General features: G+C 43.1%; 2 protein-coding genes across 4 annotated transcripts in view; one reads left to right on the forward strand and one right to left on the reverse strand.

The window, feature by feature from the left end:
- The first annotated feature begins 3,645 nt into the window (after positions 1-3,645).
- On the forward strand, positions 3,646-35,546 carry ELK3 (ETS transcription factor ELK3). Its single transcript, XM_066591455.1, has 5 exons — positions 3,646-3,995; positions 29,067-29,275; positions 30,217-31,044; positions 32,542-32,664; positions 34,104-35,546. The coding sequence occupies exons 2-5, from the start codon at positions 29,069-29,071 to the stop codon at positions 34,200-34,202; spliced, it is 1,257 nt and encodes a 418-aa protein (XP_066447552.1). The 5' UTR covers positions 3,646-3,995; positions 29,067-29,068; the 3' UTR covers positions 34,203-35,546.
- An 8,486-nt stretch (positions 35,547-44,032) lies between these two features.
- The window catches only part of CDK17 (cyclin dependent kinase 17), a 136,427-nt gene continuing 108,370 nt past the window's right edge, over positions 44,033-72,089 (reverse strand). For all 3 annotated transcript variants that reach the window (XM_066591458.1, XM_066591456.1, XM_066591457.1), the window contains 13 exons: positions 71,253-71,378; positions 70,786-70,842; positions 68,558-68,672; positions 66,229-66,323; positions 64,351-64,413; positions 62,991-63,114; positions 58,771-58,891; positions 55,117-55,214; positions 54,217-54,322; positions 51,031-51,073; positions 49,529-49,619; positions 48,434-48,511; positions 44,033-44,606 (listed from right to left, as the gene is read on the reverse strand). In XM_066591458.1, coding sequence (XP_066447555.1) covers positions 44,569-44,606; positions 48,434-48,511; positions 49,529-49,619; positions 51,031-51,073; positions 54,217-54,322; positions 55,117-55,214; positions 58,771-58,891; positions 62,991-63,114; positions 64,351-64,413; positions 66,229-66,323; positions 68,558-68,672; positions 70,786-70,842; positions 71,253-71,378 — 1,155 coding nt within the window. In that variant the 3' untranslated portion in view covers positions 44,033-44,568. The remainder of the gene's footprint in view (positions 44,607-48,433; positions 48,512-49,528; positions 49,620-51,030; positions 51,074-54,216; positions 54,323-55,116; positions 55,215-58,770; positions 58,892-62,990; positions 63,115-64,350; positions 64,414-66,228; positions 66,324-68,557; positions 68,673-70,785; positions 70,843-71,252; positions 71,379-72,089) is intronic.

Raw genomic sequence — 72,089 nt, forward strand, 5'->3', positions numbered from 1 at the left:
AAAATGCAGTGATATCGCACGGACCACTGATGTGATATTGCTGCGATTTTCTCGCATTGCCAGTGTGGATGCGGCCTCACATATATGTGTTTTGTAGTCATGATTTTGTAGCCCGTGTAAAAGAGGCCTAACAGGGCTAAATCCCCTGTACAAATGGATTTTGAAGCAGTTTTCAGATGCGGAATTCACGCAGCACATTCTGCCATGAATTACGCCAGGTAAACATACCCTTATGCTGCATCGGCACGGGCTACAAAATCTCGCTACAAAACATCTCTCATAAGAAAGAACCCATTGGAAACCATGGGTTTGTAGGGATGATTTTGTAGCCTGGGTGGATGCAGCCTTAGGCCTACTGCCCACGTGCGGATTTTACTTATAAAATCTGCGCGTGTTTCCTGCACGGGAGATCAGCAGCTCCAGAAGCCCATAGGGATGCATTAGCATCCGCAGGGCAAATAAATGCATGCGGATGTGATTTTTTTCCCCCCCTGGCGTGTGGATCGCATGAACGGGAAGAAATCACAGCATGCTCCATTTTCCTGCGGATCTCCCGCACGGATGACTCACGTGGCTTCCATTGAAGTCAATTGAAGCTGTCTGTATCCGCGGCACACCCGCAGCTGTTTTTATGTTGTGACGTGGATCTGTGGGAGAGCAGGAGATTGAAAAAAAAAGGGTTCAGCAGTGGAATCCATGCATGCAAGTGGACATGAGGCCTTAGGCTAACTTCACACGGGTGAGCGTCATATCGGGCAGTGAATCCCGCCCCTATATCGCGCTTCCCGCCCTGTGTAATACCCAGGGATGCAAGGCGTTTTCATGGTAAAACAGCCTCACATTATTTCGGGGATGCAGGGATCCTCTGGATAGGTCATCAATAGTTGTCGGCTGGGGTCCACCGCTCAATACCCTGACCGATCAGCTGAGTGGGAGCATACTGTCAGTGCCGCAAATTAGAGGCTGCCCGGTGCCGTGTGATAGGGCACGATGTATTGAGCGCTGTACCTGCTAAAATCAGCTGCGGATACGCGGCCTTGGGTATCATCACACATGGTGTAGAAAATCCACACTAAAATCCGCATGTGGATTCCTGCAACAAGTAGGGCATGCGGAGGATCTGTAAATCTGCAGCATGCCTATTTTCCGCTGTAAATGTATGGGGTTTGTTAAAATCCCATTCCCTTACATTGTGCTGTACATTGCTGCGGAATATCAACTCACCTTCTGTAGCCAAAATCCCACAGCATCTCATCTGGAATAATACTTGTTTACTATTAATACAGCATAACAATATTCTATGATGTCAATCATGGATAGCAACAGTCACAGAGTCCCCTGGAGGCTGGGGAACTTATTAGGAGCCTCTTGCATATAAATCACATGACTCCATTATAAAGGCCATATTCTTAAATAGCAAACATTTTCTTCACTGCTGATATGCTCTTTAACCACTTCCTGACCATATGTGTTACTTCCCTTCATTACCAGTCATAGTCCAACATGACATTTGTAGTCAATAGGCAGTCAAGAATTAGTTAATCCACAGAAAAATCTGAATGGGTTAAATACCATATTTAGAGCAAAATATAGAAATTTATATTTCTAATACATTTTTTTCTGCATCCTGTGAATAGCATTTTGCATTGCACTGCAGTGTACTGAATTAGGCACTGTGCACTTGTGAATATAGAGTATACTAAGGAATTGCTATTTATGCTATTCCATCGTATATATAACGCTTGTGAAGGTGAAGCTATAGTATTTTGTTCAGAGCTCTAGCTGGTAGCTTTTGGAACCTCATTTAGACCAACTTTTTCACAACTTACAAAACACTCTTGTCCTCATATGGGCTACATTTAACAGCATTAACAGACAGGCTTTACAGCAGCTTCATGGGCCATTCTCACCCTGGACAGGAGGGGACCCATTGACTTGTATGGGAGACTGGTCTATTCATATATATGTGAATTCGGGCAGTAGTCGTCTCGTACACACACAACCGCTGACAGAGCACGAAGCAAGAAGTTGCTCACTTGTCGGTGTCACTTGGCTTTTAGCAGAGCTAAAAATGAAGCGACCATCGGCTTGTGTTCATCTATGAACGACTGCCTTTGCAGTGAATGGAGGTGGGACTGTTGCTCCTGTGTAAAAGTGCAGGAGTGATAGTTGGTGGCTTTTCTGGAGACACATTCCCTTTAGAGCAAAAAAAAAAAAAACATATATAAAAATGTATATCTTCATATACCAATAACTAGAATGGATCAAAAGTAGTTCAAAAATGTACTCTTTGGACTATATTTGGGTGGTTTCATATCTGCATCAGGGTTCTGATTTCCTGCTCTGTTTGGGGAGCAGGAAAGGGGAAATGCTGGGCCGAGCGGACCAGTCTTGGGGCTTATTCCGACGTGCGTATATCAGCCGAGTTTTCATGCCCGGCCGATATACGTTGTCTCTCTCTGCAGGGGGAAGAGGCGGGCTGGGAGCAGTGCACTGAGCTCCCGCCCCCTCTCCACCCCTCACCACTATTTGGAATGGGAGAGGGTGGGACAGGGCTGAACTTAGCTCCCCCCCTGTCTCGCGCCTCCCGTTAAAACAGTGGTGAGGGCTGGAGAGGGGGCGTGAGCTCAGTGCACTGCTCCCGGCCCAACCCGCCTCCTCCCCCTGCAGCGAGGGACAGCGTATATCGGCCGGGCGTGAAAACTCGGTCAATATAAGCACGTCGAAATAAGTCCTTATGTTGGAACCAAACATCGCCGAATGGACGACATTCACTATAATGGGGTCCGTTGGATTTTCGTTCAGCCGCCCGTCATTTAGCCAGAAGAAAGTTTTTTCTTCCGGAGTTTTGTGCCGAATCTGTGATGTATCCACCGACTGAAGGTTCTAACGCAGATGTAAACCTCCCATACATTTGCGAATGCCCTTTTTGTGTGATAGAAAAGCATAGTCCACTACTCTTTCCAATACTCGTGGGTTATCCATCCCCACTTGTTTAATTAATGTCACAAATGTTTCAGCAATACATATGGCTAATACAATAAAACACTTTATTTCTTGCTACACCTGACCGGATTGGATTCCGCATGTGGGAGCCCGTAGCCCAATCAGACCCTGTGCCCAGCCGGCATCCGTGCCTACCTGCTTTTCTTTTTTCCTGTACTGCGGGTGGTCCGCATGGTGAAATGCGCAGTACAGTTTTTTTTAAGTCCCAGCTTTTCCCACGTCGTCGCTAGGTGTTGACGTGAAATCCGCAACCTTTCCACAATGTTATTGCAGAAGAGCCGTGGGTCGGACAGCTTCCATTGACTTGCGTTTACCTTGTATGTTTTTTGTTAGCAAATGCCTTGAAAGTAAAAAAAAAAAGTGTTCAACTAGAAAAGTTTCAGAAAAAAAAAAGTTCGCAGTGAAAAACGTGTTTTTTAATGTAAAAACGGACACAAACGTATAGAAACGTATGGCATTTAATGTATACGATTTAAGACCAGACTGGCATACACTGGTATCCGCTTTTTTTCTATACATGTAATAAATCTGGAAGCGGCATGAGAAGTGCAGTGTGAACAGCCCCTCCAGCCAGACAGGACTTGGTGAGGACTCCTCCCCTGTGAGGCTCAGGCTCGCAGCAGCAGCCAGATGGAGCACTTGTAGCTCTTGTGTTGTTGCTGTTTTACTATGTGTGTGTCTTATATTACAACCATGCCGCACATCAGTGGCCGGAGAGAGGAGAGGGAGGAAAAGCCTGTTTACACAGACTGCAAACCGCCTGGGGAATAATGCAGGAAAGGAAGTGAGCCGGCTCTCTGTCTGACTGCTCCAACTTCCTGCTCACACACACACTCACAGTAACAGCAGAGAGAAAAGGCAGCAGAAACCCAGGATCTCCTTCCAAGAGTCAGGCGGCTGACAGCATGGAGCAGCCAGGGATTGTGCCACAGCCCTCCTAGACAATCACTAGCCCAGGAGAAAGTTGCCAGGGTGCAGCAGCCGTCCGGGTAGGTACAGCTGGGGTGGTATGTGGCACTAGTTGCATGTCCTCTGGGGATGGAGGAGGGGCCGCTGGCTTATACATGGAGGTTCCCCTTTTTTACTCAGCGTGACTACAATTTGCATTCATTTGTATTAGTAAAGGGAATGTTAATTAAATAAGTCAGCAGCCACTAAGTCTTCCTGACGCCCCTTACATTACCCTGGGTGGGAACTGAGGAGTCACCGGCCCCTAATTAGTGTAATAAGGGTGTGACGGATAATGAAGGAGGCTCATGTGAGGGATGTTCAGAATGGCAGATTGTATTCATGTCTGTGGTATTGTGACAGGGGGTCTAATAAGAGGGCAGCAATGTGTGACCAACACAGTCCTTACTACTTGCGTTAGGTAGTAAGTAGCTAAGTAGTGAGGTAAGTAGCTACAGTGTGAAGTAGCACCATGTTTCCCTGAAAATAGGGCATACCCCGAAAATAAGCCCTAGCAGGATTTTTGAGGATGCAGAATGATTTTTCAGGATTTTCGAGGATGCTTGAAGTATAAGCCCTACTCCAAAATTGAGTCTTAGTTAGTTAAAAAAAGACAATATAAATAGTGTCCAGGCAGCTATACATGTAAAAAAGCAAAATCTTTTGGCGCAAAAAAATATGACACTGTCTTAATTTCGGGGAAACAGGGTAAGTAGCTACAGTGTGAGGTTAATAGCTATATTGTGAGGTAGTAAATGGCTAAGTAATGAGGTGGTAAGTAGCTGCGGTGTGAAGGTGGTAAGTAGCTGCGGCGTGAGGTGGTAGCTACATTGTGAAGGTGGTAAGTAGCTGCGGCGTGAGGTGGTAGCTACATTGTGAGGGGGTAAGTAGCTGCGGCGTGAGGTGGTAGCTACATTGTGAGGGGGTAAGTAGCTGCGGCGTGAGGTGGTAGCTACATTGTGAGGGGGTAAGTAGCTGCGGCGTGAGGTGGTAGCTACATTGTGAGGGGGTAAGTAGCTGCGGCGTGAGGGGGTAGCTACATTGTGAGGGGGTAGCTACATTGTGAGGGGGTAAGTAGCTGCGGCGTGAGGGGGTAGCTACATTGTGAGGGGGTAAGTAGCTGCGGCGTGAGGGGGTAGCTACATTGTGAGGGGGTAAGTAGCTGCGGCGTGAGGGGGTAGCTACATTGTGAGGGGGTAAGTAGCTGCGGCGTGAGGGGGTAGCTACATTGTGAGGGGGTAAGTAGCTGCGGCGTGAGGGGGTAGCTACATTGTGAGGGGGTAAGTAGCTGCGGCGTGAGGGGGTAAGTAGCTGCGGCGTGAGGGGGTAAGTAGCTGCGGCGTGAGGGGGTAGCTACATTGTGAGGGGGTAAGTAGCTGCGGCGTGAGGGGGTAGCTACATTGTGAGGGGGTAAGTAGCTGCGGTGTGAGGTAGTTACTTCTACTTGTGACACTGTCCTCCTGCTCCTCCCTGCCTCCCATAGGCTACACCATGTCTGGCATTGTCCTGCTACTTGTGACAAGGGCCGACCCGTCTACTACTGGCATGGCCCGTACTCCATTACTGAGAAGCTCCTCCAGCCGTCGCCGTGTGCCCACTGACTGGGCATGAGGACATGTGGCAGGGAGAGTTCTTGCTAACTGGCATCTGTGATAAGGAGGAGGAAGGAAGGAAGAGTCTCTGACGTTCTTGGTAAGGCATTGTGCCAGTAGTGTGTGCGGGACCAGCGGGCTGCATGGCCTGTGTGACCGGACTAGTCAGGCTTAATAATGGCCACTGCAGTGTAGATGCCTGTATGACAGCAGAGTCCCAGTGACCGTGTGGCGGGCAGCATGGAGGGGGTAGAAGGAGCCAGCGGCATGTCTGAGGAGAGTATTTTCCTCCAGAAAGTTGTGCGAGTCTGTCCTGTCTGGAAACACAAGACTAATTGCCATGCGCTTCCGGTTGGAGCTGGCAGCAGACAACATCTTGAGAATGAGTCAGTGAGCGCACAAAGAGACTCTGTGGTTTCCTTCTCCTCAGGTTCATGCATGTGCAGCTTCCTTTGTAGTCTTCGGAGGATTTCAGCTCTGGCCATTTACTAATGCGCCCGAGAGGTAGAGAGGACAGGGCTGCTGTGTTGTTTTTGGAGGGGAGACGCTCTTTTTTATAAGGTTACAGGACCTGATGCTGCCGGGGGAAAAAGTTCCCTTGAATTTTCCACTGGCTGCAGGAAGAGAGCGCATTTAGTCATGGCTCAGTAATGTCTGCCTATACCGACTAATCTCATTAGGAGTTTCCGCTCCCCAAACACTGGAGGGTTTTGTGTGGCTTATAGAGAAGCCTTGCCACCAACGTGCACAGCCAGCTACTCGGGTTATTTACTCACAGCCCCCTGTACACAGCGGCCGCCCTATCATATATATGTATATACATCCCGCAGCGGGCACACCTACTTGTTTCCTCCCATTCACTTCCATGTATGTATAGAATGCCCTACCACCGATCTGCAGACATCTCCCCCTGCTTATTTTCTCCGCGTCTCCCGCGCGTCCAGATCCTCCCGCTTGCAGTATTGCCATCTGTATTTCTTATCTATTCACGGATCAGCCGTAACACTAAACGCTAATATGGTGTAGGTCGCGCTCCTGCCACCATAACAGCTCTGACCCACTTTATAAGACCTCTAAGGGTGGTTTCAGGCATGCGAGAAAATTGCGCGATTTTCACGCAATGCAATGATTGACAACTGTGTCCTTCCCATTAGCAATCTTTTCACTTGTGATGTTGCAAGAGCAAAAAATGGCAGCATGTCCTATCTTTCTGCGATGTGCGTTTTTTTAAATCTCCCGCGTTTCCCTATGGAGCCTGCTTTGTATCGCATTGCAACAATAAGCGTTGCAATTTTAACATTAGAAAGCCCTATCGCGTGAATCACAAGCGGGAGCAATGATTTTGTGAGAAAAAGCAGCGCTGACTGTCAAAAATCGCGTGAAAAAAGAGGGGGAAACGCTGTTGAATCTCTACAGCCAAAGCAGAGTCAAAATGTGGGTTTTGAACATGCTGCTTCTTTTAAAACCGCGCCACAGTTGCATTTTCGCACAGCGGCTGTGCGGAAAAAATCCATCCTGTGAGAACAGCTTTTTTCCCAAACTCATTTGTGCTGCATTGCACTGCAAACGCAGCGGTTTTGCAACGGCAAAACCACAGCAAATCCGCCCTGTGTGAACCCAGGCTTAAAGTGTCCTCTGGTGTCTAACACCAGGACTTTAGCAGATCCTAAGACTGCCTGTCCACGGGCGTATTTTCATTGTGTTCCCCGCAGCGATAATCCGGCCACGGGGAACGATAATCCTGTCCACGAGCAGCCGGCAAATCGCAGCATGCTGCAAATTGCTGCGATTCACCGCTGTGAGCCTATCTGTCAGATAGGTTCACCACAGAGATCCATCTGCCGGCTCCTGCTCCCAGGCAGCGACTCCCGCGGCGGATATCGCAACGCTTGTGGATGGGCAGCCTTACTGAAGCAGTTGGACTTCTATGGATTGGACTCGTTTTTGCAGAGCATCCCACAGCTACTTTATCAAATTGACATTTGGGGAGTTTAGAGACCAAGTCAACACCTTCAAAATGTTTGTCATTTTCCTTAAAGTGACACTCCAGCAAAAATGTTTCCATCCTTGTTACACTCTGGAGATCTTCTCTGTATACTGCAGTCCCTTCCATGCGGCGCAGCCCCCTGTCTGATACTTGGCAGGCACCATCTTGATTCTCAGATTTCTCCCTGCTCATCTTCTCTATGCTAACACTCTCATGATGCAGCACATGAGCAGCTAGAGCCTGTATCATCTCTGCCAGATGGGAGGACACTGTCATTACCTTCTATATTCACCTAAATAAGTCAGAAGCAGTGATCTCCTTCATTGTAGATGTGTGACAGGAGCCCCTAATCATCATCAGTAACTGTGAGCATGCGTGGTTAGGGCCAGATAATATCATCTCACAGAAATCATGCTGTCTGAAAAGTTGACGTCTTGAGAGAACATAAAGCCAAGTAATTCTCAGGTGGTCACATGACCAATCTGAAGAGAAAGAGGCCAGGAGTTTCAGGGATAACGAAACAAGGTAATAATAGCTGACATATATACTGGGGGGCTGGTTACAAAATGAATGGGACAAAAAGTTTGCCAAAGTAGCCCTTTAAACCATTCCTGAACAGTTTTTGCAGAGTATCAAGGCGCTTTATTCTACTGAAAAAAGCCACTGCCATTAGGGAATACCACTGCCATGAAAGGGGGGGGGGTATTAGTGTATCATGACGCCACCAGCCTAAGGGTTGGAGATGGGCTGAGGAGAAGGGAACGCCCAAGGATTGTCATTGGCAGATGCATACACACCCTCAGCGATATGCCCCTAGGTTGAGGGAAGATTGTAACTGGCTGCATAGACACAGCTTCAGGCTTGACAGAGAAATACACATACCTTCGGACTTCAGTGGTCCCGGCGTGGCAGTCAGCGGCAGGGGTTACATCGGGGGGTGCGGCGTGCGGCAGGAGCAGGGGAGCTGGCGGTAGGAGCAGGGAAGCCGTTGGCCATGGTTATCAGCGGCAGGAAGGGGGAAGTTTACATTGGGAGCTGGAAGCAGGAGCAGGGGAGTCGGCGGCTTCAGAGGTCCAGCCGCGGCAGCAGCAGGGGAGCCAGCGGCCGTGGTTATCAACGGCAGGAAGGGGGGTTACATTGGGAGCTGGCGGCGTGAGCCGGCAACTTCAGAGGTCCGGCCGCACCAGGGGAGCCGGCGGCCGCGGTTATCAGAGCCAGGGGGGGGGTTACAGCGAGAGCAGGGGTAACATTGGGAGCCGGCGTGCGGCTATCGGCTGCAGACCGGCTGCGTTGATGAGCCGCAGGGCAGGGTGGGTAGACAGTGGGAGCATGTCTGCGTCTGCCAATGAGAATCTTTGGGCGTTCCCTTCTCCTCAGCCCATCTCCACCCCTCAGGCTGCTGGCGTAAAGATACACTAATACCGAAGGGGCATACTTAGTGTAACAATGTTTAGGTAGGTGGAAAGTGTCAAGGTAACATCCTCATGAATGCCAGGACCCATGGTTTCTCAGCAGAACACCAGGGTGCAAATCCTAAAGATGGGAAAAAATACCTCTACAGCGCCATCTATTGGGTGTCAGCATACCTTCAATTCAAAGTGGCCCTATAACAAGTCCTCAATGATTGGGAATATTAAACCAAGCCAGAAAGCATGCACAGAAGGACTGTTTCAGGGTGATTGCCCCTCATTAGTATGCAGTAGGCTTCTGGCTTAGTCTGTGAGGGGCCTATGATGTGGGTCAGAAGCTGTGTCGTCTCTCCTTAAGGAGAGCTCCCAAAAAGTGTGGATCAGTGGATGGAGAGCACCCAGAAAGGAAGGGGGGGCACCTAAAAGCTAAATGAGGAGACTTATAAGGCAATGCTCCTCTGGGAAATGTATGCAAATCAGAAAGATGGAAAAATACCTCTACAGCGCCATCTATTGCATGGCAGCATTAGCCAGGGTAATACGTTGCTTCCACCAGCTTGCCATCTTCCCATAGTTTACCCTGATGCCATCTTTTCTTCAAGTAAGTGACACACACTTGCCTGGTCCTCCAGAAAACCTGATCCAGAAGATCTCTGGGATTACATCCTTATTGCATCCCTTTTATTCTAAGGAGAGGTCATACCCCCAGACAGGGATGGGCAATGCGGCTTAAAATTAAATTCCTTTTTTTTTTTTTTTGCTACACAAGCTCAACAAATATGACACTTTTTTATTTTTTTTTTTCAACAGAAGGGAATTGCATGCACAACAATTCCTTAATATAGATAGAATTACCAGTAATTGTGTGGGACTATTCTCATAATCGCTACAAAAAGGAAGCAGTCAGCACCTTTAGGGCCAATAAACCATGCCGTTATGCAGCTGGGGTTCAACATTCTAAAGATGCCCGTAGAAAAAGGAGATCTACCCAAGGCTTGTCCAGCAGCGTCAGTATGCACAGTGCAGCAAAGTGTAGTGTCCTCCGCTCCATATATGCATGCAGCCGATGCCACTTCAGGGGGGATGCAGGTGGGAATGAGGCTTGCAGAACTCCCCATTAGCTCTAACAGCTCATCTTTATGTGGCTCTGCTCTCTATACACTTCAGTGAGCAGCTGTATCATCCGCCTCCTTCACTTCCTGTCCTCTTTCTTATTATCTCTGTTACTACAGTGGGGCATTGCTTGACAACAAGTTGTATACAGCAAGTTAAAGGGAACCTGTCACATCCCCACAGGGCTATAAACTAAGTTATGGTGCTGTTAGGGGAGTGGCAGGGAGCTGGGGGGTGTATTTTATTTTATTTTTTGTACTCGCCCGCTCCCTGGATCCAGTGGATGTATTTTTTTATATTCGCCCGCTCCCTGGATCCAGCGGATGTATTTTTTTATATTCGCCCGCTCCCTGGATCCAGCGGATGTATTTTTTTATACTCGCCCGCTCCCTGGATCCAGCGGTGTCACCCTCCTGAAGCCTGTGTGGCGCACAGAAATCTGACTATTTTAGGTCCTGTGCATGCGCTCTTCCATAGATTTGTATTGGAGAGGGCACAGGACTCTGAGTCAGATTTCTGTACACCACATGGACTTCATAGGGAGACAGAGCTGGATTTGGGGAGCGGATGAGTATAAAAAAAAATGCATCACCCGGCTCCCTGTCATTCCCTTATAAGCATCATAACTTAGTTTAGCACTTTAAAGTAATGATTTTTTTTTTTTGCAAAAAAAAATGTAATTTTAGCCATGTAGTTTAACTTGCTCTTATGCCGGCTATCACACTGCCTATCATAGAAGCACAGTCTGTTTGACAATTAGTGACCATTTAAATAAAAGGAAGCTGTCCCTTTGCAAATGCTGTTCACTCTGTGGCATGCTATAGCCCAGGAGGAGCGGACCAGACTGATATATAGTTTTTATAGGAGGTTCTATATAACTTGTATTACTACTCATCTGGGCTTATGAATCCAATGGGCGGTCTCACTCAATGAATGACAGCTATCTCTGTAGGGCTGCTTTCACACGGGGGACCAAATCATGCGATTTTCTTGCAACAGTGCTACAAATTGCGTATATGTGAAACCTATGCTTTCCAATGTCACATTCGCAATGTTTTCTCTGATGCTATGTTGTGAGAAAAAAAACAATTACGGCATTTGAGCGATTTGTGATTTATGGTAGCCCATGTTTCCCTATGGAGCCTGCTTGTTTATTACATCGCATCTCACAAACTAGTGATTTTCGTGTGATGCAATCTATTTCCCTACCCTTAAAATAAGCCATAGCTGCATTACCCTGCAAAAAAAGGCTTATCTAGCAGGCTTGGTTCAGGTCCTCCTGCTGCTGTCTGGAGTTCCGCCGTGCATCCTTGCGATTTATGAATTGGCTGAGCCACAGCATTGATTGGCTGATTCATAAATCCCGCCTCCACAACATGATTGGTACTTTTAACTCTGCTCAGCCAATCAATGCAAAGCTGGATGAACCAATCACAGCTCTCACACTGGTTCATCAAGCAATGCATTGATTGGTTCATCCAGTGCTACCCAGCCAATCGGAGCCATCACTTCCTGGAGCCTAGTTATATTGAACCTTTTCTTATAAAACATATATATTAACCGGCTCCGTTCCTCCTGCTCTATAACATAATGCCTGCAGATGAGACTACATTTTCAACAGGGCATATTGAGCTTTTACTATTTACCTATTCTCAGGATAGGTGATCAGTAGTTCATTGGCAGGGGACTGCTGCTGGAGATCCCTACTGATCCGCTGGCCTGCTGTCAGTGCAGCGGGGTAGGACACTGTCATCAGTGGTTAGGGCTGGAAGTGTAATAGATGGACTCACTCCCATTGTAATTAATGGAAGAGATGTCTGCTGATACACGTCTGACTCTTCACTGCGACTGTAGTGTTTGGTTAAAAACTAGAACAGCTGCAGACTGCATAATTTGATCCATTAGGAAAAAAACAAAAGAAACAAATGGAATGAAAGTGAGGTGAAAACGTTCTTTTTTTTGTTTGTTTGTTTGTTTGTTTTTTAGACCCGTTGAAATCAATGGTACAAAAAAAAACTGTGAAATCGTGGTTTAGCTGAACATGCCCATCTGTATGCCATGGCCAGGAACTGGCAGTTCTGTACTGTTCCTGAGATGCAGAACGCTGGGATCACCTAGACTGATAGTCAGGTTTCATCCTATAGCTTTCTCCATATCAGTCTAGCTCATCTGGGAAGGCAGAAGCCCGTGAGGCGCCCCCACCCTCCCGTGACTCTAAACCCTGTTCCAGGTGGCTCTGTAAGAGGTTTCTAAATAAATGTTTGTTGTTTCCATCTTTGTTTTTTTTTTTTATGAATTATTAAAGTCTGTTGAAAAATACCTGCAGTGCGACTTCCATTGCCTTAGGCCGCCTGCACACGGCCGGGTCGGATCCGGCAGCGAGAATTCTCGCCACGGGACCCGACCCAAGCGCCTGCAGAGAGCAGCGAGTACTCACCCACGCCCCGCAGCTCCTGATCTTTCATGTGTCGGCGCATGTGCAGACTGAAGCCGGGGGCCGGTGAGTGACGTTTCTGTCAGAAATAGAACATGCTGCGGTTTGTTTGCCGCGCGGACAAACCGCAGCCGTCTGCCTAGGATTGCGTTTGCACAATCCTATTCCCGCCGTGGAATTTCCACCCGTCTGCAGGCGGCCTTAGTCTGGGCTCACACTGGGTGGAATTTGAAACAGAGTATCTGCAGCCGACATTCCACAGCAGATCTGCAGCACAAGATCCAGATTGGGCGGTGTGCTTTTTGTTGTTTTCGTTTTTTTTGCACGGTATTTGAAGAGGTGGATCTGCACTACAAATCTGGTGCTAAGATTGACGCACTTACATTCTACACTGCAGGTCAGTTTCCACAGCATGTAGATAAGATTGTGAATTTCATCCACATTGCTGCTACCGTCCTGTAAAATTCTGTAGCTTTTCCGTGCGGATGGAAAATAAACGGTAAATCCGCCCTGTGTGAACATGGCCTTGGCCTCGTCAGGCACAATACTGCTGCGGTATGAACAGCATAAAATGTCATTTAACAGCTGACCGCCCAACCTGCTGTTTTGGGATGTCTCATCTGAAATCTCATGGCTGCAGCAGACCGTGGAAGACCTATTACCAAGTTTCAGCACAGCCTGTGGTGACCTAATGTCTTGTCTGGAGGTACATCATTTGCAGTGCTTTTACGGGGCTGTACAAGGTATACATTAATTGGCTGGTTTCTTCCAGTGCCACATGGGCTTTGTGCTCTATTGCAGCACAGCCCTAGTTACTTGAATGGGGATGAGCGGCAGTTAACACACAGCCCATGGATTGGCGCTATTTCTACAAGAAAACAACACCTTTAAATGGGTTATTCGGCCTTTAAAGAGTAATAACCTCTCCTTAGGATCGGCCACCAATATCTGCTCAGTACCCTTGCCCATCATCTGATAGAATGCCCATTTGGACTACTACAGGCTGGTTCCATTGAAGTGATTGAAACAAGCCTGTTGTACTCCGAAGGACCGCTATAGAAAAATATATATATGGTGTTCTGAGCATTGACAGGATTGTATTCAGATGTAAACACTCAAGATGCTGCAGCCTCTTCAATCAGCGGGTCGGCGGGGGTCTCAAGTATCGGACCCACCTTATCAGATATTGATGGTGTTGCCTTGAGGGGAGGCCATCAGTTTTTAAAGGCTGGATAACCCCTTTAAATGGCTCCCTTTTTTTTTACTTCAGGCTGACTGCTAATGGAAGCTTAGATTTGTGCTTTTACTAAGAGCTAGGGGAGTAGAGTAAAATCTGCAGGTCAAGAAAGCGGCTTATAATTAGAGGTGCATAACTGTCACCTCGGGCTACTAAGAGAAGAAATGGTAATGAATGCCAGAACCAGAGTCCACAGTCCTAGTGGTATTTAACCATTGGCTGGAAACTCTTTGGTGTCAGCTGAGGGGCATGTGAAAATATAGAGGAGGAAGTATGGAAACAAAGTATCGCTCTCCGCAGGGTTTAATTCATTGTCAGGAAAACTGTGTGTGGTAGGAGAGGGGCAGATGGAAAACTCTTAGAATGTTCACAAGCGTTACTGCCTGAAAACAAGCCCCTCGTTACAGACGTAATATGTAACAGAGGATATTACTGTAAATTAATTATTAAGCACGGTTGGCAAAATCTGGTACCTGCCATCTGTCCATGTACTGAAAACGTATGTACCGTCTGATGGCAGTCATTTCAAACAGGATATGAATTGAAAGGGGACATTCATGTTTATGCCACCTCTTTATAAGAAGTGGGGGATACCATGCAGAGATGCCCTCATCTGCTCATGGCAGTTCCTGAGCGGTCTTGCTTATGCCAGATTTCGTTATGGTGTGTACATTTATTACTTAAACCTACTACATTATGAGTAAGGAATTAGTCATATATGATTGAGGTAGATCGGTCACACTCGGTATTAATGGGGGCAAAGCAATACATACAAGTAGAAGAAACTGCAGTCCAAGGAAGCTAAAAATGATAGTTTATTCCCAATCCATAGGTGATGCGACATATAACCTTCCTCAAACACAGATGGTCACGATGGGGTATAAAAGATTGTAGGAATGTATCAGATACAAGCAAGACTCCTAAAGTGACAGAGCTTGTATTTATATACCTATCCCTCATGACTATCTGGATTGGAGGAAGGTCTGTCGGTGGCCGAAACGTGTCACTAAATGTGGGCTGCCTTCTTTATGAATAAACTGTCACTTTGGACTTCCTTAGAGAGCAGAGTTCCTTCTACTTATACAAGTAATGACACCAAAAAGTTGTCATAGTAATTTTGTTAAATTCGTGTTCCCCGTGTAGAAGAACAATACAAGCTCCCATACTCGCTCTCCACAGCTCCACGCCAGGTCTGTTGACAGGCTGCAGGCTATGACCCATCTAGGTGTGGACTCCACAAGACTTGTGAAGGAGTTCTGTAGTATCTGGCCCCAAGACAATAGCTGCAGATGCTTTAACACTTGTATAGTGAAAGTTGTCCCTCATGGATAAACTGGCTTTTCCAAAACATCTCACAGATCAGATTGAGATTTGGGGAGTTTGGGGGCCAAGACAACTGTCGTGTCTCAAATAGTTCCTAAACAATTTCTGCAGTGTGGCAGGGTGCATTATTGTGCTGAAAGAGGCCATTAAATACCGCAACGATGAAGGGGTGTACTTTGTCTCACAATGTTTAGGTAGATGGTATGTGTCAAAGTAACATCCACATGAATGGCAGGACCCAAGGTTTCCCAGCAGCACATTGCTCGGAGCAACACTGCTGCAACTGGCTTCCCTTCCTCTCATAGTGGATCCTGGTGCCATATTTTCCCCATGTAAGCAAGGCACCCAGCCACTCACCCAGCATCTTCCATTGCTCCATGTTCCCGTTGGGATTCTCTCATGCCCATTGTAGGTGTTTTCGACAGTGGACAGAGGCCAGTATGTACCGATAACTTTCTACCATACCCAGCAATAATGTTTCAGCTCTTTGAACTGCAGTAGCTCGTCTGTGGGATCGCACCACACAAGGCAGCCTTTACTTCCCTTATGCTCCAGTGAGCCTTGAGCATCCAAAACCATGTTGCGGGTTGGACCATTTTTAATAGGTACCAACCACTACATACTAATAACACCCCACAAGACACGCCATTTTGGAGATGCACTGACCCAGTCTTCTAGCCCTTGTCAGAGTCTTACAGGTCCTTGTGCTAGCCTATTTTTCCTGCTTCAGCGCCTAAACCGTAAGACATGACTATTTACTTATTGCCTAATATTTCCCACCTCTTGCCAGGTACCGTTGTCAGTAGTATGCACTTCACTTGGCAGTGGTTTTAATGTTATAGCTATATATACAGTATATAATTGTAGATCTAGACAACATATGACTCTAAACAATTTACTGTACATCAAGGGTATGAATGTGATTATATATGTTACATGTACTGGTGCTGAAGATTATTTAGCATAGTATAATTGTGTCTAACTGTAAAGGGGTTTTGTCATTAGAAAACAAAAATTCTATACTTGCCTATTCCTCTCTCATCACTCATCTTTTGCCCACCGATCTTCTCCTGTCTCCTACAATTCCCCCGGCTCACCTCACCTCCAGCTGTCTGATTCTTCTTCTTCCAGTGACTGTGTTCTTCCTGCAGGGCAATGTACGCTACATCACTAGTGACATAGTGTTCATAGCCTAGCAGGGAGTGCCGAGCTATTGCAGAGACTGTGCATGCGTGCTATCTCTCTGCAATAGTATATGAACTCTTGCAGCAAGACAGCGTGCATGCGCAGTCTCGGCAATAGAACGGCATTCCTTGCTAGGCTGTGAACTCTACGTCACTAGTGTTGTAACCTACACTGACCTGCCGGAAGGAGAGTGCCGAAAATGGACGCACCATAACAGGAGGAAGAGGATCCAGCCAGCTTGCCGTGAGGTGACTTGGAGGACTGGAGAAGATCAGCGAGGAGAAGATGCGGTAAAAAAGACTGAAAGGGGAGGAATAGATAATTGAGATATAATTTTTTAATTTTTTTTAAATTTTAAATGACAAAACCCCTTTTAACAGAATAAGTACAGCGTTTCCCTGAAAATAAGACACTTTTACATTACTTTTTGCCCCAAAAGAGACTGTCTTATTTTTTGGGGTGTCTTATACGTACCTAGCCAACGGCATCCCGTGCCTCGCAATGGTCTCCAGCCCTGCGGTAGGCTGCCGTGTCCTCTGAGCTGACTACATTCTCTTCCTGGTAACAGAGCTTTGAATACCCTGCTTCCAGCAAGTGAGTGCTGTGATTGGATCATGAGTGCTGTGGCTCAGCCAATCTGAGCCGGAGCTTGATAAACCAATCACAGTCATTCAGTGATGTCATTCGCTGAATGGCTGTGAATGATCGAGCATCAACTCTGATTGGCTAAGCCACTGGCACTCGTGATCAAATCACAGCACTCGCTTTCTGGAGGCAGGGTATTCAAAGCCTACTTTGACATTATCCAATCGGTGTCAATGGTGGCAGACTAAGTAGACACACCCAATTGACAAATTTAATGCTAATGCATTCAATTTCTTCATCTATTTCCAGGAGGAAGACTAGAGTAATGACACAATAGAAAGTTCTGTGAAAAGATGTTGCAGAATGAGTAGTTTATGTGGAATAGAAGTACTTGCCATAACAAACATGTAGCAGAGTTGACAGGTCCTCTTTACCTTTGGGGTCATTTTTTTCCCACTGAGGCTTCAATCATTAATGACCCTTTTGGGAAAGGGATGATGATGCAAAGAAGTGAAGATGGGCAGGCCTTAGTAAACGTCTAGGAGGGGTTCAAATTTATACTCTTTCCAGGAATTTAAATTTTTTTTTTTGTGTACTATGAAAAAACACTTGGGGTTAATTATGTTAATAAGATCACCTTTATGGTGGTTTCAGACACTTTTTTTCAAATTTACAGTTTTTGATGCAGTTTTTTTTCAGCCAAAGCCAGAATTGGATCCAGAAAGATGAAGTATATGTCTTTCCTTTAGGCTTCCCATGTCTTACTAATCCCCTGCTGGCTTTGGTGCAAAAAACTGCCATAAAAACCTGTGTGTGAAACAACCGTAAAAAGGGGTATTCCATATCTCCGAAATGTATGGCATATACACAAGATGACTCATAGATGTGGGTCCCGTCCCCCATCCTGTCTGATGCCACAGTGCCTGCATACACATGGGTCTTCACGCTTCGGCTATAAGTGGCTGAGTTGGAAGTAGCCCTTTAAGTTTGCAAAGTTTAAAAAGGGATAAAACATTGGTGACTCATGGTGACAAGGAGCCGAGACAGAACCCACTTGCCTTATGATGTCATTCTTGCTCGGTGTGAGTCACCATATTCTAGCATTCACTTATTTAGTTCCTAACTAGTACAAGGGGTACATACTATTCTACAGCAGACGTTTTGGTTGAAATATATTGTGGTAGAAAGATTTTTGGTAAAAAAAAAAAAAAGGTGGAAATAATTTTTTATTTTTTTTTGCCAAGCCTACAGCAGCCACAATCTTTACTGAATGTCAACACAAAGTCAATCTAGGCTTTCAGAAAGTAAACATTGCCCTGAAATAACATGGCCAGGAAGGAGGGATGCTCTGCAACGGTTCCTCGTGGTCATCTTGAAATCATTAGTATAAGTGAGACCACATTGAAGCGTTCTGCGTGATCACGTATATGGCTTGCTTTACAGACCTTCAAGGCAGCGGACGCATTGCATCGGGCGGTTTCAGGTTCGCCCAGCTTTTTGAGGAAGTCTGGGTGTATAGATGGACATCCTGATAATACATTGTAAGGACATTTTGCTCGTATGGACACAGGTTTACAGGAAAACAAAATCTGCCCATCATAACAAAATAGATCCCTCCCATTCCCCATAAGTATTTTTCCATTTCCATGTACGGCTGAGGTAAGGAGGAGGTTGTGTGAAGGAGCGGTCCGGCCCCTAGTGATCTAACAGTTATCACCTAGTCTGTAGACGGGGGGATACATTGTTACTGAGCATACACCTCTGTGAAATAACAGTCGCGTCTTCTGAGAACACCTTGGATTTAGCGATACTATACCTTCTCATGGTTGTAGAATATTAGTATTTTTATGCCTTTTATGCACTCATTGTCTTCATTCTTTGATTTTTTATTTTTTTTTAACTTTTAAAAGTTTTTTTTTTTTTTTTAAATTTTTTTTTTTTTGTTTCTAATAAACAAGAAGTGGGTGAAAGCAGTTGTATAATGTCAGCGGAGCACATATATCCCCACTGCTAAGTGAGTCTGCTATTGGGCTGGCTTGTTCCTGTTCTGGGAGAGGTGTCCACACCTTAGCAATGCAGATGGCCAAAATCCTCTTAATCCAGCACTCTATAAAATCAGATGAAACGGTTTTTCCAAAATATTGAGGTCACCGTTCCGCAGGTGTAGTGTTTTCATTATTTCCTCACCTAGTCTCTACTCAATGACCTAAGTGGATATTTTATAGGAGTGACTGAAGTGTTTATTTTCACGGCCTGATCACTTACAATCTCACTATGTCAGATGGTGTTAGGATGTGAGATCCTTAACATAACTGTATCTGGAGATGAATTGCCCAAAGCATAAATAGTGGAGCATTGTAAAAACCGGAGGGATTCACTAACTTGTAGTATACTTTCTTCGCCCCGAGAACGTAGTTGTAGGAGGAACTATGCAGTGTTTTAGGGTGCTTTGAAATTCTACTATCCCCCGAACTGGCCGGATGTAAAATAGTATAGGCTAGCCGCACGCCCCACTGGTTTAAGTTCATTCTCAGAAAGCAGTGAATCGGGGGAAGATTCAACATGCAGGGTGATTTGTATTTTTCAATGGCACCATTTGGCGGTACGTAAAACTTGCTGATTAACTTAACTCTGGGAGAATGATGGAAAAAATGAAATGTGGTTTTGCTGTTTTTTTACTTTTTAAGTAACATGTCTTAATTCTGCACAATTGCGGTGATGCCAACTGTTTTTTTTTTTAAATACAGTATGTTAAAAACAAGAAAAAAATCCAGCACCTAGAAGGAGGAGGAGTTTTGCTGAAAAACTTGGGGTGCAGTTACATCCTTAGCCTATAAAATGCTCTCGGAGGCTCCTTGTGTAGTGGAGATCTTTTTCCGCTTGTGTGGAGCTTGTTGACCGCTATATGGCTTTACAATGCAATTAGAGATTCAGCCCAGTTAATAGTGTTTGAGAGGGGAATGCTTTATTGGATTGTTGTATCAATGAATTGCCCGCCACTTGGGCCGTTCAGTCCAGACTGTTAGGAGGTGTTGGGACCAGTGGATGTGTGATGGCACATACACAAAAGACTGGGCTCAGGACTCCTTCGACAGACCACCAGAGAGGATAATCTGATTGTCGCACAACCGTCTCTAATGGTTTCATTGTCCACCATCCACAGACAGGTGGCACCATCGTTACAGGCTCATTGTGTCTGTTGGAACCATTTCCAGGCGCTTGGTTGAGGGGCCTTTGACACCCAGCCACTGTCACCTCCATTTGCAGCGGTGTCATATAAAAAGAAAAAGGGAATACCAGCTTTAACACCAATAGAACATGTATGGGACCATCTGGGACGCCAACTTCAAGAGCTTATAAGTTTGTACAATGTAGAGATTCAATTACAGAAATGTGGAGCAATATGACGCAGGATACCATACAGAACCTGTATTCGTTGATGCCTGCACATATCACATTTTATATCCAAGCAAGAAGTGGTACAACAGGGAATTAGAGCCTCCATGCCCGCCTGTATCACATCATGTATCCAAGCTAGAGCTGGTACAACAGGGTAATAGAGCCTCCATGCCCGCCTGTATCACATCATGTATCCAAGCTAGAGCTGGTACAACAGGGTAATAGAGCCTCCATGCCCGCCTGTATCACATCATGTATCCAAGCTAGAGCTGGTACAACAGGGTAATAGAGCCTCCATGCCCGCCTGTATCACATCATGTATCCAAGCTAAAAGTGGTACAACAGGGTACTAGAGCCTCCATGCCCACCTGTATCACATCTTGTATCCAAGCTAGAGTGGTACAACAGGATACCAGAGCCTCCCCTCACGTGTTCGGTTTTCCAAATCAGTGTTAGGCTAGTTTCACACGGCCGTGGCCGATATCGCCCTCTCCACCTATGAGAAAGACTGGTGGATGCAAAGTGTTTTCATGTGAAAATAGCCTCATTGCGGGGATTCCTTTCATCCCCGCTGTGGCTGTCGCAGCTTCGCAGATGATCGCGGAGATCTCCCATTGCTTTCACGGGGGCCGGTGCTGTGTGAAACCGGCCTTAAAGTTTCACTCGATTCGGACAACTCCTTCCAGGTACTTTGTTTTTTTTTTTTTTTTTTTAAAGAAATCATCATTTGTTTTTGCCTTGCTATATTAAGATTAGAGATGAGCGAGCCTACTCGGTAAGGCAGTTACTTGAGCGAGCATTGCCCTTAGCGAGTAACTGCCTAGTAATCCGAGCAGGCTCGGGGTGGCTGCGGGGAACGGGAGGAAGAGTGAGAGAGATCTCCGCTCCCCACAGCCCCCCGAGCCTGCTCGGATTACTAGGCAGTTACTCGCTAAGGGCAATGCTCGCTCAAGTACTGCCTTACCGAGTAGGCTCGCTCATCTCTAATTAAGAGCCATAACTTTTTTCATTGCTGGGCTTTTTTATATCAATTTTCCCTGCAAAATAGTAAAGGAATAGTAAAACATTTTTAATTAGAAAAAGATGAACAACATTGGTACTGCTTTAAACGCTGGGGAAGCCCAGGGTGGCAGTACCAATGTGGTTCACTTTTTAAGGTGCAGGGCAACCTGCAGAACTATTATGGCATTATTAGTAGGTTGCTTGTTTGCACGGTGCACTACATGTATCAGGATGGTCTGACACTTTGTATCTACTCTGTGCAGGAATATACACCAAGTAGTCACCCCCCTCTATATAGGAGGTTGTGCGAGTGGCTGTCTTATTAGTGATATTCGCATGGGTGCAACGTCCATGCGGAAAAACCGCTTTCATGTCCTAGGAGGTCATCTTGGGAGATCTACACCCAGTCCATTTATTTGCCTTCACCTCTAACTGGATGGGTTGTGTTAGGACACCATACACTAAGTAGTCTAAAAAGTTAGTATCCTTTTTAAGGTGGAATACATCAAAAAGAAAAAGTTGTGCACGAATCCATGGCACACTCATACAAAAAAAAGCACTTAAGAGGCTGCAAATGGAGAGTATAGAATAAATTGCATATACAACAATATAGGGCCCCAATAAGATAGGGCCCTAAATGCAACCTCTCTTGCATAAATGACATATAGGCTTAGCTGGCATAGCCCCTAATCAATTGAGGGTATACAATAACGTCACCAATAAGGTACTCACAAGGGTAGCTCAGGCTTGTCTTATTAGAAAGGGGTTTGGCAATTTATGTAGAAGTTACTCCAGAAAATGGTGTAAACTCTGCCATCAATCATCATACCTGGCATACATTTCTGTGTGAGCCCATGGAGATGCACCGCTTTATAAATTGGGCACATTGTGTGCCGGCGGACATAATACTAAAACAGACATGTCAGGAGAGCGACACCTCGGACCTGGTTCATACACAGAAATGCTGTGGGCTTTTTGAAGCTGATTATTTTTGGTGTGCGCAGAAGTATGGTTGTACCGGCCCCCAAATAAGCTGTATTCTGTGATCCAGTAGGTTGCAGCGATGCCTCAGTCTTCTCATGTTAGGGTAGGGCTACATGATCACGGTAGTTGATGGTCGCAGTATGCGATGGAATGACATACAATTGCATTCGTCAAACCTACGGTAGACACAGTTTAAGTGTAATATCCGTATTCGCTGGTCACACGGCAGTATTTGGTTTTGGTACTCGTAAGCAAAACCATGAGTGGGTCCAAAATGTGAAGGTGATACAAATCTTTCTATGTTACTTGTTTCTGTAGGTTTCATTACTACCGTGTTTCCCCCAAAAATAAGACAGGGTCTTATATTTTTTGCTTCAAAATATTTTTTTTACATGTATAAGGTACCTGGACACTATTTAAAAATCATGCTAGGGCTTCTTTTCAGGGAAACAGGGTAGTTTTGGCTTACACATCCTGCCATCTGAATGCGGCCGTCACTTGCACATGTAATCCTTCCACCATGTAGGCTTGGTCTTCCCTATATTTTCCACTGGGTGGTGCTGCAGGAATTCCTACCTTGCGCTGACTTCCCAGCACGACGCCTCAACAACATAATAGAAGGAAGTCCTGATATAGAACATTTTTACAGCTTGCGCACAATAGAAGCAGTGAGGATGCTCTGAACGGAAACATTAGCAGAGCGGCATGTGGAAAGATCGGCAGCACAATGTTGTTGTTCTTGTGTATTCCCTGGGATTCAGACAGTTGTTATTGACACTTGCTGCTAACATGCTATATATTGAGGGAGATGCAGCTGTGTCTTGGACAATTGGTCACCTTCTGCATATAGTAACGCCCCCACATAGTAATATCGCCCATTGTTGTATCACCTTTTTGCTCCGTTAAAAGTATTGATTTCCCCCAGAAACCCCATTAAAACAATGAATGCCCATAAGCACCCTTTGAAAATAATGTCCCTTGAAAACTAATAATGCCCCTGAGTTCACACCACACCCCCCCCCCCCCCCCCAAACAGTACAGTAACTTGTGGCGGAAGAAAAGAGTATATTCCCCTCGACAATCAGTCGTCTTCTTGCTTGGGGCAGAGATGGCATTCCTTCCACATTCTAGTGCCTTGTAGGTCGCAGGGCTAAAATGGCTTGTGGCCTTCAAGACAGAAGCCAATGGCTTCCTGCTCGATCCGTTTGTAACTGCAGACACAGGTACAGTTGAGTGTGGGGTCCACGCCCTCCCGTCAGTGGACTTGTGGCTCTTGCAGACACAGGTACAGTTGAGTGTGGGGTCCATGCCCTCTCGTGAGCGTGCCTGTGGCTCTTGCAGACACAGGTACAGTTGAGTATGGGGTCCGCGCCCTCCCGTCAGTGGGCTTGTGGCTCTTGCAGACACAGGTACAGTTGAGTATGGGGTCCGCGCCCTCTCGTGAGCAGGCTTGTGGCTCTTGCAGACACAGGTACAGTTGAGTATGGGGTCCGCGCCCTCTCGTGAGCGGGCCTGTGGCTCTTGCAGACACAGGTACAGTTGAGTATGGGGTCCGCGCCCTCCAGTGAGTGGGCCTGTGGCTCTTGCTGGCCCACCAGCTAGGTTTCGGCGTTACTTAGAAGTGGAAACCAATTGGTGCATTCTTCATGCGGTGAAAGTGACCTGAGAATTAACAGACTTGGTCATCATGCACATGGCTGTTAATAGGGAATCCATAGAAATGCATCGTTACTGTGCCTCCATAAACCTCCAAGGCATAGAGCGTTTATTTTTTTCCTTATGGATTCTGTACACATCAAAATAATAAGCAGCTCCCAGAATCTGCCTCAATTTGTGACATAACACTTGGGATACAGGCCGTGTACCACATTATATAATTTAGACACTTTTTGCCCCTTTAATTGATGCGGGGGCAGGCACATGGCAGGAAAGGGGCATGGGCTTAAGTACAACAGTGAGTGCCAAAATTGCATCACATTTTGCAGCAAAATTTGTGTGTAAACCAAGGGTGCTTTCATTTGTCTGCAAAGTGCAAAATATGCAGCAAATCTGCATGTAAACAGTAAGTGATGCAAAGTTACAGAAGTGTCTAAAATGCTCCAAATTTATCATCCAACATGAGCCACTGGGCCAATTTTGGTGTATTTCTAGACTTTCCAGTCCAAGTTTACACAGTCTAAACATTAGACAGGATTAGAAATGATGAAGGACAGACCATTGCTTCTATGGGAGGATAGCTGCGACATATAACCGCAAACAAAATCCGTGGGACCGATCTCTTCCTGATCTGTTAGAATACACACTGGCGAACAGACAAGAAGCAGCATTAAAATGAGTGCAATAACCCCCCAAGTTCTAATAGACATTGTATATCTAACTCGATGTGATACTGATTGTTTACCACAGCGGATGCGGTGTTGCTACAGTGTGTGCCGCTATAGACATAGAACAATGGGGCTGTCTGTTCCTGTAATGTACTTCCACACCAAAAACGATCAAGTCAGGGTGGATTCACACCAGCGTTTAATCTCCATTTTGGCTTTCTATGGCTCCGTTAGTTTTGGAGCAGAGAGACGGAATTCAACTGATCTGTTTTTACCAACATTGATTTCAATGGAGTTTTAAAAAATGGGCCGCTTTCCCTTTGCTAGCATTGCGCTAGGCTTCTGCTTTTTTTTATGTAATAGTGCAGTCTGCAGCGCTATTTGTTCTGCAAAAAAGTAGAAGCCTTTTTTTTTTTTTACTTCCCTCCAGTAGGAGTAATAGAAACGCCTGTATTCGTTTTGATTCCGAAAAGAGACTGAATTAGTACTGGCAACCCTAACGGAGGTGTGAATGTACCCTTACAAGGTCAGAATATTGTCAGATACTGAAGTAGCCCAATTTATTATGACTGTGAAGAGATACCTTATCAAACGCAACAAACCCCATTGGGAGGGTAAAAAACAAACTGTGGCATGGAAAGAATGAGTTGTAGGGAACCTGTCAATGGGTTTATGATGCCCGAACCACAAGCAGAATGAACCCGAGACATACAAGAGGGCAATGGGCATCTAAGTGTTGTTCTGAAATGCTGATTTGTTTCAAAATAAACACCCTTTGAGGTTTGACTCGCAACGGAGCTCAGTCAGAGGTGGGCCGCACCAGTCTCGCCCTGACTTACAGCTCTATCCCTATGCCCAAAAGGGGAGAGAGAGCTGTTAGGCAACACGATTCGGGCACGGACAGGCTGGCGCCGGCTCACCCCAAACTACATTCCTAATGAAACGTGAAAGCGTGTTTATTCTAAAATGCTGTGGTGTTTCAAAATAACACATGGCAGCCCTGTGCATCTCTGGCGCAGGTTCATGCTGCTTGTGGTTTGGGCAGCATGAACCCAGTGCCTGCTTCCCTTTAAGGCGGAGTTCACATCAGCACTTCATGTTCTATTTTTCTGTTCCATCCTAAGAACACAAAAACGGAAAACATTTTTAAATAAACTTCCTTATTGATGTCAATGGGATGGCTTGTGCTAGTTTTACGTTCTGTCCAGTGCAGGACTCTCTCCTCCCCCTTCCCCCCCCCATTCCCCAATTACAAGCGCCAGCCCCTACAACACTGTATAGGGGCCGGCGCTTGTAATTACAGGTACGAATCTCAGTGAAATCAATGGAACCCCAGCCGGCAGTTACAAGCGCAGCTTCCATTGATTACAATAAGAGCTGTGCCTGCAATTACAAGGGCTGGCCACTACACAGCATTCGGAGCAGTGGCTTCCGCTTGGACCCCGGTGTAGCCCAGCACTGAAAACTGGCGCTGCCTGGAAAATCCCTTTAATTCACGCTGCATGTGTACAGTTGCTAGAAAATAAACAAATCCATGAAAACCTATCACAATGGATAAGCAGCTGATGCAAACAGAAGCGGTCCATTATTTCATGGATCAGTTTAATAGATCTGTCAAATACTGGATCAGTTTGTATCAGACAGGTTTCTTTGGTCATTTTGAAATGAGAAAACCCACTGGCTCTGTTAACGGCTGAAAAAATCCAGATGTGATCGCAACCTAGAGTCATGGCGAGCTCAGCTACATCGGTACAGCAGAGAGGAGTGCAGAGTCACAGGGCGTAGAAATACAGAGAGGAACGGAAGTGCGGAACTATGATTTCACACCGGGGCAAAATGTAAGAGTCCAGATATCCTGTGGTCTGTGCTCTAGTTTCCTCCCTGCAACTCATAGAAAACAACGGAACTAAAACTAAAAGCAAAGCCCGGGCCGTTATCACCCAGTCTGTTCCTGTCCAATAACTGGACTGCCGTGTGAAGAACAATGAGCATGTAGCGAGCGCTTCTATACTGGCACAGCTACACCTCAAGCCTCCTGCATACTTTTCTAGTTTCTTTTTTAGTTAAAGTACATTTAACCCTTTATGTAAATTATCCCATTGCTTTCTATGTGGGCAGTGGCAAAATGCTTTATGCTAAATGTAGGGGGTCTCTTTTTTTTTTCTAGCGTAGACAATAATATAAGGCCTAAGAAAATACAAACTTACTTTCTACATACATACATACATATGTTATGATGGGAGTGTGAATGGCAGAGATATCCCAACATATGGGCACAAATGGTTTTGTTTTTTTTAAAGGGAGTATCGAACCTAGCTTTAATTTTAACAGCATGGTTGTGCATTTTATCTTGCAAGAGGCAGGGCTGTAGTTGGTGAGAGTGGCACACAGCTTTGGTATGACCATCAGGGGCCATAATGGCACCCTCCCAGTTACAGAAACAGGGACCCCATATAACCTGCTGTAGGAGAATGGGGGACCAATCTGAACCCAAAGCTATTTGTCTCAGGCTGTTCTTTTCCAATTATGATTCATTAGACCTAATGCACATTAGTGGAACGCCGATATTTACTGTTCATACAGAATAGAGAGATACATTGTCATGGGATACAATGTTCTACCCCATCCCCCCTCATTTTTTTTTTTCAACACTGTGAAGTCCTGCAGCATAAACCTATGGGCACGCATGCTTACTAATTAGGGTAAATTACTCATGAACCTTATTACAGCAATGGATCCAAAGAAAATATTAATGCTGCGTAACTGTCCAATTATTGTGTTCCAGTCGATTCCCCTCAGTGACCACACTTGGTGTCACACGTACCGTGGCGGCTACAGAGGTTTAGCTCTAGGCGTATATAGCTGCTCAATCAGGATACAGAACATATAGCGAAATCTCAATGGGAACACAGTCAGGTCTCATCACGCTGTATAGTATACTTCTCACAGACAAGTCTGCCACCTTGTGGTCCAATAGAACAAAGCAAATACTGACCAGGCAAATATTAACTTGTCACAGAAAGTTATCTTAAGCCATTAAAAAGCTATTTTTCTGTTATCTTAACACAAGGAAAGCCTTTGTTTAATACTTCAATTACTTTACAAACGGCAGCACAAAGTTATTACAAGAGGTTAAAAACACGTTAAACTCTGCTGCATCAGTACCTCTGGGTATACGGTTTTACATTTTTCCTACTGCATTATAAGACTACATATTGGCAGTCATAGAAGTACTTAGCATGAAGATAAAGCAGGTGCGTTCTTCAGACCGTAGGATCGCATACACATTTCATGGTTTCATGTCAACGATATTAAAGTAAATATTTTACATTAACAGGGTGCAGAGCCTAAAAGAGACATGCCCATCCAATTCGGCCTTTTATCCCCCAGTGTTGATCCAGAAGGCAATAAATTCCTTCCTGCCCCTAATCTGGCAATCAGAATAATCCCTGGATCAACAACCGTTCTGAAGTTAGTAGGGATTATAATATTGTATTGCCCCTCAAACTAATTCATGAAGTAATGAATGCTTTATGTTGATCACATTAGATTGAAACTATATAATATAGACACTGGCGGCAAGTAAAATAGGCCAGAATTTTGGCCTCAATTGGCACCAAAAACCTGGCTTACCTGCCATGCAAGACATTTGTGTTTCAGACCTACGGTTTTTACCCTAGCTTTTATAAAATGGGCTGAGTGAAGTAAAATTGTGCCAAATTTATAGATGGTGTATTCCACTGGTTTGGTGCCAAATATCGGTGTAATGGGAGCCAGGTAAGTGGTGGTATAAGGAAAAGTGGCTTGAGGTATATTCATGTGAGGGAATCTGACAAGGATTTTTTTTTTTCCATGCAGATTCCGCTTCTAAAACCGTGGTAGAAATCCATGGCTAAGGCTCACACAGGCGTTTGCAGAAATGCAGCTTTTTTTGCGGTTTCAGCAGAATTGTCATGCATTTTTCACAATGTTTTGGCTGCATTTTCAGCAAGGATGCTAAAGAAATGAGGAGAAAAAAAAATCATCAATACTCATCTAGCTGGCGCTGTCCGGGTGCCTGCCACCGTTCTCAGGAGCTCCTGCCACTTGTCATTGCCGCTAGAGCAGGGGTCCCCAACAGGTCATGTTCCTGCCATAGGATATCCTAAAAACACCTGTGGCAATGTCTGAGGCACCGACAATAATTACATCACCTGTGCAATACTGCGGAAATCCCGAAAACATGACCTGTTGGTGGTCCCTGAGGATGTGAATATGTCTTATTTATTGGGGCCGTGCAGCTAGTGTTTAGCGCTCCCAAAAACATGGTATCAAGTTCTACCCCACTTTCAGCAGCGCTGAAACCACTGCCCATTCTGTGGAGGGATTAACCCTTATATTAATTTATGCATGAATATCCAGGAGGAATACGATAAACAGTACAAACACAGAAGCTTGAGGAAAAATGCTTTATGTGATAATGTAAGCATCCGCTAAAACAGGTCAGGAGCAGTGATGGGTCTCTTTTTGTAAAGAAGTGTCCGATTTCCTTCTTGCAGGTATGGAGAGTGCAATCACGCTGTGGCAGTTTCTTTTGCAATTGCTGCTTGATCAAAAGCATGAGCATCTTATCTGCTGGACATCCAACGATGGTGAATTCAAGCTACTCAAGGCTGAGGAGGTGGCCAAGTTATGGGGACTGCGGAAGAATAAAACAAACATGAACTACGACAAGCTGAGCCGTGCCCTCAGATACTATTATGATAAGGTAGGAGCATCTCTTGACAAACCTATAAATTCACTGTATTATGGTCCTTTTAGGCCGACCAAAATCTTTGCCTAGTCTAACAGACGCTGATTGACACCTATGTCAATCGGCGCTGGTTTCCTTTTCCTGTACATAAGCTGAGAATCGGCTTAAGGGGATGAACGTGATTACGATTGTTCATTTCCATAGGCTGGCTGTAGATATCCCCATTCACACAGATGCATAGCTGATCGGCAAGCATATTTTATGCTTGCTGGAACTGAACAATCAGCTGATGAATGGACGTTTCCACGTACGTTGACTGATCGTTGCTCCTTTTACATGACCCACTTGTTGGGCAAACGAGCGTTTGGAGAAACAGTGTGGCCTGATAATCCACCTGTGCAAAAACGACCATTACTCTAATACTAGCCAGACCAGAATACAGTAATCCTGCATAGTAGGAATCCTTTACAGTGTTCACTCATAGTCAGTTCGCAATTTTATCTGATCGTTTATGCAAAAGCTACTATGACAGAGGTACAGTGGCAGTCACTTGTGGTTGGTCCCCACTGCCTGAGAGGGAAGCAGGGAGCAATGGGCAAACCAAACACCACCAGCATTACAAATGCATCATTCTTGATGATGGGCACTTGTACAGATTTTGCATTGGGACCAAACGTTTAAATTTACAGCCCTCTCTAGTAGCCATTAAGAAGTGCCATCAGTTAGTGGTTACAAAACAATGGAGGAAAGAGTAGCCTGGCATTGGTTCCTGTTTTTCTCCCTTTTGTTAATGTTGAAGGTCAGCTAAATCTTGACAGCATCGGGTACCTCTTTCTTGTTCAATTAATTTTAGTGAATGGTACCTGTTCTTGAGTCCACGAGTTTGATCCAATTTTTGGGGTGAGAAACATGATATTTATTTTATTTTAACTAAATCATTTTTGTCTTTCTTGCAGAACATAATCAAAAAAGTTATTGGACAGAAGTTTGTCTATAAGTTTGTGTCCTTTCCAGAAATCCTGAAAATGGACCCTCACACTGTGGAGGTGAGCAGGGATAGCCTATTGCTGCAGGACAGCGATTGCAAGATCCCAAGTGATTTCCACGAGAGGCACAAGCAAACTTTATCAGCCTTGAAGAGTGCGAGTCGCAACGAGTACATAAACTCAGGATTATATTCCTCCTTCACCATCAATTCTTTACAACACCAAACGGATAACTACAGGGTTATCAAAAGAGAGAGGATGGAAGAGGAAGAGGAGGAGCTTCAAGAGGAAGATGATGATGATGAAGATGACGACACACCAGAAGTCAAAAGTCCTTTAGAAGAAGTTAGGACTGTTATAAGATTTGTTACTAACAAAATGGACAAAGAAACTGTCCGGCCTGTAATTTCACTGCCTTCTACTTCAGAATCAGCAGCTGCCTCAGCTTTTTTATCATCGCGATTGTCTGCTAAAGGGTCTCCACATGTATCGCCAAATGCAGCTAGTATTTCTTCTTCACCACGTTCATCACGATCCCCTTCTCTGTCCCCCAATCTGTCTTTGTCAACAGAGCAAAGGAGCTTCTTTGTAGATTATCCTGACACCATGGAACCATTAAACCTTTCAGCGGGATCCAAGTCAAAGCTTTCCTGTCATCCTCCCAAAGCCAAGAAGCCCAAAGGTCTGGAAATCTGTTCTCCACCTCTTCTCCTTTCCAGTAACGATATTGGTTCAATTGCCCTCAACAGCCCAGCACTTCCTTCGGGATCTTTGACACCAGCTTTTTTTACTGCTCAGGTAAAATGAGACCCGTGCAACGTAGCATTGTTACAAAACGACTAGTTGTCGGTTAGTTTACCCCAACCACCATATAGTAACGAAAAGCTACAGAAAAGTAGTAAAATGTTCCTGGCATGTGCGGTGTGACAGCGAGGTATCAGCCTGAAGAGAAAGCCATTCTTAATGCCCCATACCATTAGAGGGGAATACGTCTTGCTCTATAATCATTTGACGACTGTAGAATCACCATATTCATTCTCTCTTCCCACTTTGGTTACTGTAACACAAATTTAGGTTTTTTATAATAGAAGCCCACTTGCATGACACCCCAAAAATAATTTTGTAAAAGTATTCAACACAAGTTATAATGAAAGCATGGTAATCTATGTATAATCTAGTAAGAGAGAACATTGCCTTACTTCCACACTAAAACACACTGCCCCCTGACTGAATCTGGCCCATCAGCACATTTTATTTGGCCCATTGGCCTTGCTGCAACCTAGCAGTCATTGCACTCACCCAGCCTGCAGCAGCAGTAGTCAGGTGGTGGCAGTATAGAGTTTGACACTGCTGACCCTTACTCGCCTCCCCCTGCGTCTGTGTACGCAGCACGACTTCAAGGGGAAAGGTCAGCGGTCACAGACTCAGCCGCTGCCCCAAGCTGCAGGATCAGTGAGTGAAATGCCTGTAGGTATGCTGCCCAGTCAGAGGCCAATGGAGGGGGTGTGAGGTGTCACTATTACTATTGGGAGGGCACTTATTACTACTTGGGACCATAACTGCTGTGACCACTATGTGGGTTACTATTTTTACTTGGGCCAATATTACTACTGGGGCCATTATAAGGGTTACTTACTACCAGGACCACTATAGGGGACTGTATTACCACCGGGGCCACCCTGGGAAGTCACTATTACTATACAATCTTACAATTACAATCGGCCCTTTGAAGCCAACCATAAGGCTGATGTGACTCTTAGTGAAAAGGAGCTTGACACCTACACTAAAGCATTCTTCTCTGCCCTAATCTGTTCAGTAGAAGGCACAAAAATACAGCATTGTACGCAAGTTAGATTAAGGGCCCATTCACACAGATGTAACTTCACCGTGTATTACGTGCACTATGTACACACATAATACGCTGTGAATGGAGTCAATGAAGGTACATTCATTTTCAATGACAGACTAAACACTAGCTGTTTTTTTTTTTATTGCGTATAATACGCGCGTAAAAAAGAATGCATCATGTTCTATTTTACTGCATATTGCGCACATACAGCCCTGTTCTCTATGGGTTGTGTATGTGCAGCTTTTAATACATAGCGCATCTAAGAGATAAAGCAGGGAATGAAAAGAACTAGTCACACTGTACATGACAGCGGGCGTGAGAAACACCGCCATGCGCAGGGCATAATTGCTGCCATATGCATAAGCCCCAGATGTGAAGTTTACTACTAAATGAAAAAAATATTCTGCCCTGCATTAACCTGTTTACATATAAACTTTGCCTTGCAGACGCCTAATGGACTATTGTTAACTCCCAGTCCCCTGTTGTCCAGCATCCACTTCTGGAGCAGCCTCAGCCCTGTAGCTCCATTAAGTCCTGCCAGGTTGCAAGGACCAAACACTCTATTCCAGGTAGGTGCACAAATACATTAAAAGTGTTAAGTGTTCACTTAAAAAGCACGTAAAATAGTTTCTACTTAAATCCAGTTCATAATCAAAAAATTTTTTAATGAGTCTAATTACAACAGCATTGGTGTCCTCTGCTGGGAAGAGTTACTACCACTCAGCCCTACACTAATGGCAGGGATCAGAAAAGCTTCCAATCCCGGCTGCTTAACCCTTTGTATTCCTCTGTCAATAGAGACCATGGCTTGTAAGTAGTTGACAAAGGAAGGGGGCTTGTCATCACCTCGCAAAGCAATTGTGAGGCACTGGTGGGTTCCCAAGGCAGCTGGAGGTGTCTGCTGTGTAACCCAGCCTATTAGGTCCCGTCTCTGCTGGGGTCTATTAGGCTGCTGTCTAGAACAGGGTTTCTCAATTCCAGTCCTCAGGGGCCCCAACAGGTCATGATTTCAGGGTATCCTATAGTACGAACACCTGTGGCAATGTCTGAGGCACCGACAATAATTACATCACCTGTGTAATACGGAGGAAATCCTGAAAACATGACCTGTTGGCGGTCCCTGAGGACTGGAGTTGAGAAACATGGTCTAGAACAGAGTAGTACACTGCAGTACATAATGCCCTAGTATGCCAGCAAACAAATGCATCTTCAAGTTCCCTTTGGGGACTTAAAAGTGGTGTTAAAAAAAAAAAGATATCCAAAACTCCTATCTTTTGTATGTCTGCACCTCAACGGTACCAATAACATCTATAAGACTTCCAGTAAAACAACAAGACCTCACATAGCTCGGTTGGCAGGAAAACAAAAATGTTACTAAGGAATGAGGTGATGCAAGTTTAATTTTTTCTTGTAAAAATTATGCAATTGTAGTAAAAAAAATTATTTGGTATAGCCGTAATTGTATTGCGGCACAGAATGAAATGAACAGGTCATTTATAGTGCAAAGTGAACGCTGTAATAAAGCAAACTACAAAAAGGACAGAATACTTTTTCACTAATCTAACTTGAAGACAAAAAAGAAAAAGCAAAAAGTAACCTGTAATGAAAACTTGTCCTCCATAAAATAAATTCCTGCACCCCTCTGTTAATGAAAAAAAAAAATGTTACTATATAAAATTATATATCTCTGCAATTGTGCTGATCAGGTAATAGTTATTTTTACCGCATGGTAAACGCCATAAAAACAAAACAAAAGCCAAAACAGCAGAATTTGTTTTATTTTAGAAAATACATCATATGTACCTCTAAAGTGGTACCATTAAAAAAAAAAATGCAACTAGTCCTGCAAAACAATAAACCCTCAAACCACTCGGTCGATAAAATAATAGTTATGGCTCTTGCAATGCAACAAAAAAATTGCTTGGTCATTAAAATGCAAAATAGGCCAGTCACTAAGGGGTTAAAACATGTAATATTTAGATCTAAGGTGTTCTTTTTTCTTTTCTAGTTTCCAAACCTGCTGAACAGTCACTTGCCATTGCAGCTTCCAGGACTTGACCGATCATCATCTCCAGTGCTGCTGTCATCCAACTCCCAGAAGTCCTGATGTTGTCTCAAGGCGCTATATGGACATGGTTAATTCCGTAAGCTCTTCTGGATGTCCCTTGTAAACTGGGGGCAGGCCTGAAGCGAGCAGGACTCCTCACCGCACAGGATGCCCCAATCTGTAGGAGTTTCTCCTGGATTACAGCAGTATTAGATGCCTCTATAGTGGACAGTAAACATGTACGCCACAGGGTAAACTGCACTGTAAACTGAGCTAAGCCCGCGCAAGACATCCTGCACTTATCAGCTGGTGTGTAATGGTCTAGTTCTGCTCCTGTATAGGACCATACAGTGTCCTCTGCACATGTTAGTGCGGTGCTATACATTATTAGCAAGTACTGCATCTTATAGCTTGCCCTCCTTTCTAGGACACAGACAAAAGGTGTTCTAATGTGAAGTTCCCTTTCTACTAAACTTCTAGAATATTTACTAGCAGGCCCCGAGACTTATCACGTATTACAGGTTTAATATTTCCTTAAAGGGGTTGTCTCGCGGCAGCAAGTGGGTCTATACACTTCTGTATGGCCATATTAATGCACTTTGTAATGTACATCGTGCATTAAATATGAGCCATACAGAAGTTATTCACTTCCCTGCTCCGTTGCTAGCGTCGCCGTCGCCATGGATCCGTCTAATTCTGCTTGCGCTGTGCGGTCTTCTTCCTGGTGAATGGGGCCGCTCGTGCCGGAGAGCTGGTCCTCGTAGCTCCGCCCTGTCACGTGTGCCGATTCCAGCCAATCAGGAGGCTGGAATCGGCAATGGACCGCACAGAGCCCACGGTGCACCATGGGAGAAGACCCGCGGTGCATCGTGGGTGAAGATCCTGGTGGCCATCTTGGTGAAGGAAGAAGAAGGAAGAAGGCAGACGTCGCAGAGCGGGGATTCGGGTAAGTAATAAAATTTTTTTTCTTTTTAACACATCCTTTGGGGTTGTCCCCCGCCGAACGGGGGGCCTATGGAAAGAAAAAAACCCCGTTTTGGCGCGAGACAACCCCTTTTAAGTGTTGAGGTCCAGTTTTCTTTACAGACTTAAGAATGTTGCACATTGCATCAGAAAAGGATGGAAAGCTTCTCACCCCAATTCTATGTTATGCACTTGAGCTTATAGAAACTATAACCGGCTGTGCCTTTTTCTGCATCGTTTTTGTAAATGTTTTATATTTTTTTTCCTGCATTCGGGGAAACCTTTAGGAAGAAATACCTCCGATAGAATTTCTGTGCCCATTTCCCCAAATATGTACTCTGCATTGTTTATATTTAGTGCTTTTTTTTTTTAATGAAAATTGAATTATGGACTTATTATTTCCATTGTAGGGAATAAAAACAATAAAAGTATATAAATATGCGATTCGCAAAATTAATTGCGTCAAGAAAACTAAAAATTGTTGAAGATGTATGTAACATAATTAGAACTACAATATTCTAACATTAAAGGTGACATTCTACAGAAAGGCAGTTGAAAGCCCCAGTTATCAGGTTTTATTGCTGGTGGATGCTGGATCTGTTTATACAGTTTCAGGGCTTATTTACAAAAGCGTATATCTGCCAGCGTTTTCGCGGCTGACTGCTATACGCTTTTATTTGAGCAGTTGCCTACCTCTCACCGCCTCTCTCCTCCACTCTGGCGATTGCAATGGGAAGGGGCGGAGCTAAGCTCTGTTCTGTCCCACACACACCTATTGTTGGCTATGGAGAAGGGTGGGAGCTTAGCTCCGCCCTGTCCCGCCCACTCCCATTGCAAACCGTTCAGAGGGGAGGAGAGAGGCAAAGAGCTGGTGAGGGGGAGGGAAGGACACTCGATATATTGCTCAGATAGAAGCGTATATCGGCCGTCTGTGAAAACGCCAACCGATATACGCTCGTATAAATAAGCCCTCACAATGTAGATCCATTTAGAGGAGTTACATGGCTGTGCCGAGTCTGCCTGAACGGTTGTGGCTGATAGAGGGCAGGGGAGTTTGCAAGTGGAGCATTTCTCGAAGACTTCCATATGCCCTAGCAGAGTATGAACCACCCATTTAACAAACTGTGCTGCTTTCTGCTCATAAGAAACATTGAACAAGTTGAAAATAGAAGATACTTACCTCTTAATATGTAAAAAAATATAAAATCTAAAGACAAATGTTGGTAAGTGAATTTCTGCTAACAGCCCAACATCTTGATACTGCAGACTGTGCATTGTGGTCGTTTATCATCTTACTGGCTCTCTAAGAGTCTCTGAACAAAATCATAATTTATGCCAAAAATTGTGCCAAAATCTTGGTGCAATTTCTCAAAATGTGACAATTTTCGGAGCAATTTAGGTCATGACCCTTTTTGGAAAAGATGAAGTGTGTCTAAAAACAGACAGTTTTCTGGAGCAAATGTGTGCCAAAAAAACCTGTGTATTTTGAATAGTAAATCTGCCCCATTGTTGTGAAAGCTTTAAAATCCCATTCAGACAGTACATTTAAAATTAAAGGTGTTAGGGCATGCTGTGGTTTCTAAAAAGAGCTTGCATGCCCTACCTTTAGAGCTTTCACTTCAAAGAGGACCGTTTTCATTAATACAATCGTGGCCAAAAGTTTTGAAACTGACACAAATTGGTTTTCACCAATCACTTGCTATCATTTTAGTGATCTTCTCGTTGGCTCAGGAGAAACTGTCAATGACAAGGAAGCCAATATCACTCGGTCATGCCAACTGAATTATAAGAGCAGACTGGTTGCTTTAAAAGGGGAATAGTGCTTGAAATCATTGTCTCTTCTGTTAACCATGGTTACCTCCAAGGAAACACGTGCAGTCATTCATTCTTTTGCATCAAAAAGGTCTTACAGGCAAGGACCCTGCAGCTTGTAAGATTGCCCCATAATCAACCATTTTTAGGATCATCAAGAACTTCTAGAAGAAAAATTCAATTGCTACGACGGCTTCAATACACCTAAAAAAAGAGCTGCAAGTGCCAGGACCATCTTCTAAAGAAGATTCAGCTATGGGATCGGTTCAACACCAGTGCGGAGCTTGCTTGGGAATGGCAGCAGGCAGGTGTCAGTACATCTGTATGCACAGTGAGACAAAGGCTTTTGGAGGCTGGCCTGGTGTCAAAAAGGGCAGCAAAGAACCCACTTCTCTCCGAGAGAAAAAAAAAGTCACAGATTGACATTCTGCAGGAAGTATAGATAGTGGACTGCAGAGGACTGGGGGAAAGATATTTTCTATGATAAAGCCTCTTTCAGATTGTTTGGGACGATTATCCGGAGAAAAGAAAGTGAGCTACCATGAGTCCTGTGTCATGCCAACAGTAATGTATCCTTAGCCCATTCATGTGTGGGATTGTTTGTCATCCATAGGAGTGGGCTAACTCCTTATTTTGCCTTAGAACACTGCCCTGAAGAAAGAATGGCATCTAAACATCCTCCAAGAACAACTTCTCCCAACCTTCCAGGGGCAATTTTGTAATGAACAATGCTTTTTCCAGCGTGATGAGGCACCATGTCTTTCTAGAGCGCTATCATATTACAGGATATGGACATTAGATGACCAGCGGGTTGTTGATCCAGGTCTGACATTCAGGTAGGAACTATCAAAGGTTGATCCAGGGATTATTCTGACTGCTATTATGGACTCTGGAAGGATGTTTTCCCCCAAATGGGCCAATTGGCTTTTGCCTCTTGTTTTTTTTGTCTTCCTCTGGATCAACAAGGGGGTTGAAACAGGCTGAACTAGATGGACAAGCCTAACATACTAAGTTATCCCTTGTGCTTGTGACATGGAAACAAAGTAAGTGGCTTGGTGAACAAAACATTGAAATTTTGAGTCCATGGCCAGGAAACTCCCCAGATCTCCATCCCATTGAGAACCTGTGGTCAATCCTCAAAGCGAGTGAACAAAAAACACAGACATTGTGTTTAACTCCAAATCAGTCAGGATTTGGCCCAGAAGTGGATATCCAGCATTCCAAGGCAAATTGTATAAGTCTTGAAAAACAAGGGACAACACTATAAATATTGAGTCTTTGCTTAAGCTTGATGTATTTGTAATAAAAAAAAAAATAATTTAAAAACTTGTGAAATCCTTCAGTAACCACAGAAACAGCAAATTTGGGGATAAGCAAAGTGTGTCAGATTCAAAACTTCGCTACGACTATAGACTAAAATAACTGAAGAAAAAGCCATCCAATTGACCTAACCTATTTCACACTTAGTAGTGAAGGACTGTAGAGTAGAACCTCTGCAACTGTGGTGGCCACTCAACGAGTTACAAAAAAATGTATAGAATGGAAGATAAATTTACCGATTTGTCCAATTCAACATCATGCGACTATACGCAACCACCGTAAAGATTTAGAATATTCATCAATTCATGGTCTCATTTTACTATGTAGTACATGAATAGGAGTAAACAAACATGGCACCAGTCACATGACCTGCCCTGTAACCCAGCACATGTCCATGCCATAGAACTGTGTTGCTGACCTGAAATCTGTACATACCATCTTATACTGGAGGCCAGTTAGACACAAGATAGATCCAGGAGCTGTATCATTTCAATGCAGAGTCAGGAGTATAAGTTGGTATGTGAGCAGTGTGCCAAACTAAAAAAGGAATCTCCTTTTTAAAAGGGCCGTCTGATCCTCTTCTAAACGGCTGTAGAACCAAATATCACATTGAAGATTGGCCATTTGATCGAGCCAAAATATTAGCGTCATTCTAAAAGGAGTATTCAAGGAAAAAAAACATTGTTGTAAAGAGAGGACATTGTAATGTGAAGAATACGGTCAAACCGAAACATCACTTGTAAATGCTGAGGTTACCTACTGAACTATGGGAACGGTGGCCATTTGGAAAACCATGAACAGGAAATTTCAAATATTAAGAACCAGTTTATTTTTTTTTCAACCTGGACAATTTTATAAAACACCGTAGAAATCAGCACCAGGGGGTGGGGAGTATAAACCGAAAAAACAAAACATACTCCTGTGTTGTACAAGAAAGTCAGATGGGAGGAAAGTGCATTACAACAATGAAATATTTGTCCCCCATGAGATTCAAAACAAGACCATTGTATTCCACTGAATATTTATACTTCAAAAAAGTACAATATTAATACAGGTTTGTCAGTTCAAAATAAACAGCAGTTAGTTAGCAGTACGGATCGGTTCTGGAAATTAAACCCATTTACAATGTATGAAAAATAGTAGTGGTCCAATAGTCAACTGCTATTCAACATGAACTTGCTGTTCTCTAACAAAATCAGAATAAAAAAAAAATGTCATAGTATATCGGTTATGTTAACAAAAAACAACCCACATGTTCCACAATCACTATTCACAAATAGAGGGAGGAGCTCATGGAATACTGGGAAATTACCTAAAAGCCTCTCTATCATCCCGAACAAAACAGCAGAGTCCTGAATGTTCTACAGGGTGAATCTTAGATCAAGGAACAGCCATACAGTCCTTTCAGGGTACACCAGCTAGTTTCTGAAGATCTACCGTCGCACTCTAGGGTACATACAGTAAGAGGAGGAAAAAAAAAACGAAAAAAGAAAACCGTACATGATGGAGGTGAGTGCAATACTTGAGATAATGAACACAAATGAACCGTTCAGAATGAGGCATGACACATGATGTGGAAAAGAAATGGATTCACTTTGGGGAATGGGGAGCAACTTTCAGGTTGTATTTTGAGGACTTCTGTTTAGAACACATTTCCAGAACTGGTTGGACATTTCACAATCTATAAGCAACATGTGTTTCATACCTTTTAGGATAGTGTGGATCTTCTCAGATCCCTCTAGAATAAGTCCCATTTAACCCTTTCCAATCCAATTTTGGATTCAGGGTTTCCTAAAAGACTCTTTTTGCTGGCTTAAAGCCAGTGTGTGTGTGTGCCAGAGAGGCTCCGACAGCAGAGTAGCTGGCTATAGGCGGTAAGAATACCTAGTCGGACGTCTTCTGTCATTGGAGCTGTACAAGCTCTAATCAGAATGTAGGAAGACGTCAGTGAATTGGAAAGGGTTAATGGATAACTTTTAAAGAGGGACAGGTGTAAAACTGAAAATGGCGGCAGTTGAAGCGCAGTAGCATGTGATGTGCACACTTCACTGAGCTCCCACAATTGTCACTCATTGCATCTAGAAAATGATCTACTTTTGCAGTAGTAAAGCCACCACAGAGCCTTGCACCTTCATAATTTGCCCTCCTTTATCGGATGTCATCTGTATGTGATTTTCTTTTTTTGCAGTTATTTTAGGGATTTAGTCATTTGTTATTAGAGGATTTTGGACCTCATTTTAACCAGCGATACACATGAATCACTTATGCACCTTTCCTGCGCTGTAATACTGTACGGTACATTAATGCTACAAAACCTTCTGCTATCCATGATATGCTATGGGTCTGTGACATACATGTTTAACCTTTTACGGTAATTCTATAGAAGCATTAAAAACATAGCTTTAACTAATTAGTATTGCTAGTGAGAAAGTTCTAGTATTACTGAACCAGAATTATCCATGTGTGAACATAAGACTTTTTTAGATATGTATCAAGAAAGTCCTACTATCTGCAATATTCTCAAAGACTAAATATTTCCTTTATCTGTATATTCAACATACAGTGAAATATCTCTTTATGGTGACCGCTCTGTCTCTTCACATGTGATGTACAACGTGACTAAAAGTTTCCTTAGAGTATGCCCACACAGGATGGATACACTGCAGATTGTCCACATGATATTAAAGTAGCAGCAAAGTGAACAGGATTTTACCAAATCTTAACATGCTGCGGGAAAAATCTGTGTGGAAATTAATACTTAGGGAGAAATTTACCAAGCTCTGTATTTCCTGCGCCGGGATTTGTAAGACTTCCTCCAGTGCACGGTGTGCTGGATACATGAAGAGGCGCGCACCTCTTCAAGTATACGTCGAAGTTCCAGCTCCTCCAATGTCCTGACCAGGCATACATTTCTGGTTTAACTTCTACGTAGATCTGTCGGTCTGGGCAGCCAAGTCCCCTCCCGAGGTCCTTCCCACTTTGCAAAAAAGTAGCGGGGCAGGCACAGGCCAAAGACAACCTGTTACATTTTTGCGCAAGCAGGCCTTGCGCAAAATTTAGCCACTTTTGTACACCAGTATTCTGGCACAGAGCATTTGGTAAATGTCCCCCTTGGCGTGCATTTTAAATCTGCAGCATGTACATTGGTCTTGAAGATTTTCATAGCAAATTTCACCTCTTTCAATGAGCAGGGTGAAATCTGCAGGTTACACAAAAACCATAGTAACTGCAGTGGAATCTTCCCAAGTTACCTCCTATGGGGGCATATCCTAAATGTAGACCGCTTTAACACTACAACACTTTAGGAACTCCTATTACTCTATCCTACCTCAATAGGAGCTTTCTAAGTGTTTGATACAGACATCTACCATTTTTAGAACGTCTATATCACAAGTACTCCAATGAGTGCCATGTATCTGCTACTAATACGTACTGTAAATATTTGGGATACACAGATACAGCAGGGCTGATGTTGTAATACCCTAATTTGGAGAGTAATCACAAAGCAGTCTGAAATCGATAAAGGTTTTTCCTCCGTACGGATTATTTTACACAGGCAGGCTTCTGCCCATAACGAGGGCTGACTGATGATGTAGCACGTCAATTAACCAGTCTTTACTTTTTTGGGGGGGCAATTATTCAGAGGGCTTTAAACAAACAATTATTTGCATGATCGCTCATTCCTTTCCTCCTCTCATACGCTTTACATCCTTGGCAGTACATCCCCTGTATACATTGTTTGGTCAATGCAAAAGATGTGATCAAAATGACCAATGAGCGTTTTCTCACTTAATTGCAGGGCCTTTTATACTGGGCTATAATACGGATTGAACTTTCGTAGGAACGTCTGAACAGCCAATCATCAGCCTGCATAAAAGGGTCGTCTGCACTCTTTACATCTAATCACCTATTCTCTGGATAGGTCATCAGTAGTTGATGGACAGGGGGTCCGCTGCTTGGGAAATGTCCATCAGCTAATCGTCCGACCCGCCACACTGGACAGCTGGATGGGATGTCCAGACCAGGAGAGAAGCGGGAAGTGGTGTAAATAAGGGAGTGAAGCTGATGCTTTGACTTGCTCTTTTGAGCGCTGATGCGATGCTTGGTCTGCTGCATTGGATATTTTGCCGAATGATCAGCTGAAAGGAATTCCAAGCAGGGACCTCTTCCATCAGCCACTGATGACCTATACAGTGAACAAAACCCATTTACAGTGAATTAAAATTGTTTCACGATCTTAGTCCTTCCTGAATTCTGACGACCAGGACATGTGGCTGCCGCACACAGCAGTGACCTTCTGCAGCAGTTACATGTACTGATCAGTAGTAGCCAGGAAGGACAAATTCGATCTGAAGCCATTTTAAGTTGTAGGAAAGCCCCTTTAATTGATGGCACATTGTAAAGGTATGCCACCGCTCACCAACTGGTGGTGAAAATAACTTAGATAGGAGGCCAAAGCTCCCTCACCAATTTTACCTCCGTTTCATTCATGACTTGCCGCACACTTTGAATGGAGGTATGTTGCAGTTCCCTTTAAAAGCAGTGTTCCTGGTCATTCACTGCCAAAGAACTGTCTCTTCCTTTTAGGGATTGGTGGAGTCCTGGTCCTAGCGATTACTCCAAAACATTATAACCAATGAATATCCCTTTTAGTAATCCATAAAGCTCTGCTGCATTCAACAGAATTTACAAAAAGCTGGGAGACAAATGAAAAGTGAATGAGGGGGCAGTAAATAATCAGTCCAGTTTTAGGTCATATAATATTCTGTAAGGGTCGCATATTCTGTTACAAAGACAACGGGGGAGATGCACTAAGCTAAAAGTGACAGAATTCTGGCTCAATTTGTCCCAAAAAACTGGCATTCATGTCTTGTGCCACATTTACCTTGTTTTTTTAGACACTTTTTGCACCTTACTAGACAGGTTTGAAGTGTTTAGAAAAGGGCTGCGTGTCTTAGTCTCTTAAACAGTTGGTGTAAGACAGACATACGATGCTCCAAATCTATCAAGACTCCCTTCAAAGTAATACTCCTGAGCAAGCACTGCTGAAGAATGGTGATAAATCTGGTGCGTCTGCCTCCCTGGTCTAACTTTTAAGTGTAAGTCATTAATAATAAATCTCCCCCATTGTGACTCTAGCCCTTCCAACTCCCCATAAACAGATCATCTAATTTAAGCATCTAACTTTTCTTAATAAAACTGCCATAAAAAACTTATTTTGCTCCTTTCTAATTGTGCTAGAGGCACATTGTGGTACTTTAAAAATAATGTGATTAGTGAAAGGGACAGTAATTTTCCATGGTAAACTCTATGTGATTTTCTTGGCCACCCGATTATCTCCTGACTTAGGAAAACATTGATCCATCCTTATTAGGGATGAGCGAGCGTACTCGGAAAAGCACTACTCGCTCGAGTAATTTGCTTTATCCGAGTATCGCTGTGCTCGTCCCTGAAGATTCGGGTGCCGGCACGGAGCGGGGAGCTGCAGGGGAGAGCGGGGAGGAACGGAGGGGAGATCTTTCTCTCTCTCTCGCCCGCTTTCCCCTGCTCCCCGCTGCGACTCACCTGTCAGCCGCAGCGGCACCCGAATCTTCAGGGACGAGTACAGCGATACTCGGATAAAGCAAATTACTCGAGTGAGTAGTGCTTTTCCGAGTACGCTCGCTCATCTTTAATCCTTATGTACTTACAAAATATTGTTGCTAATTATATTTTGAGTGGAAGAAACTATGACGATTAGCAAAAACATCAAATATGGTCCACAAGGGTTGAAGGCCAAGCAAAGCAAAATAGCATTAATGGAAACAAGACAATTTAATAAAAATAAAACAAAAAAACAGGATAAAATTTAAAAAAAAAGTGTTGGGATTTAAAAAAAAAAAAAAAAAAAAAAAAAACAACGAAAAAAAAACAAAAACAATGATGCATTCACAGATTATCAAGCCACTGCAACTTCTTCAGGCATTCAACTGTTTGTTGTGGTAAATATTCATACAGTAGTCATTTAGCAGCAATGATCCGGCAATAAATAACGACGCATTGTGTCTCAGTCCTGCACGAGAATTGCAGCTACAGTCACACTGACAGCTGTAACCTACTGGCTCTAACAGTAGAGGAGACCTCAAAACTGACTGTACAAGCTTCGTCACACTGTGACAACAAATATATATATATATATTAAAAAAGGGAAGAAAGGGAAAAAAAACTGCAGGCCTGAAATAACAACTCCTCTGTCAGTAGGTCAGTGTTCACAAACAGTCCATAGTCCACCAGAAGTAAGAGTTGCCACCAAAGCTTCTGATCTTGGTATGAAACGGATAGGAAAAACATCTTAAAAGAGCATGCTCTGTCTTCTGTTCTTGCCGTGCCCTGCAAACAAGACAAGAAAACACATTACAACCAGTGGCCTGCGTGTATGATTGATAATACACATTAGTCGGTATGTGGTAATGTTGCAGCCGGGTGGTACGGAAAGGGACTGCTTGTGTACAAATTACCAACAAAAGGTCATGTATTTTAAATGCCTTGAGAAAAAAAGACGACAAACCACGCAGAATGCTAGTTGCTTTTTCGGAACAGCACTGAATAGACCATAATTGGTTGCTATGGACAACTAGGCCAAATTTACTTTGAGGTAACTCATAAGTAGAGTTTTCTGGGTCAAGAGCAAAAAAAACACTAATTACATTTTAATCAATAACATGTTGCCTATTAGAAAAAGATACAGGATTCAGGCTGCTAAATCAAACAATGAATGGATATTAACCCCCTTCTTGAAATCCACCATACATGTATGGAATAATATGGGGAACCATTATATGAAGTATATTCAGGAGCCCAGCCCGCTCCATACCTGGTTGCTACCAGCTTTTAAAACATAGCTGACAACGTGCCACAGAAGCTGGAATTAAAGGACTTCAATACCAGCCTTTAAACTAGGGTTTTCCAACTCCAGTCCTTAGGGACCCCCCAGGTCATGTTTTCAGGATATCCTATGGTAAGAACACCTGTGGCAATGTCTGAGGCACCGACAATAATTACATCATCTGTGCAATACTGAGGAAATCCTGAAAACATGACCTGTTGGCGGTCCCTGAGGACTGGAGTTGGGGAACACTGCTTTAAATCATTTAGATACTGCCACATTTAAATGGCCTGAGGGTGGGGGGTTTCTTCTGTCCCACGATTGGCTTGATGAGATCAGGGAGTGTCATTTGCTTGCCACGGCAGTCTGGGATCTTGTGAAGGTAGGGCTTAATAGGAAAATGTACAATACATTGCAATACTGAAGTATTGCAGTATGTTCTACAATTGATTAGATGATCCACAGTTTAGGAGACTTAAGGTAAAAATGATTGAATTTTTTTATTACACAATTGAGAATATTGAAGTTTAAAAACCTGAATTGCTATTATGCCTTTAAAAATTTGATTAATTGAAGTATATTTTTTTTATCCCGCATGCCTTAAAAATAAAAAAATAAAAAAATAAAAAAATTAGAAAACAAATGCCAGAAGTTTTTTTTTTCTGTTTCTCTCATCTGCCAGAGAATGCTGAATAAAAAGCAATCATAAATTTGCATGTACCCCGAAATGGTACCAATACAAATTATAGCTTGCTCCACCAAAAAATCCCGCACACAGCCACATCGATGGAAAGAGAAGAAAAAAAGGAAGAAAAAAAAAAGTTAATTGGGTCAGAAGTTAATATATTAAGTAGCAACACATAAAAATCTATATGAATGTGGCAGCACCGTAATTGTACTAACCCAGAGGATGTATATAATGTGAGCTTTGAAATACCGTGACCACCTTAAAGCCCCGCCCCAATGGCAGGATTGCAGGTTTTTTTCCATTCTATTTCATTAAATGGCACTACTGAAAAATTCAAACAAGTAGTCCTCATTTGGCTATGTTGCTGGAAAAACACTAAATATTTTTTGCAATTTTGGAGGCATTAATACCCACAGTTGCCCATGAGTGCTGAATGATTGCGATTGGCTAAAATTGCTCATGCTAACAGACAAGTGCCTATGGCATCCATATTCAATGCAGGCGGCCCCACATGCATATCCTGCATATTAACACAGCATTTATTAGCTTCCATAGGATTTTGGGATATGAGAGCAGAACACCCACCAGAAGCCTCTGTTAACATGACAGCACTGGACACAGAGCCTCACCTAGGCTTGTGAGGTTGCTAACTAGATCCTAGAGCAATGTTTGCCAAATCAAGTCCTGAAGGCACCCTAACAGGTCATGTTTTCAGGATTTCCTCAGTGTTGCACAGGTGTTCTTAGTAAATGATATGCTGAAAACATGACCTGTTGGGTCCGTGAGGATTCAAGTTGGGAAACACTGTCCTAAAGGATTGGCAACATGTGGAGTGGTCCGATGAGTCACAGTACCAACTGTATAGGGCTGATCGTATAGTTTGCGTGGTGTGCAGATGAAGCCATGGACCCCAGTTGTCAACAAAGCACTGTGCACGGAACAGCGGTGGTTCTATACTGGTGTGGGGTGTGTTCTCATAGCATGGATTGGGCCCGCTATGCTGCCTAAACTTGTCATTGACCAGTGTCTGTTATGTTTCACTGCTTGATGACTATTTGTAGCCCTTCATGAACTTCATGTACCCCAACAATGAAGGGATATTCCAGCCAGGGCCGCATTTACACCTAGGCACTGACAGTCCAGTGTCAAGTGCGGCCCTTTAACCCCTTGAGTGGCACGCCCGGAAATTTTCCGGGACGAGCTCCACTGCTCATAGTGACATAGCCCGGAAGATTTCCGGGCTATGTATCACTATGGGAGCTGCAGAGCACAATGCCACAAGCTGTGACAGTGTGCTCTGCCTGCACAGTCCCACAGAGAACAAAGCAAGGGCTTTGAAAAACCAGCAGAAGATATTGCCGATATGCTGGCAACCTCCTGCTTCTAAGTCTCCTGCTTTGTTTACAGGTTGCCATAGAGACCATCGACTTGTCAGAAGCAAGCCGATGGTCTCTGTGGCAGGGAGAGCTTGGTGCTTGGCTGTGAGAGGACAGCTAGGTACCTGCTCTTACAGCAGAGATCAGAGAAACCCTCCGATCTCTGCTGTGTTAACCCTTTACATGCGGCAGTCTGTGTGACTGCAGCATGTAAAGGGCTGTCACTGCAGCATGTAAAGGGCTGTCACCATCGGACCCCCGGAATGTGATCAGGGGGTCCTGATGGGTCCCTGTGGAAGTCCCCTAAAGGGACAAAAAATAAATAAATAAATAAAAATTTAAAATTAAAAAAAAAAAGTTAAAAATTAAAAAAAATAATAAAAAAACACTTGTCTCCCTTTACTTTGTAAAAAATCAAAAATACAATCACACATGTGGTATCCGTGTGCGTCGTAATGACCCAGCGAAGGAAGTTAATACATTATTTAACCCCTTAATGACATGGCCCCTTTTTTTCTTTTTTCCCCATTTCTTTTTTTTCCTCCCGCCTGTTTAAAAAAATCACAACTTGTCCCACAAAAAACAAGCCCTTATATGGCCGTGTCAATGGAAAAATGAAAAAGTTATGGCTCTTGAGACGCAACTGCAAAATTAGTTGAAATTCAATGATTAGACCATTTAAAAAAACCTGCCCTGGTGGGCACGACAGGGTGGTAGGGAACCCGCCACTCAAGGGGTTAAGGGAGCGTTTCTACACCAGTTTTTCCCCCAAAGATGACTAACAGCATCTTCACAGATATATTTAAAAAGTTGTATTTTAACATGTCTATAAATTTGTTGAGAACTATGTCGAGCTAATTGATCGCATGGAATTTGAAGTTATTACCCTAACAGCATAGTTCAATGCATATATATATGTATATTCTATGATTTTTTTTTCTTTTCTCTCACTGCTGTTATATTTGGAAAAACATTTCAATAAAAAGAAATATGGAAAAAATAAAAAATAAAAAGCTGTTCCCTGCCCTGCTAAGCGCTGTCAGCAGCTTTTGCATTGTTAAACCGTACAACAGCTTCCTTTTAAAATGTTGATATATAGAAAACTTGAAAACAATGAGATTGGCAAAACAATGCACTAAATGTGCACTGCGCAATTTATTCATAGGGCGAAATGGTGGCTAGCTGCAATGGCCGACCGTCGTCATGTAATGTAGGTGCAAAAGTCACATACAAGAACTGGCATGATGATTTATACCAACCCACGTACCCGCTTCTGGATAGGAAGAATTCCGAAAACCAGGATCCTTCTGCAGCTGGATGTCCTTAAGACTGAATATTGATATGTCTGAAAGGTAAGAAGAAAAAAAATTCTCAAAAAATGGTATAAACTGTATAACTTTGTAGCCTGTAATTTAAAGGTTTTTTTGCCCCCACGATGCATTTTTTCCCCCCAAATCTGCCCAATGCCTTGTAATACTTCTAACCGGGCTTAGTTTGTGTTCAATAAACTGAAAGTTTGTCTGAACAGCAGAATATTTTCACATCCCTGACACAAGGCTGAAGTCAGAATGTGTGTCACTACTGTGTACCTCTGAGTGGGAACATGAAATAGGTGACATTCTCTATTAGAAGAACATGCGTCGCAGTATATGCTGAACAGCACTGACAAAACAAGAACCATTGTGAATTTATGATGGCGCAATTGCACTGTGCAAGGTTCCGCAATACAATGAATGGGGAGATACTGCACATGCTTGTCCTGCCTAAAGGCCCACTTAGACAAAACAATTATCGCTCAAAAGCCGCCTTTTGAGCGATAATCGTTGTGTCTAACTGCACTGACATCATGCAGTTTTCGTTACCCCATCGCTCATCGCGTCTTTCAGCATGCTGAAAGACGATGAGGAGCCTTATCAGGGATTTATAGCGGGATATAGCTGATACTATTGTTTCAGCTGTGTAATGCTCCCTGATGACAGCTGGGTATGAAGAACAGAGCGGTCTAGCTCTGTCCTCCATACCCGGCCAAGAGTGCTCGGCTGTATAACAGCCGGGCACTTCGTGCAGAAAACAGCTGGATGCAGAAAACAAGCGGAGACACCCCGCTTGTCTTCTGCATCCTCCGCTCGGAGCGCTCGGCTGTATGACAGTCGGGTGCATGGAGCGGAAACAGCTGTATGCAGAAGACAAGCGGGGATACCCCGCTTGTCTTCTGCATCCTCCGCTGGCAGTGCAAGGTGATTGCTCATCTTGAGCGACATCTTTTGAGTGATTATCGTTGTGTCTAAATGGGCCTTCAAACAGGATTGCAGAAGGATTCCAACCTATGTATTACATACATCATAAATGTTAAGATAATTACTTTCTGGTAAGCTATGTATTTTTGTGCCCAGACTTCTGAAGTAAGCATGCTTCATTGCCTCGTCTGCTGAAACCCGCTTCTTAGACTCATACTGCAAGATAAAGAACGTTATATTAGGAGCGTACGTTGCACATTGCATATACATGGAGAACAATACATCTCTGGCTATTGGCTCTCTGTGATTGACCAAATGCTATTTACTAAGGCCACTCTCACACATGCGTTCACAAAATGCTGCATCCAAAACAGTCACAGCATTTCTTAATGCACCCCATCATTGTGATGGGTGATAAGGTGCATTACAAAAGCTCTAAAAACGTGTGAAAATACAGCAGATAGCGCTCGAAAATAGTTAGAAATGCAGCGTTCGAGTGCAGGTCTGCTAGGTCCCATTGAAATCAATATGAGCGTTGTACCGCGATTAGCGAGACGTGCGAAACGCTGCACTAAATTGCAGTAAAAAGGGGGCTGTGTGAGTGCAGCCTTAAAAGTACAAAACATTCGGAACATCAATGGAAAAAGCAGTCCTGTGAACATGCCCTACAGCCACACGAACAGTGAAGAGAAAGTGGGGTGGGACACGGGAGATTTCTTCGTTCTATTTTATCTCATATTATAAGTAAAACTTAAAAATATATAAACAGATGAATAGAGGAATTATTGGTTCATTTATTCAGTTTCGTGCGTTTTCAGTGTTTAATGTTCCTTTATGTTCGAGCTGAAGCATATTTTAGCACCAACCTACCTTTAAAGTGAATGCGTCATAAAGAAACGCATAGTTAAAATTGTGCTATTATATTAAATCTTTCTTTTTCTTAAATTATTTCTAAATGTCATAAGTGTATATAAAATAAACGGTGGTCACGGCTTCTCTACTCCTCATCTCTGCAAAATTACATCCGACAGGACACAGATAATGCCGAGAACACTCTACGATCAAAGAGAACAAGTTCCCTCCAGTAGATTGCTGCTATGGTCAATGAGGTTGCTGTACAGAACAGCAAGTCCCTATTATGCTTAGTGGCCAAACAGAAAACTGCAAGACACCAGATTATTTTTTCTTCAAATATACATAGTGATGTCTCATTGTAACATATTTGCTGATATGTATTTCTACATTTGTTTTTCATTAAATGTTCCTTTAAAATGTATGAGGGGTGGACCATTCAGATACTGCCTCCTTGCTAACTGGACCAGACACAGTGCAATGCAGCAGGGGAAAAAAAAGGCAAAGAAGTGCAGGACAGTGAACTATTGGCAGAATGGTAGGCTTGCTAGACACCCTCTGCCTTAAAGTGGATTGCAAACAGGACAGTAGAATAATTAGGGAGACCACCTGAAAATCAGAACTTGCAGACATAAAACAGGATACAAATGGGAGCAAATGAGGGGGCAATGAGAACCTGGTGTATTTTAGAAAACTCTTTTAAAAACGGAGGTATGCTTCAACATTTGATTTACACAATAGGCCATTTTCTGATGACATGTTGTTTATTCCCTACCTGAAGAAACTTGGTTAACAGCTCAATTCCTTCAGAGTCTAACCTAAAAAATAAAAACATTTAGATTGTTAAAACATTAAATACACGAAACCTTAGAAAATAATACCATCCTGTCAAAAAAGTGAGACTAGATTGTTGGACACCGAGCGGAGTGCTTATTTCTTTTGACAGAGTACCATGTCTCTTCAGGAAGATCAGGCTGACGACTGACAGTATCAAAATGATTTCTCTGATAGTAGCAGCTACACAGTGTGATCAGTGTGAAGAGGATGGCTTTCCATGGCACATGGTGGATGAGTACCAGTTAAGAAGAATCAGATAAAAAAAATTTAACAAAACGGGAAAGAGGAAAATGCTTTTCCCAATAAATGTACCACTCGCCAGGAAATCAAACAGGCATCAATATTTCTCATTGAGCTACGTTATTGATTATAGCTGAATAGTAATTAACTACCGATTCTTCATTGCTATATTTTTTTTTATGTAGGCACCCATGCTCCTCAACGCTACAAGCGTCAAAAGAGAAACAACCTTTTTATATAAGGCCCAATGTCCATGTGTGGATTTATTAAATCAGCGCGGATTTCCTGTGCGGGAGATACGCAGCTGTAGCCACCCATAGGAAACAATGGGGAGTCCGCAACTAAATGAAACCCTCCAGACTATTTTTAGGTGCTACGCGGATCCCGCACAGATGTGGCTCCATTCATCTCTATGGCAGATGAAAATACACAATCCGCGATTACCCTCAAGCCATTAAAAAAAAAATAAAAAAATTTTAAGATGATCCATAGTGCATCCACTGCGGGTATCCACATTGAAAATCTACGCGTGCTGTGGACATTGGACCTAAGACACTTTGATGGTCAAAATGACATGCAATACTTTTACTGTTTGTATTGAACATGTCAATACATACAAAACTCAGACAAGAAATCCTAAGTTACATTCAACATACCATTCAAAGTTTCATTTACGGCCCTATTGACCGTTTCATTATTTATAACAGCGTGATCAAAATGATCAAAACCATTACAAAACCCCGACTGACCCCATTATAAAAGTTAATGGGGGTCTGTTATCCACTATTTGGAACTATTGTACAACAGATATAGTACTGGATGATCGCTTCATTTATGAACAGAAGTCACAACATAGTTGTGTAAAAAAGCCTCAGGCGGGGTTCACATCACGTTATAGCCTACTTGCCGCCTTTCCTTGCAGGGATTCCGTTTGGAATGCCGAAAATGACATCAACATGGAACCCTGGATGGAACCATAGGTTTCTATTGCTAAAATAAACGTCAATAGGCTCTCAGAGGTTTCTGTATATTTCTGACATTTGTTCTTGAGAGAATAGTAGAGTCTTTATTAACTCAATGGTAGAACTTTATTAACTCAATTGGAGTTATGCAGCGATACTAGTCATAACCCCATGACAGGTGCGGCCCTGTTTTTGAAAGAGAGCACCCGTGTTCTTATAATGCTAAGTAACCCAATTCACTGTTTTCCTCTAATAACCACAAGCAGAAATCTTCAAAACTGTAATGAGCTGAAACAAAGCATGGTAGAAATCCTTTAAGGGATATACAGAGTTAAAGAAGTTGTCCAACCTTACTATATGTTCCAATATTGTCACACTTGCTCAGTCTGGCTTTTCTCTATGCGTCTTCTCCAATGTCAGAAGAGATGCTGAGCAAGTGATGAGTGGGACAAAGTTACGACTGCTCAGCATCTCATCCGAGAAGCAGAAAAGAGGATGGTGCCCCAGAAGCAGCACTCACTACACAAGGTATCCCCCTACATATCAGGGGAGCAGAAAGGGAAGCAAGACTGAGCATGAGAACATCTTGGAACATGTAGTGAGGTGTGGACAGAAAAAGCAGAAGGTCGCTATTCTAACACTTGTCCCGGAATATACAGATTTTATTAGGACATTCAATGTAATGACATAACAGTGCGCCTCGGGGAATATACAGATTTTTAATAAGTGTAAACACAAAAGTGTTTATAATTATTATGAGCTGGATTTAACTAATATTTTGGTGAGAAAACCCCTTTAACCCTTTCCAATCCACTGTCTGACGTCTGAAGACATTATGATTTAAGACTGTACAGCTCCGATGTTGGAAGACGTCTGTCAGGGTTCTCTTACTTTATACTGCCAGCCTCTCTGCTCTCAGAGCCTATCCAACGTGTCACCTCATGCAGTACTGGCTTTAGCCAGCATATAGCGCCGTTGTAGAATGACAGAAAAAATTGGATTGGAAAGAGTTCAATAGAACAATGCTATTCAAACTGCAGGCAACATGTTATAGAGCAGGAGATGAGCAGATCCTTATATAGACTTTTGGGGAAATACACAGTATAACTTGTACTTCATTCATTTAGAACCTCTGCGCAGTCTGATAGAGGCCAAGTGGGCGAGTCTAATCAGTGATTGAAAGCTGTCTGACAGCATGACTATGCATAGAGCACTAGCTGTCATTCACCGATAGCTCCGCCCACTGGACTGTTCAGCTCAGAATGAGCAGAGATATAAATGAATAAAATACAAGTTATACTAAATCTTTGCCCATAAAACTATACATCATTCTGCTCAGCTCCTCCTGCTCTATAACATGTCTGCAGAATGGACAGTATTTTCAATTTTAATGCTGAGCAGTTTAAAAAACAAAAACAAGCAAAAAAAACTTGTCCTTCACCGACGATGATGGTAACTCAAATTACATGCAATGCCATGTAGAATTTAAGTTGTATAAAGGACAGTGTTCTAATTTTCCTCAGGCCACTCTCACACATCCGTTTTTTACCGCAGTGTTTTGAACATCGTAGTATAACACTCCAATTAATTCAATAGGGGCTGGCAGACATGCACTCAATGGTGGCACTGGACGGTGCTTTCCAGCGTCGCAATTTTCCAGCGCCGTCTGCTATTTTTCCATGTTTAGCGCGCCTCATCACCCATCAAAGTGATGGAACGTGCTAAAACATGCTGCATCCGAAAACGAAAGTAAAATTGCAGCGTTTTGATGATGTGTGTGAGTGGCCTAAGCGGTCTAACCTAAAAAAAAAAAAAATATTAATAAATACATGTTCTTAAAAAAAAAAAGGGGGGGGGGGGGGGAGATATTTATTTAGTCATTCCATAAGTGCATTCTACTGTTCCATAAAACAACTCAATACCTTGGAGCGTGGTTAATTAAAGGCTGAGGTTTGTACTTGGGAAAATTGTAATTCCGAAATTCATCATTAGAGGAAACCCCTGACCAGGTTTCTTCAGTTGGAGTGCCTGGAAAAAAAAAAGCCCAAATGAAAGTTAAACATATTTCTCATTAATTGCTAAACTGGTGTCACGACACATTTTTGGTCATGATTACTTTGCATGGAGAAGAGTAAAAGGATAAGCTGTATGCAGGATAATGCAAGATCAATTCCACCCTGTGCGCTAGATGACTAACCCACTTTAATTACAAGACTGCAATCTTAGGGTCATGTTCAGAACGGATGTCCTTGTTGCAGATGTCTGATAGATTGCTGAAAATCTTTCGCAAAACGCACAACAATGCACATACCAACTGAAGATTCACCTGAGGGGTGAATATGAATCTGGCAAATGCCCCACTATTCCATGTGTTATAATACTGCAGCCGGTACTGAGCAATGGGCACCCTGCAAGCGCATATGAAATATGTACAGGAGCAAAATCACCGATAATTATGTAAGAATTAACCCGGTCTGAGACTGACTGTATGGCTTCATGTACGATGGTATATGAGGGCTGCAATCAAGTCTACAGTCAAAAATGTATGGAGCAGCTAAATACTGTCTATTTCTGGTGTAAAGATCTGCCTGCCTTCATCTTTCAGCAACTCCTGAAAATATCCACCTGGATAAAAAGTCCTATTTAGCGATGACTGATAACTGAAGGCCGACTTTGTAATGGAGACCATTACTATTCTTGCCAAGAAACAATCTACAAAATGCAGTTAACCCCATGAAGTGACCCAAGGACGCAGCTCTGAGGGATCCCAACAGATACATTAACTGCACGGTTTACCTTCAGATAAGAAAGGCGGCACTTACCTAGAAGTCTGAAAATTAAGTGAAGCTCGTCTTCTACTGTGGAACCTGGAAAAAGTGGTCTTCCTGAAGCCATTTCAAAAAATATACAGCCGACACCCCTTGTAAGAAAAGTATAAAAACAAAAGTAAATTTCCACACCATTCCAAGAAATAATACATATAGAAGAAAATTACTTGGTGATGGTGATTGACATTAACTGATGTGAACGTTAAAAAAAAAAAAAAAAAAAAAATCACAATTTGGGCTTTTTTGTTAATTAAAGGTTGTGCAGTATGCCTACAGCTTTCATGCAGATCAGGTGTCTCCACAGCAACAGACTACAAACTATAAAGACACTCCCTTCCATATGCCCCCCCCCCCCCCCCCACTACGTTGTAAGCCACCAAATCTGGGCTCACAAAAAGAAGGGAAAGGATGGAAGAAATTCTGACTACCATAGGCTGTTACCATAGGTTTGTATAGGAATAAATTCATCAGAAAGGTTTTATCACTACCTAAAGCAAAGTTGCTTCAGTTATCATTTTAGTTCCATTGGGACATTGAATGACATCATTGAATGGCTGTGATTTGTTCAGGAATGCCGCCTTAGCCAATCAGAGTTGGCGCTCGATGAACCAATCACGACAATCTTTTGCTGGAGGCGGGGTATTCAAGCCCCGTTACAAGGAAGAGAATGTTCGCTCAGTGGTGAGGACTACACGGAAGCCTGCTGAAGCTCCGCAGCCCAGCGAGAGGGACACGAACGGCATCTGCTAGGTGAAAATTGAGATATCCCTCGAAAATAAGACACTGTGCCTCTTTTGGGGCAAAAATTTATATAAGACAGTGTCTTATTTTCAGGGAAACACGGTACATAGGGGATCCAGACATGACTACACTGTGCACCCTTAGTACTTGTCCTAATATATAGTGGACCCAGACATGGCTACACAGTACACCCTTAGTACTTGTCCTAATATATAGGGAACCCAGACACGGCTACACAGTGCACCCTTAGTACTTGTCCTAATATATAGTGGACCCAGACACGGCTACACAGTACACCCTTAGTACTTGTCCTAATATATAGTGGACCCAGACACGGCTATACAGTACACCCTTAGTACTTGTCCTAATATATAGTGGACCCAGACACGGCTACACAGTACACCCTTAGTACTTGTCCTAATATATAGTGGACCCAGGCACGGCTACACAGTGCACCCTTAGTACTTGTCCTAATATATAGGGGACCCGGGGAGTGCATTAAAAGGCAGCTAACGCCATTTGAGGAGATGTGCATGTCGCCGGAGCCTACGGAGCACGGCATTTCGGTAATATACAAGTTGTTGCTGAACGTTGAGACAGGGGACTCCCTCCCAAACTACACGGGTCAGTGGGAGAATGAGCTAGGGGTCAACTGCACTGCATTAGAATGGCAGAGGGCCTTCCTCATGTGCCACAAAAGCACCAGATACGGTAGACTACAGGAGCAGAATTTTAAGATCCTATCCCGCTGGTATCGGACACCGTCAAGACTGCACCAAATTGATAATAGAATACCGCCGATATGCTGGAGGTGCCAGAACGGGCCCGGGACAATGACTCACATTTGGTGGGATTGCCCCCCAGTCAGGACCCTTTGGAGTAACGTGGAATTACTATACAGCGACATGTCCAGGTCTAGGGTGTCCATAACAGCGGAGATGGCCCTGCTCTTGATACTGCCCGGTTCTATGGCTAGAGTGAAAGCTGACCTGTTGCGGCTGGTTATTCTAGCAGTGAGGATGTCGATACCTGAATTGTGGAAATCAGGATCTCCACCCACACGAATAATGTGGTCAGAGAAACTTAATATGTTAATGAGGTATGAGGAGGAAGGAGCTGAAAGCGAAAAGGAACGAACCGGGATGCATAACCTATGGAGCCCGTGGATAGCGATGAGAGCCTCAGACACGTTCAAAACCTGGCTGGAATCGGGTCAACTTGAAGAGTGAGAACACCAATACAAACAGGCGAGGAGGTGCACTATCCCCTAAAACCCACCTCTCCCTACCCCCTCTCCCCTAACCTTACCCGTTCTCTATACCCCCCCCTGTTAGTTAGTTATAGTTGGTATAACATTTATGAGTCAAGTATTAATTAATTAATATTGATATATGATATGTGATGCAGATGAAGACGACCTGAGTATTCTAATTATTTTCAATGTACAAGAGGACGTGAAGCAACGACAAAGGTTAAGATGGATCAATGTTTATTGTAATGCATCATATTGGTTTAATATGTAAAATCAATAAATTTAATTGAATCTAATATATAGGGGACCCAGACATGGCTACACAGTGCGCTCTTTAGTACTTGTCCTAATATATAGTGGACACAGACATGGCTACACAGTGCGCTCTTTAGTACTTGTCCTAATATATAGTGGACCCAGGCACGGCTACACAGTGCGCTCTTTAGTACTTGTCCTAATATATAGTGGACACAGACATGGCTACACAGTGCGCTCTTTAGTACTTGTCCTAATATATAGTGGACCCAGACATAACTACACAGTGCACCCTTAGTACTTGTTCATTCCTGCTGCCCTGCCATGTGCCACTCTTTCTCATCCCGACATGGAAACTACATGAGCAGCCATGAATGGAGGTTTCTGTGTTTAGATGATTGAGGCAGTACAGCATGGCATTGTGGGCTGCATTTTGTGCCCCCCTAATGTAAGGGGGCTATATAGTGGCTGCAAGTGACATCAGGGTGAAAAAGAAAAAAAAAAAAATGATTACACCGCCTATTACGGCCATTCATTTTTTTACCAAATGTATTTTGTACTATAGGGGTAAGAAGAGGAGCAGTTGCACATTTAATCACCCCCTGCGCATAACCAGGACACGTTTATCTTTGTGATATAGATCAGGAACTGGAGAATGGAAATTGTTGGTCTCTTCAGTTTGGAGGATTATATTAAGATATGCACATGTTGACTGTACTGTTGAGGTCAGACTTCTAGCCACAAACATAAATTTTAATGCAAATTTTTCTTAACGTTGCATTCGGAGGGAAATTTTTCATGAAGGCGTCCGTGTGAGAATGCCACTCAGCACTTTACAATGTGCCAGGTGTCTTACGTTATAATATATATGGATGTGCAGGTATAATATGATTTTATTTGATCAATCAGGTTTTATTTCTGTATGCCGAGAAGCTATACAATGGTCATGAAACCCTATGCAATGAAAGAGTTAGAGGGGTCTTCACAGCTAAGATTTTCACAGCATATTCATAGGATATGCCATAAAAGTCTGAGAGATGCAGGTTCCACTTGTGGGACTTGCGCCTATCACCAGAAAGGCCTTCCGAGACCCTCACCCTGCCTATTTTAAGCCTTCAATGGTGGTCAGGATTACAAAAACAGTTGATTCGGACTGTCTTATGCAATTTCCGTACTTGCCACAGAAGTAAATGGGAGTTCTGGAAACAGTGTAGCTTGCTGTGCCAAGTCATTTCCACAACTCCAATCTACTTCTATTGGAACTACGTAAACATAAAACAGGCCTCTGCTATTTCTGCAATCCCCGGCAAAACTGGACAACACTCAGACATGGGTATTTTAATCTCAGCCAGGAGTATTTCTGTAATTCATGTAAACCAACCATACATAAACATACTTACCACATGTCAATTTGTGTTGAATATTCTGAAGATCCAAGGAGGACATCGGGAGGCCTGTACCATAACGTAACCACCTCATTGGAGTAGGTCTTTGTTGGAACAGACTTTGCTCTTGCCAAACCTTTATTTGAAGGAGAAACAAAGTTATCAGCAAAATGCCAAGAGATGCAATGTCTACCAAAACTCACTGAGAATCAAGAGAACCATTCCAGAGTACTGAAAGCCCCGAGCGGTCCTCTTGTGTAAACTTTTACTACTAAGTTCAGCTATTTAGCAGTTATCTTGGTTTAACAGCTGCTGCTCACTAATAGCAGCTACTCCAATGCCAACAAGATATTTGTTACTCACAGACCCTAACTTACAAGGTGGGATCAAGGGAAACAGACGAGAAATAGCACTAAGGCTTCCCTCAGCTTCCACCCATTTCAGTGAAGACAACATGGGTAGATCCAGATTTTTAGTTATTAAATAACCCTGGCATCTACTACAATATTTTTTTCAATAACACCTAATGCACCACTTTTACATCTTAAGACGTTTTCCATTCCTTACTCTGCTCATGGTATTCTCGTTGCCTTGTTAACTTATATTTTCACTTTTCCTTGGTTTAGAAAAGTCAGGGAATATCTTAAGGGGATATTACCATCATAGCAAGTTATCCCCCATTCCAGCACATCTTGAAGTATATGAAGCGAGGATCTAATAACAAGGACTTTACAATGAAATGAAAGGGTGAGGGAGATATTCCCCAGTTATAAGCTAACAGAGGCTTCATCTAGTGATACCACATTTTTATTATAATATATATATATATACACACACACACACACACACACACACACACACACTAAACATAAGCTCATATTTTTGCTATTAACATAATAAAAGTTTTAATATAGCCAATAATAAGGGATATTATTACAGGCACCTCGTTTTCAGCGATTTACAGCTGAACTTACAAGTGAAGGTGCTGCCTGGCAAGTAGTTCTAAATCACATGTAATAGCACCTCTAGTACACTTTCATACAAGCATATTTTGGACGCACTTTTGCTAGTTGACAACTGATCGTTGGTACTGTCACATGGGGCTATGATCCAGTAAGGGAGTGTTTGGATGAAAAAAATTTTCCAATTGGTCAGTTAAAAAAAAAAAACAACTTAAAAAGACTATGGAAAATTTTGTGCATAAAAAAAAAAATTAACACACACATATCTAAGGGTGTTATACAGAACGACTATTGCTCAAAAACATAGTTCAAACAAGCAAAATTGAACAATAATCATTTGGTCTAAACGCGAGTCAACGACTGAACGATGAAGCAGAATCATTCGCTTTTCGCTCATTTTATGCAGGGATAAAAACAATCCCTAGCTCGTTCGCTTATCGTACGGTTTAAGCAGCATGCATTCAGGTTTTCACATTCACTTATACAGCGAATGTGGAAGACTGAACGATTCTAAACAATGCTCATTTGAACAAGTTAACAATGCCTCTGCCTGTTCAAACAGACTACACTAGAGCGAACAAGCTAGCGATGATGTCCCTTGCTCATTCAAATGAGAATCAGCTTGTCTAAAATGACCCTTACTAAATCCTTGCAGGAAAAAAAAAATGCACTTAGGTTTTTGCATTGAGTTTCCTTTCTCGTGCATTTAGAATGCCTCATTCTTGGTTTGCACTCTCCTTCAAGTTTCGGGCTAGGGGTAAGGAGATGGGTTCCCAGCACTGATCAGCCGGTCTCTCTCATAAATGCACATGCTCAGCTCCCCTTTCCTCTTTCAGAGGCTGTGAGGCATAACCGCACCCACACAATGCTACACAAGTATCTCATTTTCTCTTTGAGTATCTGCTGGTCCCATTCCTCCTCACTGCTTACAAGAACTGAATATTCACCCAGAGTCAATACAGTCCTCTGTAGTAGGCCGCATGCAGACGGCCGGGTCGGATCCCGCTGCGATAATTCTCGCAGCGGGATGCAGACCCGTGCCAATGCAGAGACCTGCGGCTCACCTGCAGCCGGCGTCTCCTCTTCTCTGTGATGTGCCGGCTGCCGACCAGCCGGCGCATGCGCAGAGCGAAGTCGGTGGGTCTCTACTGACATTTCTGTGTGGGCCTCTGCGAGACCCGCACAGAAATAGAACATGTCACGGTTTACTTTTCGCGTGCGTTTTCACGGAAAACGTTGCCGCGGAATTTCCAACCGTGTGCAGGGGGCCGTAGTAACATCTTTTCTGTGCTCTCCATCCTCCCGACTTCCTCCACCATCCCATGGCACTGTCATACAGCCCTCTGTAATAGGTTAGTGGAAAGGCAGTGAATGCACATTCATAATAGGAAAGCAGGCTAGGGAAAGAACTAAGAAACAGCCCATTAGTTTACTCTGACTGACAGAACTTGATAAGATGCCAGTCCTCCGGTTTGTAGTGCTTTGGAAGACAGTACAATCACACAAATCAATCAGTAATTTTTAATGAAAACCAATTACAAAAAGTCTTAATTTACAAAAACACAATTAAAAAACTAAAAGTGCAAAAGGCGTACATAGCCTTTAACAGACTTTATAAGAGTGATCTTGTCAGCTTATAACTGTAAATCCTGTACGACTGTCATATCTTAGCTACCCTAGCCTCACACCATTATTAACCACTTAATTCAATTTCCTGACCACCACTTCGGCTTTATTCAACCGTTAATCCCAAAACATCCTACGTTCTGATGAAACTAAACCACCAAAGTGGTACATTAACCCTTCTAGTTTTGTTTAGTATGTTCCCCCCTCCTGTTGTCTAAACCTGGGTGTCCCCTATAGTCATGTGCATCTTATTGTCTGAAAAATACAGTAAATTAACTTGCTGTTTTTTCAATGCGATCCACTTTTCTTAGAGCAAAGGACAACAGAGGATACCTCACGCTTCATTTCAGCAAATCATTTCAACAACTGTCATTAGTGTTATGTAACTAAAGCTTTTTGTCCGCAATTTAATATTATCCATTTTTGAGTCAATCAACTGCGAAAATGTGTGATCACAGTCCATTTCATACTCATTGTTTAGACAGAAACCACCCTGCAGCATTGGTGTATGATAAAACGAAGCTTGCCTGAAAGCTTACTGAATCGTACCCTAGACCTACGAGTACATTAAAATGAGCATCTTAAGCATCTTCTGTTGACAGATGTTCAGATAATGACTGGACTTAGAGCAAAAGAAAAGGGCAAAGACATACAAATCTCTAATCTAAATCCAGATGAAAGTAAAGCCAAGCATTGCAATCAACTCACTAGGGAAGTCCTATATGAGAAATCCTTTCTGGAGGGGGAAGGGGGAATCCTAAAACCACACCTTGTGTATTAGTCACTTGCTTCTACACACATCAGCATATTATTAATTATATCATCACACATTTAGATTACAGATTAATTGAAAAAAAGTGTCAGTAACAGTTCCACATCAGCAGTTTAAATGATGAAGACACTCTCCAAGCAAGATCCTCTCTCACTTTTCATGGTCTAAACTTTTAATGTGTGGCCCTAAGTAATGATTGGAAAATAAAAGTAAGTACTTGTCTGTGAACATTAGGCTGACCATACACATTAGATGTATACCAGCTGAACACAATGATACTGGCAGGATTGCTCAACCATCTAATGTCTATGTGAGGTGGAGGGGCCTCCTAATCGGGCGGCAGATCTCAATATGCCTAATCTTTCTCTTTTCAGGAAATAAGGTAGTCTCCCCCTCTTATGGACTCCTGGCCAAGCCATGCGTGTGTTTGGTGGGAGGAATCTAGCAAGGGCATTTGTCAAAGAGGTAGTGAATGTGTATGGCCAGCTTAGGGGATTTTACCATTTAATATATTTATCCCCTATCCACAAGAAAGCAGCTTACTCGAATGGCCCATATGAAGGGAGTGGTGGTGCTCATGCACAACCAGCACTCCATTCATTTCGGATGGAGATTAACTAGAACACTGATCTCCATCTTTTCCATATAAGTAAGTGGAGTGGTAGTCGAGCATATTCACCGCCACTCCATCCACGTAGGGTATTTGGATGAACCAGTCTTGGGATCCGACTGCTGGGCCCACAGTAATCAGACATTTATTCCCTACGACGTTGACATGAGTTAATGTCTTTAATAGGAAAACCCCTTTAAAAGACAATATCTTCTTGTTGTGTCAACAGATTAAACATGTGCTGAAGAGAAGGAAACAAACTCACCAAAATCTGCTAACTTCAGCTCCCCTTTTTCATTTATGAGGAGGTTCTGTGGCTTTAAGTCCCGGTGAAGAACTTTCCGTTTGTGACAATAGGCTAAGCCTCTTAAAATTTGATATAAGAATATCTATAGGAAAACAAAAGGAAAATCTAATCAGATTTTATTAACCAAATTGTAAAGATAAAGACCAAACTGCATGTAGGAAGTAGTCGAGCGGGTTTCACTATGCTGATTCCATAACTACACCAGAAGCGAATGGGAGCATTTCAAACAATGTAGCAAAGCAAACTAGATGGTTTCTGTATCTCCCAGGTTATGGGAACTGTATAGCTCACTGTGCTATGCTGTTTGTGTAACTTCCATTGACGTCTATGGGAGTTACTGAAACAGTGTAGCTAAACCAAGATTGGCTGCTTCTCTTTTTCTGGCCACCTCCTTTCTAGTGGTAGTCCCACTAAGCCATGTTTATCACAGGTGCAAAGTCCCCTTTTAGTAAGTTATATGTACCATAAAGTGTGCCGCTGAAATATATAACTCACCACACATAAAACAAGCCCTCAAACTGCTTTATTGATGGGGAAGAGAGGGGAGAAACTTATGGCTTTCTGAACGTGGCGAAAAAAAAAGTTCAGTGGTCCTGAATACCAAAATAGGGTTGGTTTTTAAGGGGTTAAAGTGGCAGGAAAATTTCCAAACTATTTCAATACCGTATAAACCAGTCAGAAGGCAGGCCTCCAATCTACCTGTTGTGGGCACTTATGTCCTCAAAATGAGCAATGGCGTCATTTACACACTACAAAAACCAAAAGTTATCAGATGATGCTTTTTTAATAGGTGGACCAGGATGGACCCACAGATCAATACAATTGGCTGGATCTATAATTAGGAATAAACAGGTTATTCATTTGCAGCACTGTAAATGTTGTCAGAAAAAAAAACCAATACAGCCCTGCTCAAATAAAAGCAGGGTTACTTATCAATTTTCTGCAACGCCAATCCAGCGCTGCACCCTTCTGATCCTCGCAGTCTTGATTGTGGAATGGATACCACATGACTGCTGCAGCCAATCAGAGATCACGGTGGTCAGGTGGTGGTTCTCATGGCCTCACAGTTCCTAGCATCTGAGAGCGGATTGGTTGCAGCGGTCAGATGGTATCCATTCCACAACAAAGACCAGGAGTACAGCGATGTTACAGCGCTGGATCACCATGGCAGAGGCAGCCAAGTATCCCTGCTGTTACTATTCTAACAGGCCTGGATTGACTTTTAGTAAGTTGCCACGCACTCGGACAACCCCTTTCATAAAGCTTACTTTGATCATAAAGGCTTGATATTAAATAATAATTCATGTGCTTTCCGTACCTTTACATTGTGTATGCTCATAATGTTCCCACAGTCATCCATATATTGCTTTAAATCTTTGTCCTAGAAAGAAAAACATGTAATATATCGGTCACTGCAAACATTTGCCTCATATGATTAACCCTTTCCAATCCAATTTGTATTCTGGTTTTCCTAGGGGGCTTACTCTTTTTCTGCTGTTATACAACGGCGCTATATGCTGGCTAAAGCCAGTACTGCATGAGGTGACACGTTGGATAGGCTCCGACAGCTTAGAGACTGGCAATATATAGTAAGAGAACTCCGACGGATGTCATCCAACATTGGAGCTGACCAGCCTTAAATCATAATGTCTTTAGACATCAGACAGTGGACTAGAAAGGGTTAATAATTACATAAGTCACCATTACATAAGCACTAGGCGCCTACACTCACGATTTACCAATAATTGCCGGGCTACACCTGGATTGGCAACTTCAGCCTGGCAATTAACTGTAAATCATAAGCGTTGATGCCAGCCACTAATGCTTATGTAATAACACCCGTACACAAACTGCATTTGGCTTTTTTTTTGTGGGAATTATTTAATGACTACTACATAAAAATAGACAATCATGCAAAACAAGGACTTCCTAATCACTTTAAAAAGTTCAGTTATAGTAAGCTACATGCAGAAATACATGCTGATGTCAACTGTGAAAAGCAAATTGTACATACAGTGAAGTTATTAATCCTATACAAGTATCCCTTATAGGAAACCTGCCGTGTTGAACATAGAGTCTGATCCGTAGGCAGCATGTTATAGAACTAGAGCAGACAAGCAGATATATAATTTTGTTTGAAAAAATTCAGAATAATTTGGAATTCATTTCAATCCTTGCTTTCTATTCCTTAGGAGTCCAGTGGGTGGTGCTATCAGTGATTGACAGCTAACTTTATATGATTGTACATAGAGATAGTTGAACTTAACCCATTTATACAGGGATGTCTTCACTATCTCTGCAGACCCTCCTCAGAGAGCAAAACAATGCTTCTAGATTTGAGAAACAACAGACTACTAAATGACTGTAAGGCCTCATGTCCACGGGGAAAATCAGGCCCGCTCCGGATTCTCCATGGAGAATCCGGAGCGGGTCCCTCCATGGAGAATCCGGAGCGGGTCCCTCCTGCCCCGCGGACATGAGCGCTGAAAATGAGAATAAATAAGAATAAACTCATTTTTCGCCCGCTCCGGATCTTCTTTTCGCCGCGGCGTCATCTTCTCTGCGTCGTGGCCGGATCTTCTTTCTTCGGCCCGGCGGATGCGCAGGGCACGTCGGTGACATGCCCCGTGCATGCACCGGCCCGAAGAAAAAAGATCCGTCCGCGACGGAGAGAAGATGGCGCCACGGCGAAGGGAAGAACCGGAGCAGGTGAGTAAATTCCGATTTTTGTCTCCCGCGGATCCGGACGGCTTCCATGGGAGACCCGCACGAAAATGGAGCATGGTCCAGATTTTTTCATGCTTCATTTTTTTTAAAATCGCTTTTATTGACCATCCACGAATATTTATCTACCCGCGGGTGGTCAATGCATCCCTATGGGATGCGGATCCGCGGGCGGGCGGAAGAGTTAAAATCTGCTGCGGATTTTAATTCTTCTTTTGCCCGTGGACATGAGGCCTAAAGGTCTAGGGGGTATTTTGTTACTTTTTTGTTTCCTGCAAGGTAGAATTGCTGTGCTGTAGTTATGGCATTAAAGACCAGGACACCATGACTAGATACAGATCAAGCAGTATGCCATGCTTGCCGGCATTAGCTTTGTATTTCTGAATATAAATACTATTTTTTTTCAAAAAGATCTACATTTATAGATTCCTCATTTTACATCAAGGTAGCAGCCAAAAAGCTATATACATACCAGGTATTCAAAAACAAGAGTTAATGATTTGTCCGTATGAACAATATCGTGTAAGGTGACAATGTTTGCATGCTTCAGGTCCTTCAATAACGAGACTAGAGGAAAAGAGAAAAATAAATGGCAGTGGCCTTCTATTGCAGTTACACATTAGGGCTGGGCTCACATCAGCGTTTTGTATTAAGTTTTCTGCTTTGAACTGTCCTTAAGAGAAGAAAAACTAGGAAAAGACAAGATCCAGTAAAACTCCCATTAATTTCAATGGGATTATTTTGTTTCACTATTTTCCATTTCTTCTGCTGTTTTTTTTTTATTAAAAGGGAAAAAACCTGGAATAAAAAAAGGCTTTTTGGGGGGCAAAGAAGAAAAAAGGAAAGAAAGGAAATTTTAGTAAATAGATTTTTTTTCTCAAAACTATTCCGTTTGTATTCAGTGTAATGGATCCGTTGAATACAACTGTATGGATGCAGCTGTAAAGTAGAGCTACATTTCAAACAAAGCGGATGTTAAAAACGTATCATAATGGATGTCTAAGGGGTCGTTCACATCAGCGTTAGGGGGTTTCCGTTTTCCCGTTTCCTTTGAAAAGTGTGAAAATGGCAAACTGACTGAAAGGAGCAGACACATGGCAGAACCAAATGGAACCCCCCGGACTACAATGGGGTCTAAAGGGTTTCTATTCTTTTCTGCTTGCCATGAGGCTGATTATTCCTAGGAAGTGGAAGTCTACCACTCCTCCCTCAAGGTTGATGTGGCTGGAAGCAATGGATAACCTGAAGTGTATGGAAGAACAGTGTGCTAGGGATGATCTACGATTTGCTAAATTTTATTCAACATGGGCAACTTGGATCCAATTCCGCTCCTCACTGGGATTAAATACTTGGCTTGCTAATGGTGTAATCGCACCCTAACTTCTACCCCTTTATAACCATCGTTCATGACTAAAGGTTTTGCCTATGTCAGATTCCAGATCCAGCCGGACAAGCTACTCCTCATATCCCAGTCCCCCTTTCCTTCTTTCTCTTTGTTATTCTTTCTCCTTTTCATTTTCTCACTAGTTTTAATTTTTCTCTTCCTTTCCCAATGTTCACCAGCCTAGCCTGATGGATGTTAGGTAGAGGCGTGTGCTGGAGATAGTTAAAATTGCTGCATACATTGATGAGCTTCATGTTAAAGTAAGGCAGAAATAGGCTTGCGTTAATGTTATTTTTATTGCCACTTCATTGCCCTTCTGTACACACTGTTTTAAGTAATGCAGTTTGAATAAAATACTTTTGAACCATAAAGGGTTTCTGTTCGTCTGCACAGCCTTTTGCTGGATTTGCAAGGATGAAATAAATAGCGTTGAACGCAGTACTATTTTGCCCTGTCTTCTAGCGGAAATCAGTGACGGAGGTTCCGAACAGAACCTCTAATGCTGATGTGGACAACCCCTTACCGATGCAAACAGAATCTAACGATCCTTTGTTTTGTTTTTTTTTTTGAACTGATCAGTTTTTTTCTTGTTTTAAAAAGGAAAAAAATGGATCCATTCACAGATAAAACACTGATGTGAACCCCGCCTAAGCTGCATGTCAGTTTACCAAACCACGGCAAAACTATTACTGTTTACATCATTACAATTCACATGTGTACTCCACTATTCAGAAGATAAAACTCCTTTTTTCCAATATAACAGCAGTCGTCGGCTCTTCGTAAGAGACCATGATACCGCATACAAACATTACTAACAAATTCATTAAAAAAAGAATACATTTCCTTCGTAAATTGGTTCAATTCATTTATCTTTTACTGCTTGCACTGTTAACCATTGATATACTTTGCGGGAATGTTAATGTTTAGTCAGGGATCCCAGAGATCTCAGCTTCTACTTACTACTGTTAAAGCAACTATCTGGTTCCAAGACAAAATTATATTACCTGATGCTCACCTTTATTCCCTTACAGCCGCCAATCCATTGGTTCCTGGCACTTGACTCTCATTATCCATGATGGCCGTGTATCTTCTTAGACTACCTGATGCACATTACATGCCACTTGGTTTAGCCAATGCCGCTAATGTGAGCAGCCCAGGCCAATCAGAACGCAGCATGCTGTGGCCAATTACTAGTCTAAGAAGTGGTGTAGCCATCATGGATCACCAGAGCGAGACCCCAGGAACCAGTGGATCAGTGCAATATAACCCACCCCAACGCACTGAACCGTGGTTTGTGCTTCATGGTTTTAATTCACACTGGTTTTCACATCTACTACCCTGACACCGCAGCAGTTTTTTCAAGGCATTAACAGACATCAGCAAGAATAAAATTCACCATCCACATATTAAGCTTTACCTTCTCTAATAGCCGTGCACGGAGCTCCTTCTTCATGTTCCAATCGTATTTCTTTCAGGGCTACAAGGTTTTCCGTTAACTTACTCCTTCCTTTAAATACTGTGGCATAAGTACCCTAGAAACAAAAGGTTACATAGGTAAAGCTCCTTGGAGAAGCACTCACTTTGGACTAGTATGGAAACAGGTGCTGCAGTTACAGTAGAACAGTTCATATTATGTGGCACACTGAAAAATAACATCCATACAAATCAAAGGTTTTAAGGGATCATCCTTGTATAGCTTTCATTTCGAAACACTGCACCATCGCCAAGAGGGAGGAGGATAGAGGTAGACAAAGGAGAGAGGGGCATAATGTGGGGAGAAAAGAATGGAAAGAAGAATAGAAAATGAGCAAACACTGGATATGTAGAGTAGTGCAGCCGACAAACAGATGAGGTCAAATGAGGCAAATGATTTGAGAATTGTCATGAAATGGGTCAAAATCCAATAGAGAATGATAAAACCCACAAATTTACCAGCAGTTCTACAAGACTCCATTTCTTGGGTAAAGAATTCTATAAACTAAATGACTGTATAAATGAAAAGTTTTGAACTTTCTATTATACTTTATTTCAGGTCCTCCAGCATTTAGACTAAGATTGGTTTGTGGTTAGGGATTAGGAACATTCTAAACTATGCAATACGTTGGTGCTAGAAGTACAGTTTATGTTTTACATACATATGTTGAAAATACTTTTTATAACTTGTTACAATATCAGACTAGGCAATTACCATTTGAGTTAATTGCATGGACAGGATAAGGCCATCAATACGAGATCAGTGGGGGCCCGGTATTCGTGTATCTTGACGCCACCCGAAGTTTGAGGTTTGCCCCTCTCGCACCCCCAGCTCCCAGTAGGGTCAACGTTGTAACGGGGCCCACTCCTGCCACATCCCTCCTATCAGCTGGCTGAAGGGGTCCATTATTATTATTTTATTTTTTTTAACAGGCACTTAGTAGCAGCTGTGCCTGGTATTGCAATGGAGCCCTGTTCACATAAAAAGGGACAGAGCTGCATTACCAGGCACAGCTGCTGCAAATGTAAACAGTCCAATCTACTCTGATCTCTCAAGCATGCACTGGAAGTTTTCTGACCGCGGCATGCGCAGATCATGCATTCCTTTTGTGGGCAGATTCGTAGCTCCCATTTGCGCATGGGCTGGTCCACGAACTTCCGGCGGATGCATGAAATCAAAGCACTCCAGTAGAAGACATGCAACCCGTAGCTGAGGTGGGCAGGGTTTGTGCTAACAATTCTGTCCAAAAGAGATGGTCCGGACTGCAGACATGTGCATGTAGAGCGGAAAATTTAAAAAAAGTCAAGTTATGCAAGCATACTTTGAAAAGGAAAGAAACTTATTTATGAAAAAGGCTCTAATTCATTGCTCTGTCCCTGTAGTTCATTTAGTAGGGTTCAAACTGCTGACAGGTTTGCTTTAAAGGGGCACTGTCACCGTGGAACAGCACCATAAACTAAGTCATGGTACTGTTACGGCAGGTGACTGGGAGTCGAGGGATGTATCTTTTATACTCACCTGTTCCCCAAGGTATCATCTCATGAGGTCCGCGCAGTTTAAAATTTGACTCTTCAGACCACTATACGCACACTCTCCTGTAGATCTCTGAGGAAGTGTCTGTCCACAGCAGTCTTAGGAGAGAGTCAAAAGTTTTAGACTGCATGTGGAATTGACATGACGGCACCATGGAGCGAGCGAGAATAAGAGATACATGCCCAGCTCCCCGTCACCTACTGAAACTGCACCATAATTTACGTTTATTGTGCTGTTCCATGGCGACCGTGTCTCTAAGCAGTTCCAGAGACAGACGTCATCCAAAAAAATAACTTTACAGTTATTTAATGAGAAACTAAATAGAAAGGAAAAGGTTTTAAAATTTTTTGCTTTACTCAGACATGCTTTAAAAGCTAGACCAGTGTTCTCAACTCTGGTCCTCACGTCATGTTTTAAGGATTTCCTCAGTATGGCACATGTAATTATTGTCGGTGCCTCAGACATTGCCACAGGAGTTCTCTCTATAGGACATCCTGAAAACATGACCTGTTGGAGGGCGCTAAGGACTAGAGTTGGGAAACACTGATCTAGACAATCAAAAATAACTTGTTTGTAACTTCTGTATGCCACATCAACTGTAGGTTATCCAATTACACAATTAAAAATGGTTTACCAACCTCTCCGAGTTTCTCTAACTTGACGTACGTTTCCATCTTCCCAAACCCAATTTCTGACTACGATCACAATGAAAGAGAAAAGATTATTATCATGTTAGTAGGTAGAGCAAAATGTTATTTCTTTGCCTTACTGAGATGAATAACAACGAGAAAGAGACAATACCGTTAGCAAAGTCCAGTCAATATGTGTGCCTGTCCACTAGTATAGGAACTCTAAGGGCTCATTTATACACATTTGCTATACAGGGCAATTTTTTGTTGTTGTTGACAATTAGACATCATTTTCGTTATTTCCTACTGAATGCAGTAGGGCAACTGAACTCCATTCTTTAGCCTGAAGCACTGCTTCCCTGTTCCTTCATATCACTGAGTATTGCATACGAAATTCACACAAACATCTACAGAAAATGGCAGCAAAATACAGTATATTTTACTCCACAAATGTGATTTTTTTTTTGTCAAATTACCAGTGATGCTCTTCGGGATCGCCTGCTCATTGGCTGCTCAAACTGCGGACTATTAATCTGCAGTTTCTCCAAATATCCGTCAGGTATCCTAATGTCAGCTGGAAGTGAGAGGCGCTTATTTAAATCCTAAAGAAGAGAAAATAAGCCATCAGTTTCAAAATCTATACAGAGGCATAGGCAATAAATTGTCGCCAAAAAAGCTGCATCTAGATCTCGACACTCTCCAAAGTATTTCGTGATCCAACTAGGATATTCTATGAATTTGGTGTCATTCATTATTCCCTAAGAACATGTTCATTAATGGTGTTGATCAAATTGCAGGTCAAAGTGTTTGTACAGCGCAGCACTTTAATGTATAGCCACCAATGTAGTACAAAACATAGTGAATTGACTGTACCCAAAGAGGCACAAAACGTAGGCCACTCAGATGAAAATACATTTTTTCTATCCTTGCCACATCACCTCATTGTTCGATGCTCATCAGGCACCATCTTGATGGTGAAAATGTTGTTTTCACTCTCACATTAATATCATAATGCATCAGCATAGCATTAGCTAGAGGCTATACTATTTCTGCCTGCTGGGTGGACAGGTTAATTATTATTACCTTCGTTCATCACCTAAATAAGCTACAGATTAAGTATACAGTCAGGAAGATAAGCCGTGCTCTCATTTATTATAACTGTGTGATCATCATCAGTAAGGCTCAATGCCCACGGGCGTATTTGCATTGCGGAATCCGGAGCAGGTGTCCACCTTCAGATACTGTCCATAAAACATGCCATGGAAAAATTGCTTTTCCATGTCCACAAGTGGAAATCAATTGCGATTTTCCGC

Source organism: Eleutherodactylus coqui, chromosome 2 (assembly GCF_035609145.1).
Source record: "Eleutherodactylus coqui strain aEleCoq1 chromosome 2, aEleCoq1.hap1, whole genome shotgun sequence".
Taxonomy (NCBI): Eukaryota; Metazoa; Chordata; class Amphibia; order Anura; family Eleutherodactylidae; genus Eleutherodactylus; species Eleutherodactylus coqui.

Excerpts from the sequence above, each read along its gene's own strand:
- ELK3 (XM_066591455.1), top strand. The coding sequence starts at position 29,069 with ATGGAGAGTGCAATCACGCTGTGGCAGTTTCTTTTGCAATTGCTGCTT. Across the intron at positions 31,045-32,541 it reads CAGCTTTTTTTACTGCTCAG|ACGCCTAATGGACTATTGTT; the intron begins GTAAAATGAGAC and ends TTTGCCTTGCAG. Across the intron at positions 32,665-34,103 it reads GACCAAACACTCTATTCCAG|TTTCCAAACCTGCTGAACAG; the intron begins GTAGGTGCACAA and ends TTTCTTTTCTAG.